This window comes from Setaria viridis, chromosome 7 (assembly GCF_005286985.2).
Source record: "Setaria viridis chromosome 7, Setaria_viridis_v4.0, whole genome shotgun sequence".
NCBI lineage: Eukaryota > Viridiplantae > Streptophyta > Magnoliopsida > Poales > Poaceae > Setaria > Setaria viridis.
The window spans coordinates 1010710-1082506 of record NC_048269.2 but is presented as its reverse complement, the minus strand read 5'-3'; the positions used below and the strand labels follow the sequence as shown (position 1 = coordinate 1082506).

The 71797-nt window shown below is 47.0% G+C and overlaps 3 protein-coding genes and 2 pseudogenes across 3 annotated transcripts; 1 reads left to right on the top strand and 4 right to left on the bottom strand.

Moving 5' to 3' along the window:
* Positions 1-22370: 22370 nt before the first annotated feature.
* Positions 22371-24133, bottom strand: LOC117862737 (glyoxylate/hydroxypyruvate reductase HPR3). The gene is made up of 2 exons (XM_034746243.2): positions 23571-24133; positions 22371-23167 (listed from the first exon to the last, which is right to left on the bottom strand). Exons 1-2 carry the CDS (start codon positions 24117-24119, stop codon positions 22643-22645), a joined length of 1074 nt encoding a protein of 357 aa, XP_034602134.1. The 5' UTR covers positions 24120-24133; the 3' UTR covers positions 22371-22642.
* A 1759-nt stretch (positions 24134-25892) lies between these two features.
* LOC117865315 (glyoxylate/hydroxypyruvate/pyruvate reductase 2KGR-like) lies at positions 25893-26509 on the bottom strand (the record flags this gene model as incomplete). Its single annotated transcript, XM_072294956.1, has 1 exon — positions 25893-26509. A coding segment is annotated over one exon (528 nt), but the record flags the coding sequence as incomplete, so codon positions are not given.
* Positions 26510-48408: 21899 nt separating this feature from the next.
* LOC117865314 (arginase 1, mitochondrial) lies at positions 48409-52274 on the bottom strand. Its single transcript, XM_034749481.2, has 6 exons — positions 51999-52274; positions 50272-50431; positions 50050-50183; positions 49637-49846; positions 49181-49291; positions 48409-48862 (listed from the first exon to the last, which is right to left on the bottom strand). Exons 1-6 carry the CDS (start codon positions 52143-52145, stop codon positions 48602-48604), a joined length of 1023 nt encoding a protein of 340 aa, XP_034605372.1. The 5' UTR covers positions 52146-52274; the 3' UTR covers positions 48409-48601.
* A 1072-nt stretch (positions 52275-53346) lies between these two features.
* Positions 53347-56084, top strand: LOC140223313 (uncharacterized; annotated as a pseudogene).
* A 9016-nt stretch (positions 56085-65100) lies between these two features.
* LOC117865470 (transcription factor GHD7-like) lies at positions 65101-67621 on the bottom strand (annotated as a pseudogene).
* Between the last annotated feature and the right edge of the window lie 4176 nt (positions 67622-71797).

Genomic DNA, 71797 nt, shown 5'->3' with positions numbered 1-71797 from the left:
GTGTCGGACAAGAAGAAATTGGATCACATTCTCCCTGTCTTCCATGAGTGCATTTCACAAGGGATCACCAGGGCTGGACTGCTGCGGGAGTTTTTCAGTCGGTGCATCCAACTCGTGAGGTAGCAGGCCCATGCGATGTTCTAGTACTCAGACCCTTAGGACTCAACTAGGGAGAGGCCCGAGGAGCTTCCTGACTTGGATGTCCATGCGCGCATTCAGTCCTGCTTGGCGGGAGGTGCTGATGTCGTACTTGGGGACCATCCCATGGCCTTCCATGCTGATAATCCTCCCAACCTGGTTAGTTACCCGACTAAATATTCTCCTTTTTGTGATTTTCCTTTCTGTCCTCCAGCATTCTCTTGCGACCGATGTCGATTTTCTTTTGCCGTAGGCTTTGCTGAATCTTCCACCCTAGTGGAGGCTCCTAGAGGATCAGGGGAAGAGGGACACGAAGATCGTGGCTGCTGTTGAGGCGAAGCGGAAGAAGGACGCCAAGAAGAAGAAGAAGAAGAGTGAGTTCGAGGCGCTACGTCGGAGGTGTCGTGTTGCGCGCGAAGAAGAACTGGAGGAACCCAACTTCTCCTCTGATGACGAGTCGTTGCTGCCCCCAGGAGGCACAGCTGACAGCGCGCACTTTCCCCCTAAGGCCTCCGCTTGGAAGTGTGTGCTGGGGATCTTGATTGATGATGATGCCTCTAAGCGTGCGCGCGTGGAGGGTCTGTCGGTGGGCGCTTCCTCTAGTGCCGCTGCTCATCTTGAAGGTCCTGCCTCTACTAACAACAACCTGTTGCTAATGCAGATGCAGCAGGTGACTAGTGCCAGTTGCCCCGCAACGACCGCGACAATGCCGACCAAGGTGGTGCCTTGGACAGACGTAGGTGCCCTATCCGAGCCCACAATTTTGTAGCTGACCTCGAACAGGCTGGTCACAACATCTTTGCCACACCCTAGGCTAACCTGGGGGCTGCCTTTGCTGAGCTTGAACATTTCCTAGACTCAGACCAAGTTTGATGACTTTAGGCGTGACTCCTAGTTGCCAACTCCTATCTCGAAGAACAGCTCAACAATCGACTTGCGCACTCTCAGTCTACATCGTCCAGGCACTCTCGAAGTCGGTCTGGGCATAGCAGATCCAACCGTCGCCAAGGCGACCGTGCTGGTGGTCAGCTGGACCCAATTTGCGAAGAAGAGGTGGAGCAAAACGCAGTCCAACCTGCCTGCCAACCTGCCAGCTAACAACAATGCAAACCGTCCTATTAATAACAACGACAACAATGGCCATCAATGTGACAACAATAACAACCACCACCATGGTGGGGGAGGAGGAGACAACAACCCTGGCTGACCAGAACGACAGCATGATCTTCGCGACGAGCTTTGTGAACTTCATCGAGACTGTGACATCTGCAACGACCTTAATAATCGCCACAACGAGTGCGATAAGTATGAGATCTGCCATCGTGCCGAGTACGATCGTGACTACAGTGCTCCTATGCCCAACTGCAATGCAGCGCGCGACAACTGACGTTACCAAGAAAATGAGATACGCCACCGTGCCGACTACGATCGTGCGTATGGTGCCCCTGAAGGTGCCTACAACCCACCCAGGCGCAAGTATGACTACATGTACAAAGATGACTACTATCCGCCCAGACGCAACTATGGAGGACGCGGCAGGGCTCTTCCCGACCAGTCTTAACTCGACGATTACAATGATACAGCAATTGACAGCTTCACTGCTTTCACCCCACGCCTCAGGGCCGTCGATTGGCCGCCTACATTCAAACCAGCCAGCAGGTATGCCCGATGTCCCCCGAGAGCTGGCTGAGCACTCCTTGGACTTGAGCAAGACTGCACGACTGGTCAAGCAGAAACTTCATCGCTTCACCCAAGATCGCAAGGAGGCCATTAGGGTAGAACTAAATAAGCTTTTAGCTGCCGAATTCATTCGTGAATGTAAGCACCCTGACTGGTTAGCCAATCCAGTTCTCGTAAGAAAGAAAACCGGTGAATGAAGAATGTGCATTGATTACACTGATTTGAACAAGCACTGCCCTAAGGATGCCTTTCCTCTTCTACGTATGGACCATGTCGTAGACTCTACAACGGGGAGCATCCTACTCTTCTTCCTCGAGTGTTACTTGGGCTATCACCAGATTGCCCTTAACTCTGCCGACCAAGATAAGATGATGTTCATAATGCCCTTTGGCATCTACTACTACAATACCATGACCTTTGGGTTGAAAAATGCAGGCGCTACCTACCAGAAGGCAATCCAGGGTTGCCTCACAACACAACTGCACTGGAACGTCAAAGCTTACATTGATGATGTGGTTATAAAGACAAAAGATGAGGACAGCTTCATAGCCGACCTCGAGGAAACCTTCAACAGCCTCTAGGCCTACCGCCGGAAACTTAACCCCGACAAGTGCGTTTTTGGTGTCATGTCTGGCAAGCTCCTGGGTTTCATGATCAGGCAGCGAGGCATCGAAGCCAATCCCGTCAAGGTAGATGCAATCAGAAACATGATGAAACCATCCAACAAGAAGGATGTCATGAAGCTCCCGGGTATGATGGCGGCCCTTAGCTGCTTCATCAGCAACCTTGGAGAAAAAGGTCTGCCCTTCTTCAAGCTCCTCAAAAAGGCGAACAAGTTTGTGTGGGATGATTAGGCCAGCAAGGCACTTGAAGAGTTCAAGGCTTTCCTCACCACTCCTCCAGTCATGACAGCTCTAGCTAACCAAGAAATGTTGTATCTCTACATCTTTGCCACAATGCATGTGGTCAGCACCGTACTGGTTGTGGAGCATCAAGAATCCAGCCACGCTTACGCGGTGCAATGATCGGCATATTACGTTAGCGAAGTCCTTAGCGACTCCAAGACCCACGCTCTATGCAGTGTTGATATCATCAAGAAAGTTGCGTCACTATTTCCAAGCACACAAGATCTGTGTGGTATCCTTGTTCCCCATTGGGGAAATCCTTCATAACAGGGATGTTAACGGCCGAGTTGTCAAGTGGTCCATGGAGCTCGGTGAGTTTGACCTTAAATTTTGCCCACGTCACGCAATCAAATCACAGATTTTGGCCAACTTCGTAGCAAAATGGATAGAAATCCGGAAGCTGCCCTCCTTGGAGAGGCCTGAACACTGGACCATGTACTTTGATGGTTCCTTTAACCTTGAAGGGGTCGGTGCGGGGGTTCTCTTCATATCCCCCAAAGGCGAGCAGCTCAGGTATGTGCTCCAGATTCACTACAAGGCCACCAACAATGGTGCCGAGTATGAAGCTCTCATCCACGAGCTTCGCATAGATGTTTCCCTTGGAATCAAGCGTATACTTGCCTACAACGACTCCAAAGTTGTCATTGAGAAAGTTAACAAGAATTGGGATTTCACTAAGGACTCCATGGATGTCTACTGTGCAGTACTCCGCAAGCTCGAAGCCTACTTCAACAGCCTCGAATTCCATCATATCCCAAGGGACCATAACATCGCTGCTGACATCCTGTCCAAACTTGACTCCAAGCGCGCGCAGGTTCCAGCCAGCGTATTCGTTCAAGATCTCCGAAAACCTTCGATCCAAATCGTGGACCCCGACCAGGCCAATGACGCTAGCACTCTGGCTTCGGCTGACCCAAAACCCACGGACGTAATGATGATTAAGGCAGAAGAAGATTGGCGTGCCCCGTTCATAGCCTTGATCACCGACCAGATGGCGCTCGAGGATAAAATAGAGCATGAAAAATTAGCTTGGTGTAGTGCAAACTACGTTGTCATTAACAAAGAACTTTACAGAAAAGCTACATCCACAGGGATACTGATGAAATGTGTTCTACGTAGTGAGGGTATTGAACTACTGCATGAAATTCACTTAGGAACATGTGGCAACCACGCCGCCTCGGGCACTTTGGTCAGCAAAGCTTTCCTCTTTGGTTTCTACTAGCCAACAGCAGTGGCCGACGCAAAGGAGCTCGTCTAACTCTACAAAGGGTGTCAATTCTTCTCCAAGTAGTAGCACCTCTCGGCTCAAGCTCTGCGCACCATCCATCTTGGCCCTTCGCATGCTGGGGGCTGGCTATGGTCGGACCTTTCAAAACCACTCTGGGCGGCTATACACATATTTTCGTGGTGGTTGGCAAATTTTCAAAATGGATCGAGGTCAAGGCCGTCACCAGCATTGAGTCCGCTAAAGCAGCTCAATTTGTTGAAGAATTTATGCATAGTTTTGGAGTGCCTAATAGAATCATAACTAACCTTGGTGCGCAGTTCACAGGCGTCGAGTTCTGGGATTTTTGCCAAGACAACCTCATTGATGTATACTACTCCTTAGTAGCGCACCCGCGCTGGAGCAGCCAAGTAGAGCATGCAAACAGGATGGTTCTCCAGCCCCTCAAGTCATGTATCTTTGATGATGCGTCAAAAAATGCTACCAAGTGGCTATGTGAGCTACCCCATGTCATTTGGGGCCTAAGAACACAAGAGTCGGGCTACCTACTACACGCCTTTCTTTATGGTGTATGGCTCAAAAGTCGTCTTGCCATCTGATGTGGCCTTTGGCGCCTTGCGCATCCAGTATTACAAAGAAGGCGAGGTAGAAAGAAGTCAGCAGGTTGACATCGACAGCCTTGAAGAGCATCGCGTGGCAGCCCTCATCCAGCATGCACACCATGAGCATCAGATACGGCGTTACCATGACTGCAACGTCAGGAAACGCTCCTTTAACGTTGGTGAGTTGGTGCTTCGCTGAGTCCAGTCCACCAAAGACATGCACAAATTGGCCACCCCTTGGGAAGGCCCCTTCATCATCAAAGAGGTCATCCAACCAGGCACCTACCGACTACAATGGGCTGATGGCTTCGGCATCCCCAATCCATGGAACATTGAGCATCTACAACGCTTCTACCCTTAGAATATAAAGCTATGTACTCTGTTTCCCTTTCTATACTGAATAAATAACACCCCTGTGGTTCTTTTTGCATACCTACTGCCTTACTGTTCTCTTTCCCGAGCTGTCCTTAAATGCTTGGGGGCTGCCCGACCTGTTCAGTAGCCCGCTCATGCACAAGCTTGGGGGCTTCCCCCCGCTAACCTCTGGGTCATTCTTTTTACTCCTCCCCCTCTCAAGGCTATACGACTAAATCGTGTGGTTGGCATCCTAGCTAGCAAAACCTAGACAACCTCGCATTCATCCCTCCTACAAGCTCGAGATCCGCTCTCAGCAGGACGTTGGTTAGGCGAGGCTAGGTGCTTAGCGGCTACAAGCCTCAACTACATGCTGTCCTGTTGTATACACCAAGGGAGGGATGTAATTTTTCTTTCATCTCACATATAAATAAGAACATTGCATTCAACATTCTATAAAACAGTTTAATATATCTTAAATGTTTATTTTACAGGTCCAGATCATTTACAATAGTTTCCGCTGCATCGTGGTACTACTCGGCAACTTCAAGAAATTTTGTTCTCATCAAAGTCGGCTGCGATTCTAGTAGCGGCACGCTCCAAGGGAGTTGTCGGGAAGTGCAAAGCCAACAGCGCAAAAGTGCTCTTGACACACTCAACAGCGGTATCCTTCAGCAACTTCTTCAGTTGACCCGGCGCAGCTTTGAGACAGTCCAGCAGCAGCGTTGGCTTGGATGGGTCGGCATCTGCTTGGATCATGTCCATCACATAGCCAGTCGACTTCTGAAGCTCCTTCAGGTCTAACTCCAACCCTGCAATTACATGTTAGTCATTCTGGAGGTTACAACAGTGTCCTCTAAATAGCGCTCGAGGTCCTTGCGCGCATTGACTTCATAGGCCAGCTTCTGGGATACTGCATACTCACGATTCATGACTGTGTCATGCTCTTCCTGGAGGTGCTTGTTGGAATCCTCACATTCTTTGAGCTCCTGCTTGAGCCTCTCCTCCCTCTTCTGGAGTCTGTTTGACTGACCAAGATTGCATCAGTGCGATGGTATCCAAGGAAAACATGACTCAACAAGTTGGTGTTGCATACCTGACAGTTCCGAGTTGAGAATCTCCTTCTCACTAGCAAAGCCAGTCTTTGCCTTCTCCAGGTCAACTTCTAGGCATGCTTTGGTGCTCTTGCTCTCCTTAAGGCTTCGCTGGAGTCTAGATACTTGCGCCTCGAAGTCTGCATAGCATTGCATCAGCATCAAGATTGTCAAAGCCAAAATTGATCAAAATAGGTCGGCACACCATACCTCTCATGAGCCCATCATGCACTACTTTATCCATGGAATGCCGAGACAACTGGCTTTTTGCCTGCTCAAGTTCGGCCTCCAGGCGCGCCACCTTCAGACGATACTCCTCAGCACGATGGACCGCGTTTGCCCTCTTGAGAGCATGCTCAACCACACCCTGTTCATACCCCTATCAATAAGAGTTCAGCACAATAACTGTATTTCAAGTATACATCCTACAAATTGGTCGGCAAACTTACAATTAATAGCTGACAAAACTCAAAGTCCACTTGTTGCAACTTGGCCCAATCCTTCTTGTCCTGGACTGCGTCCCTAGCAAGGTCAGCCGTGGAGACGTCGAAGGTGTCAGGGTCATCTCCTCTGCCCAGGGGGGCAAATCGGGCAATAGATCATCCATGAGCGCCCCACCCTGCTGAAGATTGGCCTCAGCGTCCCCCTCGGCATCCTCCTCGTCCTCAACCTCGACGTCCTCCTGGGCCTTCCCCTCGACCTCAACGACCTCGTCCTGCTCCTCCTCCTCCAGGACCTCAGGGGCAGTCATACCGTCGTCGGCAGCCTTAGCGCCGACCTCAACCGGTTGAGGCATAGGATTCGGCACAACCTCTATAGTCTAACCACCATCTCCAGTCCCGACCTCTGTGGCTACTGGCTGCTCGATGGTGCGACCACTAGTGGCCTCAGTATGGCCTGAGCACTTCATCAACTATGCGATGCTATTGCTAGACCGCATGCCAGTTCTGTACGGCCATCACCAACAAGTAATTTACGCAAAATCACACAGCAATCTTCAACATAGAAAGTATAAAGGCAGCAACACTTACAGAGTTCTCTTCTTCATTAAGCACAGCATTAGGTGCAGTTGCAGAGGTGGCATGGTTGCACCTTCGCTCAGACCGCCACGCATCTTCGCCTTCAATGCCTCCTTGAGGCGTGCCGCATCAGCAGTAGTGGTCTTCACAGGTTCCGGCTCGTTGTCCTTAGCAGCCAAGCTCGACGCGTCAGATCCCACCTTGCTGGCCCACCTGGTCGGGGCACCGGTACTCGGCAAGGTTTTCTCCTTCTTCTTGCCAGCTAGCTTCTTCCTCTTCCTACTCGACTGGGGTGCCATGGAAAGGGGTTGTTTCGTCACAGCCTGCCAGGTCTGCTGACTAGCACCCTGACTCTAACTGGCTGCGCTCGCAACTGACCCAAACAAGGATTCCGAGTGAAAGTCGAGCTTGGGAGGGGGCGCAACTGGCACATTAGGCAGACAAATCTTGGGTAGCGCCGCTTGCGCCCCGCCAGGCAGTAGGGTGGACAAAAGTAAACAAAAGTGTCATCCTGATCATGTCAATACTTCAAGTCAGAAACATCACAAGTAAACAAATGCGCACCAAAACAAAGTTGAATCCAACCCTACCGGGGTGGGCGATGGCCTCTTCAACAAGAATGCCTTGGGGACATCCCTGTTGCTGATAAGTCCCATGAAGAAATCGCACGCCCGTGCAATGATCTCCTCGTTGGGAACCTTGCCAGAGACTTCCTAAGTCGGATCATCTAGTCCTGAGTACTCAAATGACGGGTTTACTCGCTATTTGATCAGCTGCATTGCCCTCTAACAGAAATTGATGCCAATGGCCATAGGTGTCAGCCCCCGCGCCTTCAGGTCGACGATCTTCACCAGCAGCTTGACAACCTGGACCTGTTCCTCTGAGGTTGGTAGATTTTGCCACTTGGACACCGACACTAGCCCAAAACCCGTACGCGGAAGCAGCTCGGGCTTTTGATTAGCGATAAGAAACCACTCGGTGTGCCATCCTTTGTGGGAATCCTTCAGCTGAAGGTGAAAGTACTCATGCACCCTCTTGGGGTGCAACAAGAATCCAGCCCCCCCCCCAATAACCTGATCTTTCCTACCCTTGGTATTTACGGGCTTCAATTGGTAAAGGTAGCACCATAGATTGAATTGGGGGGATGCCTAAGTATGCTTTGCACAAGTCAATGAAGATAGAAATATCCAGGATCTAGTTAGGGTTAAGGTGTACCAACTCAATCTTGTAGTAATGGAGGAGGTCGTGGAAGAAATCTCCAGTGGGGATCCTAAATCCGCACTTGAAGAATGGTGCGAAGACCACCACCTCCCCCATGTCCTCCGACGGGAACTCCTGACCGGCGGTGGGCTTCCAGTCGAGCAGCACCTGCGAACCAAGGAGCCCACAGTCGATGAGGGCTTGGATCCGTTCCTATGTCATCATGCTCTTCATCCACACCGAGGAAGGAGATGGAGCATTGGGCTGCGCCATTGCTTTGCAACTTTGTAGTTTGGATCTAAAGAGCACTAGGGTTTTGTTGCGCATAAAGCAGTGCAGCGGCTCGAGCAGCGGTGGCACAGTAGCTCAGGCGTTAACGGTGACAACGGCGCATGTGCGAGAGGACTATGGAATGTAGCGGCACAACCTAGGGTTCGCAAGTGTGGCGGTGAAGTGCTCAGCGAGCTCAAGGTGGCGGCGCTGCGCAAGGTTGAAGATACAAGTGACAACAGTTCTGTGCTCCTCGTGCCTTTAAAGAAGATGACGGCGTGAGATACGGATGGAAATCATGGGCATTCTGTTAACACCGTGCAATGTGCTGGGCGAAATTCTTGATCCTTACGTTAACGTCATGTGCGCATGATAGATTTTGCGGAATTTTTGTTGCATTCTTTATAACGCGCCTCCGTGGCCTTGTTACACCCCACCCTTGGGGCTGGGCACCTAATTCTACTCAGCGCACCTTCGCAGCTCTGCCAGTCCTCACCCTCAGGGGCTGGGCACCTAATTCTACTCAGCGCACCTCCGCGCGGCCCTGCCAAATCTCATCCTCGGGGTTAGGGGCCTAATTCTACTCGGCATGCCTCTGTGGCTCTGCTAGTCCTCACCCTCGGGGGCTGAGCACCTAATTCTACTCGGAGTGCCTCTGCCACTCTGCCAGTCGAGCCCTCGGGGTCTGGGCACCAAATTCCACTCGGCGCCCCTCCGCAGCTCTGCTAGTCCTCACCCTTGGGGGCTGGGCGCTTAATTCCACTCGGCGCGCCTCTGCGGCTCTGCCAATCCTCACCCTTGGGGACTGGGCACCTAATTCTACTCGGCGCACCTCCGTGGCTCCACTAGTCCTTACCCTTGGAGGCTGAGCAACCGGTTTTGCTCGGCTAGGCCTCTGCGGGATAGCCAATTTTTCCAACTATAGGGATCAGTGCTCCACTTTCAAGAAAGCACGCCTCTGTGGCCACATAAAATACCAGGAACAGCAAAAACATGCTCTCAGTCAGCTAAAATTAAATTCCCAACGTTTCATATTACAGAAGACTGTGAACAGCTCCAGGATAGACGACGTCCTAGGATAAGAAGCTACAACATAGAAAAAGAAAAAAAGCACAATACAAGAAACTTGCTGGTATCCTGGACAAAGTTGGAAGGGTTCATGATAGAACCTCCTCACGAGGATTCTTCTAGCATCGTTACCTCACGACTCGATCACAGAGACTATGAAGGAAAGGAGCATCCAGGTGTTCTTCACGAGAATCCTTCTGGCATCAGGCTTATTGGTGGATGCCACTCCTATCAAAAACTACAAACTTCAAGCCTACAAGCACTATAACTCGAGCCATGACTCTACAAGATGAAGAGTTGGTCTATTTATAGCTAGGTTACTGGCTACCTTCGAAGATGCTATAGGGAACCCATGAAGATGCACAACAAAGACCTTCTCTACCATCGTGACTCCACAGTACTCACGGGTAGCCAGCCTTATCTTCAAGTACTGATGGACAATACTCCCGTGTAGCTGCTCTGATGAAACAGTATCCCCGTGCAGCTGCTCGGATGAAGCAGCACCCCCGTGAACAAGGACCTTCTGTCGCCTACCTATCATTGCTTCAAAACTTATCTCTAGAGATTTGGGCACACATTTTTCTTTTAGTCGGTAGGCTTCTGTGGCTGTGCCTATCTCTGTGCTCAGGCACTGAGAACTTCTTCAAAGAGACAAACTTCTTTTTTGACCATTGGACCGATTATCCTAATCACTTCAATGCTCAGGGGCTACTCCTATGGAGTACGCCTTACGACGCCCTCCGCACCCATCGCTCTGACCTGCTGGACATCAGCATCCATCAACTCAGCGATCATCTTCGCTCTGCGTATTGGCCCTGCGTTCGCTCGAATTTTTCTTCTTCTTTGAGCACTGCGCATCCTCACCGTCACCATGACGTCATCGCAGCTTCAGCTGACCTAAATTCAAGCTTCGCTGCGATGACCTCAAGTTCTTGCTCGCCTACACATTGCTTGAGGGCTTGTGGGATATGGGTACCCCATGGGTCCCCACTGACCAGGATACTGGCTGGACCTAACAAGTGAGCCCGCCCGACTAGGGCGTGTGGGCCAAAGACATGAAGTTACTTGGAGTACATGACAAGGCAACAAGACTGTCCAAAACTACCCGGACATCATGGGACATGTTTTATGGTCCGACTTAGATTGCTTTCCATGTAAAGACTAAGTAGATTAGATTCAAACTGACTTATAACTCTTGGTCATAAGACTATATAAGGCGGCCAAGGGCACCCCCTAAGGGCAATAGATCATCAAATCAATCTTGAGCAATACAATCCACCAAAATATAGGACGTAGGGTATTACTCTCCGGAGGCCCCAACCTATCTAAATCCCCTGTGTCCATTCATATTCTCGCGATGATCTTCGAGTTCTTGGTTTCACAATAACCCTCACCTACAAATCAACCACCTGGGTAACCCCCTGGTGGACTGCTGGGCTTATAAATCCGACACGTGCTGGGGGTTCAGGCTCTGGATGGGGCCCACGGTGGCGACAGCCTCCCGAGGGTTCCGGCCGACTACTCTCAGCCCTGCGCTGACTTGGTCCAGGGTTCTCAATTCTAAGAACCTCATTTTGACTTGGTCTAGCGCTACAGCTGTGATGGGATGAGGTGCTTCCAACCGTGTGTATGAAACTTTGCTGATTGAGTGGCTTGTATGTATGCTCCATCAGCTGAGCCAGTTGCCTGGTGTACTTGTTTTGCAGCATTGCCCGAGTAATCAGGTCAATAGATGCGATGGTTGTGAGAGGAGTATGGTGATGACGCAACTGAACTGCTTCAAATGCGTGATCCAAGTTCATGATGGGTAGGTCCGATGCAAGGTGGCGGTGATGATTTGCTCTTGCCGTGTTTCTTGCTCGTCGTCGATTCCTTTGAGATTCAGTCTCTTCTTCTTCCATGTTAGCGGTGAGTTCATCCTACGAGACGTCATCTGGGTGACGTTCGTGCTGCGGATTTCTTTCTGGTGGTTCTTCACCTTCACCTTCTTGTGCAGCAACGATGGCGAGAAGTTCCCGCTCCGGAGAGAAAGTACCCGAACTTGACGTGATAGCCTTTGTGGAGCCATCTTCTTCATAGATGGGCGATAGAGGAGTTCCCTCTTTATATGGGAGAGTGTCAAGGTAGGTGACAAGGCGTGACTCATCATCATTGGCGAGAGCAGGTGGCTTCATGTTGAGCCAGTAGACGAATATGCCTTGTGGAGTAGACGTGATGACTAGGCCTAGTTGTGGACCTGATAATGGGGTCTCCTTGTTTGGATCCGAGTAGTAATCAGGGTCCTCGATTAAATTTAAGTTGGATTGTGATCTTGATAGGGTAGCTTGGTAGGTAGCACCTGAATTTTGTAGTTCGAACGGGAATCGACTTGTGTTGTAGACCGATTCACACGATGGCTTAAGTTCCAACTCGTGGGAACTAGTCCGACTGGTGGGAGAAGTCGAGTTGTACTCAGACTTGCCCCTCAAACCTTGAAAGTTGTACTGCTTCTCCTCCGGGGCCAGCGTGATGTGGCGGTGGAAGTTTTCAGTGCCACATGTGATGCAAACCTAGGAGCCGAAGGTGAACGTCACGCCCACTTCAAATGCGACATTGGGCTTGATGATGACATGAGCCATCGAGTTCTCCACTGGATTCTCAGCGAGAGCCCCTACCTCGCACGTCAGCTGTCAGTGTTTAGACCTAGCAACCTACCGAGGGGGTACCCGAGGTAGTGTTTTATGCGTGGGGCTCATCGAGATTAGGAACTCGAAGGTGAACTCGAACACACAAGTTAGACAGGTTCGGGATGCTTATGTCACGTAATACCCTACATCTTGTGTGTTGGTTGTATTGTATCAATTGAACTTGTTTGGAGAAGGTCCCTGCCTCACCTTATATTGTTGGGGGCAGGGTTACATGTCGGTTGTTTACAAGAATACTAGTTGGATTCGACTAGAGAATCCTACTCTAATTGCTACAAGTAGTTTCCTAATCCTCGACTAGTTCTTGTCCTCCATGTAGACCAGGCCATCTAGCATCGTAGTCTCCATGTCTAACACATCTCGGTGTATAGCCCCATATTGTAGGACTGTCCAAACCTTTTGGTGGGCCTATAGATGTTTGGACGACATTGAGTGAGAGGATCTCGCCGGAGCTTGCGCTGGGGAAGAAGGAGAAAAAGAATTAGTTGTGCCGCTGCTGCTATTTGGTTGTTGCCCATGTGTGGGCATGTATGAACAATTTATGTGTGTTCTTGTTTCGTGAACTTTGTATGGTGAACCCTTTTGGTAGTTTTTGTTTATCTGCCATACTCTAACTTCTTCCCTTTTCGAGTTGGTAAAACTTTTTTGATGCGGCCCTTGAAAACCTGGGTCATCCCATTGTGGTTTTTAGGCATTTGGCCGTTTAGTCTTATCGACCTTGAGGGCGATTCGGGGTTTAGTGATAAGATTCAAATGACTTCATAGGGGTAAAAGCAATCCTTTCGAAGGGTTGAGTTATTACATGTTGGTTAGCCCCCGAGCGACCCGTGCTGATCGACTTGTGGATGGGCACGGTTTGCTCAGTTGGGAAATGACACAAGCTTTTATTTAGATCGTACGACTTGCTTTAAGTCGGGTACACTTTAGGGGAAAAAATGGCATAGCTGCTCTATGTTCCATGAGTTGGTAATGATGTTGCCTGTGACGTCTTTGAGATGATACGTGCCTGGTTGTAGCACTTCTGCGATGACGAATGGCCCTTCCCAAGGTGGTGATATTTTGTGCTTGTCCTTAGAGGATGGCACCCTTCGGAGGACGAGGTCCTCGACATTGAAGAGTGCGCTTTGATGCATCTGTTGTGGTATTATTGCAGGTTTTGTTGGTACTTTGCTGACCGGATCAGGGCGATGTCTCAAGCTTTGTCTAGCATGTCGATGTTGTCCTGCTGTGCTTGCTCCGATTGCTCCTCCCCGTATGCGCAAACCCTTGGCGAGCCGTAGTCTAGCTCAATCGGGAGCACTGCTTGATACCATAGGTCACGAAAAAGGGGGTGAAGCTCGTCAAACTGTTGAGCATTGTTCTCAAACTCCAAAGCACGGAGGGGAGCTCGTCCACCCATTGCCTGGCGAATTCCTTGAGCTTGTCGTAGATACGAGGCTTGAGGCCTTGTAGGATCATGCCATTAGACTGCTCTACTTGGCCATTGGTTCACGGGTGGGCTACGAACGCCCAGTTGACTCGAATGCCATAACTATCGCAAAACTCCAGGAACTTTTCCCTAGTGAAGTTGTTGCCTTGTCGGTGATGATGCAGTTGGGTACTCTGAAATGATGGATGATGTCCAACATGAAATTGGCTGCTTGCTCTGACCTGAGTGACACTTTCAGCTTAGCTTCTATCCATTTGGTGAATTTGTCAACCTTGAACAAAAGGTGGTCGTAGCCCCCGGGTGCTTTCTTGAGAGGTCCTATCATGTCAAGCTCCCAGACTGTGAAGGGCCACGTGATGGGGATCATTTGTAGCTCTTGTGTCGAGAGATACGTTTGTCTTGCGTAGAACTGGCACCCCTGGCACGTACGCACCAGGTGTTTGGCGTCGGGCATGGCAGTCGGCCAGTAGAAGTCTTGTCGAAAGGCTTTGCCCACGAGTGTTCTTGGGGATGCGTGGTGTTCGCAAACCCCTGTGTGGGTGTCAGGCAAGATCTGCTTGCCCTGTGCGTGGGGGATGCAATGCATGCGGATCCTGCTCGGGCTTCGCTTGTAGAGTTCATCCCCAATTATCAAGAAAGTCTTTTCTCACCGAGAGAGGCATCTTGCTTCCATTTTGTCGGAAGGGAGTGCATACCGTAATAGGTAGTCGAGAAAAGGGGTTCTCCAGTCGGGCTCCCCAAGCTTGACTTCACCCACTACAAGCATGGGTTTGGTTGCGGTGGTTCGGCTATCATTGTTAGCTAAGGGTGTGGCGGGCTCTTGCATCTTGTGTTCTAGAGCTTCGACAGGTGCCGCAAAATCCACCGATTTGAGTCGGACGGATGGTTCATGGAGGTCGTTGATGAAAATGCCGTCAAGGGCGAGTCCTCTGCTCAATGCAAGTTCAGCTAGGTTGTTTGTCGCTTTATTATATTTTCGGAGGATGTGGTGGAGCTCGAGCCCCTAAAATTTGTCCAATTTTCTGACCTCCTGGCAGTAGGCTTCCATCTTTGGCTTTTTGTAGGCGGCGTCTTTCGTGACTTGATTGATGACTAACTTGGAACTACCTAGGATGTAGAGTCATTGCATGCCTAACACGGAGGCGTTTTGTAGTCCGTTGACCAGCCCCTCGTATTCCGTGACATTGTTTGAGGCTTTGAAGTGTAATCTAACCGTGTATCGAAGCCTGTTTCCGTGTGGTGAGATTAAAACGACTCCAGCCCTCCATGCCCTCCTTTAGGACTGACCCGTCAAAGTACATGGTCCAGCACTCATGCACTTGGGGACAGTCGGTATCTGAACCTCGGTCCATTCGGCGATGAAATCGGCCAAGACCTGTGACTTGATTGTGGTTCGGGGAATGTATAAGATTTTGCATCCCATGTGCTCGATTGCCCACTTTGCAATTTGTCTGGTCGTGTCCTGATTGTGCACGATCTCGCCGAGGGGCGCGCTAGACACCACCGATATCGGGTGGGATTCAAAGTAGTGTTGCAATTTTCATTTTGCTATGAGCATGGCATACAAGTGCTTTTGGACCTGCGGGTATCTAGTTTTGGAACCAGACAGGACCTTGCTAATGAAGTAGACCGGGCATTGTACAGCTAGCGTGTGGCCAGGCTCCTCATGTTCGACTACCAGTGCGACGCTTACAACTTGTGGCATCGCGACGATGTACAGTAGGATGGGTGCCCCTACCATCGGGGAGACCAACACTGGAGGTGTAGTTAGGAAGGTCTTGATTTTGTCGAGGGCTGCCTGGGCTTCCTCAGTCCAACGGAACTGGTCGGACTTCTTGAGCATCTTGTACAGCAGCATGCCTCGTTCCCCTAGTCGTCAGATGAACCTGCTCAAGGAAGTGAGGCAACTTGTGAACCTCTGTACCCCTTTAATGCTAGTGATTGGACCCATGTTTTGGATCATGGAGATCTTTTCCATGTTGGCTTCGATGCCACATTTGGAAACCATGAAACCAAGGAGCTTCCCCTTCGGGACTCCGAACACGCATTTTTTGGGATTTAGCTTAATGCTATTCTTTCGCAGATTAGCAAAAGTGGCTTCAAGGTCGCTTATGAGGTCGCACGCCCTCCTCAACTTTACCATGATATCATTATCGTATGCCTCGAGGTTTTTCCCTATCTGGTTCCGGAAACATTGTTGCATGCATCGCTGGTAAGTTGCACTGGCATTTTCAGCTTGAATGGCATTGTTACGTAATAATATGAGCCGAACGGTGTGATGAATGATGTGGCGAGCTGTTCGGGCTCATAAATCGATATTTGGTGGTAGCCGGAGTAGCGTCGAGAAAACACAAGATTTTGCATCTTGCGGTCGAATCGATCACTTCATCAAAGTACAGGAAGGGGTCTTTGGGACAAGCCTTGTTCAGGCTGGTATAGTCAACACACATCCTTCATTTCCCATTCTTCTTTTTTTACAAGTAAGGGATTGGCAAGCCAATTCGGATAGTACACTTCCTTGATGAAACCCGCCGCCCGCAATTTCATGATCTCCTCGCCGATCGCCTTCCACCTCTCCTCATCAAAGCGCCATTGGCACTGCTAGGTCGGCTTCGCGTTCGACTTTATATGGAGGTGGTTCTTGGCGACTTCCTTCAGAATTCGTGGCATGTCGGACAGTTGCCATGCGAAGACATCCCGATTGTGGTGTAGGAAGTCGATGAGCGCGCCTTCCTATTTGCTGGAGAGGGTCACCACAATGCGTGCCTTCATGGTCGGATCGTTGCTGTCGATCTTGACTTCCTTGGTCTCCTCGGCCGACTGGAACGCTGACGCGATGGTGCCTTTGCTGGAGTCAAGGGTAGTCGAGATGAGGTTTTTCTCGATCTCTGTCAGTTCTTCTTTTGCGACGATCTTGGAGGTGAGCTAGCAGCTATCTTGGTCGCACTGTCGTGCATACGCGAAGCTTGGCCCGTCAGTGATGACGCCCTTCAGCCTGGGCATCTTCAACTTGAGGTAAACGTAGTTGGGGACGGCCATGAATTTGGCGTAGCACAGCCTCCCGAGGATGGCGTGGTAGGAGCCATTGAAGTCTACTACCTCGAACATGAGAGTCTCAGTCCGGAAGTTCATCCGGTCTCCAAACATCATGGGCAAGTCGATTTGCCTGAGTGGGACGGCCTACATCCTGGTGATCACACCATGGAAGGGTGCTCCGGTCGGCCAGATGCGCTCCCGACTGATCTTCATGAAGTCGAGGGTGTTGATGTAGAGGATGTTGAGGCCGCTTCCGCCATCCATTAGCAACTTGGAGAGACGCTTGGGCCCGATGATTGGGTCTACCACCAGCGTGAACCTTCCCGGACGTCGTACGAGATTGGGATGGTCTGACCTATCAAAGGTGATTGTGGACTCCGACCACTTCAGGTATGTTGGGACCGTTGGTTCGACAGCGTTTAATAGGGGTGTTGGTCCCGATCTTCCGCTAGGTAGGGTATATTGGATTTGAGGAGACTCGACGTTGGCGATTCAGGGCTCCTGCCGAAACAGATTCACCCCACGATCGTTACACCACTGCTCCGTTGGTTATCACCCCCTTCCAGGACGCGGATGACCTCGCCAAGAAGGCTAATCCCTGCAAGCGAATCCAAGAACACAAGCAAGAACGAGAAGAACACATTCCGAATTGCAGATGAATGATTAAGCACTCAAGTTGAGTTTCACAAACCAATCGCAGCAGCCTAGTCAGTCCGGTGCAAGGCGAACTCTATCACAAAGCATGAAGAATGAATCTAAGAAAAACCTAACCCTCAAAGGATGGCGGCTACTGAGAAATTAAGGGTTTGGGGCGTGCATACCCCTAGGAACGCGCCCCCTAATGGGCTCGACAGGATACATGGGCCAACGGCCCAACGACGGTGACGCAGCACCCGGACAGATTCTGGATGTCAACTTCTTTCGACGATTCCTGTTGACTCCGGCCGTATTTTGCAGTGGAACTGGTGCCATTGGAAGCTCCTCAAAATTATCTTTCTATCCATATAAAGAACGTCCAAAACGGCCTCCGTATGCCACCGGGGCATCCAAAATTTACTACTTGCTGCTCCTCGAATCCAAGGCTGAAATGAACCCGAGTTGTATTGCTTCTCCAACTTGATTTGGGCGCCCTTGCTGGTCTCCTCCACTTCCAAAACTATCTCCATATCCTTGCTGGTCCTCTCCTAAGTTCCTAATCACAATAATGTCATTAGGTTGTATCTCATTCTTATAATCATGAAAGGACATACCTAAGAATGAGCTCACCTGTTGATTCATTTGTCGTGCTCTAGCTTGAGTGATTGGTCCTTGTACAACTTGAGGAGTATCATGTGCATCCAAAGGAGTGATGTCCTCATCAGCGTTCACCTCCCGGTCGGTCAGCTTCTGCCGTCACTTCGACTCGTAGGCGTCCGGGCCCCTAAAGATCATGAGGCACCTATCCGGCTCGGGGAAGTCTTCCCTCTATCTGTTGGGGTGGGGGCCTCAGCTTTCTTCTTCTTTGGGTCAGCCACCTTGAGGTTCCCATGCAGGTACTTCTTCATGAGGGAGCAGTCCTTGTAGAGGTGTTTGGCCAGGAACACATGGTTGGGGCACAATCCCTCGAGCATCTTCTCGAAGAAGTTAGTCGGGGGCTTCTCGTCCTTCTTCTCGGATCGTTCCGCCGCCGTGACGAGCTCGCTTTCTCGTCGTGGCTTGTTCTTCTTCTTCTTCTTCATGCGCCCGTGGGAGGTTGTGGCCTCATCTTCCTCCCTTTTTGCCTTCCCTTTGCTGCGCTCAAACACCGCGTCCATGGCTTCTCCCCTGAGGCGTGGTTGGTGGCGATATCCAGTAACTCTTTGATGGTTCACGGCTTCCAGCATCCGAGCTTTGGCACCAAGGATTGGCAGTTGTGTCGGAGATGAAAGCCCCGACTATGTCTGTGTTGACTATGTCGGGGAGCTCGTTACACTACCTCGAGAATCGTCGGATGTAATCCTAGAGGGTTTCGCCTGACTCTACCTACAGCTCTTCAGATCCCAGGAGTTCCCGAGTTAGGTGTATGTGCCCTGGAAGTTGCCAATGAAGACGTCCTTCAGGTGATCAGGTCTGCCCAATCCTGGATCCAACCATGCAGCAATACTCGAGCCAGGCCTGGGGGAGTCGACCAGACAGAGAGGGAGGTACTGAATGATGAAGTACTCGTCCTCAGCTCCTTCGGCCCAACAAGCCAGTCGGTAATCCTCGAGCCATACTCCAAGGTTGGTATCCCCAGCGTACTTGGCAACGTGCGTCGGAGGTCGGAAGCGTGAAGGAAAAGGCGTGTTGCGGATCCTCCGCCAGAAGGCTTGGGGTCCGGGTCCATCAGAATAGGGCTTCGACCACGCCAGTCGTCGTGGCCTGCCTCCTCCTTCTAGGCAAACTCGAGCATGTATCCACGCGGTCGGGGCGTGCTGACTCATGGCGGGGGCTTGGTCGCTCTTTCCTGGGCATCAAGAAGCGCCCGATCGAGTAAAGGCTCCATCGTACCTGAAGCTAGCGTGGCTTCACCTACTCCCCAATGCTTCGTGTCCCCTTGCGTGGGAGCTTTAAGCTTGTTGCACGGCCACCGTCTCTAGAAGTCCTTGTAGGTTGCAGTGGATCTGCCTGGCTATTGGGTCACTTGGTTCGGGGACGGAGTAGAGGATCATGTCTGCAATGGCTATGTTCTGACTTGCTCGCGCAAAGCGGCGCACATCTTCGACTCCTTGGATGATTTCGTGGTGGACTTGTCGGGCGTGAACTCGTGCGGCGTCTCCTTGCCACCGTCGTTGGGGCTCTAGCTCTACCTGTTCCCGCTTTAGCTGCTGCTGCTTCGCCTCGAGCTCCGCGCACTAGGCTTTCAGGCAATTCACCTGCTCCCGGGCATAGGTTTTGCGCTACTCCGCCATTAGCTGATCTGGTGGAGTCTGCGTGATGGGCTCCTCGACGATGAGGGCATCCATGAGGCCCGCCATGTTGCACTCCCATGATGGCTGCTCGCTGCCGTAGGGTCCTAGTTCTGAGCTCGAACCGTAACTGGCGTCGTCGTCGAGGAGGTCGTGGATGGACGCCGGAGCGTAGTCCATCATGCCGACGAAGATGGGCACGTGTGGGGTACGGACGGTCGCTCCTCGTAATTTCCACAAGCAGGCTTGCCCCGCATTCTACAAGCCGAAGGGGAAGCTGATCATGGCTTCACGGCTGCGCTCCTCCATCTGCTCCGAGCCTTTCACTGTCAACTAGGAGAAGATGTTCACCGGTGCGTAGAGGGTGGCCTCAATCTCTTCGAGAGGTGGGTTCGGCCCGAGGTAGCTGTTAATGCGACGGGCAATCGCGTCTGCATCGATGTCGAGGAGGGTGTCGTTGGCAGCAACGCTCATGTCGGCGGCGTGCAGAGTCGCTGGGCCACCAAGCTCGAGGATGCCATTTGTGTTGGCGACGAAACTGAGGCTGCCGAAGCGTAACACTTGTCCTCTCGCGGGCGTCGTGATGAGCTGGAGGTTGCCCGTGGTGGTGGCGATGAAGTCCAAGCTCCCGAAGGGGATGCCGCTCCCGGGAATGAAGGTGCGGCCGTCGTGGGCGAGGGGGAAAGCCATCCAAAGAGGGATGATGATCACGCAACAGGCCCTACCTAGCGCGCCAACTGTTGATGTTTAGTAGCGTCAACTAGTGAAGATTTGCCACATGAATCCTCAGATGGGTTAGCTTACGAGACACAGGAGGTTTATACTAGTTCAAGCAACTTGCCCTACATCCAGTTCGTGATGTGGATTCTTTATTCCTGGGTTCGGGAGCTCAAGTCTGTAGTAGGGTGTTACAAACGGTGCGTATGTGTGTGTGTGTTCTACTTGGGGTCGAATCCCCTTCTCGTCCCCTATGCCCTTATATACACGGCCCATGGGGAGGGTCACATTGCCAATCGTCGTGGATCTACTACGCAGTCGGGCGCCTCCCCTTGGCTAGCCGTGGTGGCTCCCGCCCTTCAGTCGGGGCGTCTCCTGGCTCTATCTCCATGGAAACCTTCCGTGGGGGCTGTACCCAAACCACCTTGGTTATCGAGCCCAACCCCTACATGTATCCAGAAGCAGTGCCTACCCCAGTCACATCGCCTAACGCCGTCATCATGTCGAACGGGGAACTGGCGTGCCTGAGTTAGCACTACAGTGTTGTTCCTGACTGGAGATTTTTCGTCCGGACGTTGTTGTCCTACCTTCCTAGGCATGGAAAATGGTGCACTCGACTGGCTGGCCTACGCCCCCTTGCCTCAGCCCACGCGGGCGTGTCTGCGTCTGTCCCATCGGGCAGACCTAGCTACGCCTTGGGGCTATGATAGGCTTGGCCGATCATTACATCTAGGCTTCTGTGGGATGTCTTGGGCCAAGTCGTCGGCCTTTTCTTTTCGAGGCCTGGGCCTCCGCCTCGGGTACTGCTGGTCAGTCGGGCGACGAGGGGGCAGCCCCTTATCTGGCCCTGTTTGCTTTGACCCGTGGTCTTCTTTGCTTAAATTAGCCGATGTTTTAGGTCTGGATATCCGTCACGTGCCACTTAACCTTTTTAACCGCCACCTAACAGGAATTGCATAGGATGGATATGAAATCTGGCATATGTGGAGACCTAAAAATTTTGATGGCATATGAGGAACCATTATAATTTCCAGTAGCATTGAGAGAATTTACTTATTATTTTTAGGCCCCCAAAAGAAGTTGGATTTTGCGAAAGGGCCTCTAACCTAGTGGTTAGAGTACCTGAGTAGCATCCAGCAGGCTCGGATTTAACTTCCCGTGAGAGCGAATTAAACAGGTCTGGAATAAAAAGTATAAAAATAGGCTTTCCCCTGCTAACTTCGGTTAAAAAAAAGTTGGATTTCTCTCACGCTTTATTTTGGTTTATGGGTTAGTATATAGGATGGGGAGCTATTTTTAGCTATTAGCTCTAGCAAATAGTATTGCTACTGAGGGCGATAGCGCTTATATAGTTTGCATAGCGAAAGATTGACATATTGCTTCACGATGGAGATCCAAATTAGCTCTCTCTTGTGCAGCAAGTGCATACTAAATGATGATATAAATGAAATTATTCCAAGAAATTACATTTTATCTATTTAGTTTAAATACTCTTTACATGTTGTGGTATATTAAGTAAAGCAATAATTAATAGGTGGGACTCTTTGAAATGATCAAGTTATGATGAAATATTGTTAAAAATTCGAGTTGGATCGATATCGTAGAGGTACTCAAGTTTACAAAGGTAAATTAATTTTAGCAAAACCACAACCTTTAATATGCATTATTCTTCAAAAGCTGATAAATTCATTATTCTAAGATCCAATTCTATGATTTGATCTTATCATGCAAACAATGATCCTACATAGGCTCCCAACCCGAACGACCTTGCCAGTAGTATACCATGCATCCAGAACAATGATCCGAAGGAGTTCTTGGATCATTATCCAGATGTGACTATTGATCAAGACCTATAATTTAACTGGACTGCGTTTACATTCTAAGCCATCTTCCTTCCAAGATACCTATTACATCCACAATTTCTTCTTTTTTTCTTGTAAAAGGAAACTATTGATCTACAACGTTACCCAAGCTCAAGTCAGTACAATTGAAACGAAAAGGTTTATGTGAGCTAGAAATAATTCGTGTAATGAACAGATGATGTGTGAAATAATTTGCTTTATTATAAAGGATCCATACTGCCTTCAAGTAAAACTGTCACCGCAAAGAAGAGACTACTCTGGCATGGGGTATGCTTTTTTTCATTTCTTTTACTTTTTTAGCCCCCACCAAGTAATCCTTTTTTGTTTTTCTTTCCAGTACAGAATAAAGAGATGCATTCTGAAATCCCATGCCACACATTTGAAAAAGATACAATCAAATTGTATTCCAACATCCTGCTATCGAATAATCGATCGAGCTGCAACGTGACCTTACTACCAGGGAAGCACCTGCCTGAGCAACGGCTTCCCAGAGAAGAAGGCTTCAAGGCTACCGATTGTGGTGTCCCACAAGTCAGACCTGGACTCTGATGTGAAAACCGCAACATGGGACGTCATTACCACATTGTCCATGGAGAAGAGCTCTGCTGGCACCTTGGGTTCATTCTCAAAGACATCAAGGCCAGCTCCTGCAATCCTTCCCTCTTTCAGCGCCCTGATCAACTCTGCCTCGTCGACGTTTGCTCCTCGACCGATGTTTATGATGATCCCATCCTTTCCCAGGGCCTCTAGAACATCCTTGTTGACAATATGCCGTGTGTCCTTGTTCAATGCACATGCCACAACAAGCACATCTGATTCTAAAGCGAGATCATGAACATTAAAGAAGTATTTGTAGGGGACTGAATCCCTTGGTCTTCTGGAGTTGTAGTGGATGATACAACCAAATGCTTCAAGCCTCTTTGCAATCAGTGAACCAATGTTCCCCAATCCAATGATGCCAACACGCTTGCCGCCTAGCTGAAAGCATCAAAGTAAGAATGTGTTACTGCAGAGTTATTGGACTGGAAGTTGGGAACACTACATGAACTCCACAAGGTTAAAGCTGCACGCGAACTTGAATCAGCGGCAATGGATGGCATAAAATGTTTAAAGGATCCTGCTGTGATGTTAAGCCTGTTAATTCAAGAGTATAACCAATCTAAGGGTCAATCCAACTACATAAATCTTCATCCTTTCATGATAAACAAGTTCGTGCTTGAATAATACTTCCGGCGTTCTGTCAAACATTTTAACCCAAAATTTTCCAGGGTGGGTGTGCAGATCTCTTCAAATTTTGTACCACTTGATTATAAAGAAATGATAAGATCAGTTCAAGACGCTAATAAAGAAAGTATGACTCCATTCAAGAAAAGATCCGGACCTTGGTGCCGAGGGGGTAGTCCCCCTGCGCCGGCCAGAGGCCGCTGCGGACGAACCGCTCGGCCGCCGAGACGCGCCTCAGCACGTCGATGATCATGCCGACAGCGTGGTCGGCGACGTCGGTGGAGTAGACCGTGCCGGAGTTGGCAACGGCGACGCCGCGGCGCGCGCACTCGGCGAGGTCGATGTGGTCAACGCCGGCGCCGGTGCTGAAGACGAATCCGAGGGACGGGACGGCGTCGAGGAGCGCGGCGTCAACGCGGGCGGCGGCGCCTCCCATGACGACCGCGGCGCGGGGCGGGTCCGGCAAGGCCGCGGCGCCGGCGAGAAAAGCAGGGAGGGGCTCGCCCGACACGAAGAAGTCGAGGACGCGGTAGCGCTGGCGCAGCGCGGCGTCGAAGTCGTCGTCCATGCGGAGCCGGAAGAAGAGGAGGGCCGGGAGGAGAGGGGCCGGCTCCTCGCCGGACGCCGCGGAGGATGCCATGGCTGGTTCGGGTTGACAGTGACAGAGAGGTGGAAGCCTCGAGGCCACACCGAGTTGGGAGCTCATGTCAGCTGCAGGAACAAGGTGTTTGGATACCAGGGCAAAAGCATAGTCCTGTCGCATCAGAATTTGATGCTAATTAGGATGACTAAATATGAGCTAATCATAAACTAATTGTAGAATTCCTAAGCTAATTCGTGAGATGAATTTCTTAAGCCTAATTAATCCATCATTAGCAAATGGTTATTGTAGCACCACATTGTAAAATCATGGACTAATTAGGCTTAATAGAGTCGTCTCACAAATTAGACTCCATCTATGTAATTAGTTTTATAATTAGATTATATTTCATACTCCTAATTAGTATCTAAACATCCGATGTGACAGGACTAAACTTTTAGCCTCCTTGGAGCCAAACACCCCCCAACTTGTGGTCCAAGATTTGATTTCCAGTATTTCGTTGGAAACTGCTACCTATCGTAGAGCTAGATCCCTCTAGCAGAGCTCCGGAAGGTGCTTCTCTACCAGCTTCGGCTTCGACCAAAGAAGCCCGAAGCTTCGACCAAAGAAACCCCCAAATCCCGCTGAGAGGAGTGGGAGTAAAAAATGTGGCTCCCCGCAGCTCTTTTTTTTTCCATCGTTGTCCTTGGGAGGAGCCCGAAGGTGGAGCGAGGAAGCCGGTAGAAGGTGGCGTGAGGCGGGTAGCAGCGGGAGGTGGGGGCAGCAGCAGGATGACCGAGGCGCGTCGCGGTTGCTAGAGCAGGGAGGTGGCGAATCGGATCCCTGCACAGGTGCCGAGGCTATATATCGCATACGCGATAAAAAAGCAGCGTGTCGCCTTCATCCTTTTCCTCTGCTCGCCACCGGCACCGCTAGGTTAGAGTTTTCGGGTGTGGGGTTGTCAAGAAGCTCCAATGGATTCCAACAGGGGAGAGGGGCGCGGCAACGGAGGTGGGTTGCTGTCCTGGGAGTAGTCGAACAAGTTGGGAGCAAGGTCAGCTGCAGCAACGAACTTGTGGTCCAAGATTCGATTTTCAATCTTTTTGCAAGGAGATTCTTACAGAGTTTCCTATCTTTCTTGCATGGAGATTCCTACAAAATTTCTTATCTCGTTGGATTCTTACAAAATTCCTGTTGAGCATACAAACATCTTCAGAGAATTATCTATTTTGTGTTCACTATGGAAACGATTAAGAAGGGTATCACAACCAATTTTCCCTCAATTATAATGTTTTTTTCAGACAATTCATTCATATTCTTTTGTAGATCACAGATAAATCATGAGCAGATCAATAGAAGGCATATCAAAGAGCAAGTAACTACAGCTGTAGTGCTGATATACTCTAAAATATAGATAGTATAGCATCCAAAATTTGCGAACACCATCCAAAGGTCAGGCAAAGATCGAAATTCTGCTGGCCATCAAGTGCTAAAATATCAAATCAGAAGAAATACATTGCTGGGCACACATATTCTTTTGAATACATTGCTGTAGATGGTTTTTGAGACATTTTGCATGGGTTGAAAAAAGTAAAAATGCAAGAAAATAAAATAGTATAAAATGGAAAGCACACTCTTTAGCGTGTCATTATAACTAGAGTGGTCCTTTACATAATATCTTCACGAGACAAGGTAGTAAAGAGATACATTTTTCAGATGCAGTGCAGCAACTTTATACTACTATTCAGCTTTTCAGCATGCGTATTGGTTCCATCTTAAAAGGAACTATTTTGTATGCACCTTTTTTTACTGTAAATGAAAAGATCTATTTTCAGAGTACAAACCCCCTACACTTTACAACAGCCCAAATGGTAACTAAACTACCTGTAATCATCTAGATCGGAGAAAATAAATATATTGGTGAAAAATGAAGCATTCCCTGTCCAATAGTTGGACTGACAGACAGACCTGCGATACGACCTGCCTTTTCAGGGCAGCACCGGCGTAAGCAACGGCTTACCGGAGAAGAAGGCTTTAAGGTTACCTATCATGTGATCACATAGGTCTGACCTCGACTCCAATGTGAAAACCGCTGAATGAGGAGTCATAACGACATTGTCCATGGACAGGAGCTCTGGAGGCACCGTGGGTTCATTCTCCAAGACATCAAGGCCAGCTCCTGCAATCCTTCCCTCTTTCAGCGCCGTGACCAACTCCACCTCGTCGATGTTTGCTCCTCGACCAATGTTTGTGACGATCCCATACTTTCCTAGGGCCTCCAGAACATCCTTGCTGACAATGTGGCGTTTCTCCTTGTTCAATGCACATGCGACAACAGGCACATTTGATTCAGAGGCAAGATCATGGACACTAGGAAAGTACTTGTAAGCCACCGAATCCTTGGTTCTTCTGGGGTTGTAGTGGATGATACAGCCAAATGCTTCAAGCCTCTTTGCGATCAGTGAACCAATGTTCCCCAAGCCGATGATTCCAACGCGCTTGCCACGTAGCTGAAAGCATCAAACACCTCAGATTCAGATGCAAATTTGATTCATTACATCCACCTAGTTGAAAGCAGCAAACTCCATCTTTATTCCTGAAACGGAACTAATCTAGGCATGGTAGATATTCGCTAAATTGTCACACCCGATTTTAAAACAAAACCAAGTATTACCTATATATATGCCAGGATCAAGTTCCATACATATAGTGACATCATTAGTGAATAACAGTAACAGTATCACGTAACAAGACTAACAGAGACACAGCTTAAACTCTGGAAACAAAGACTCCAAACTTCACAGGCACTCGACTGGGGGTTGCGTACGTCTAGAACTCAGCATCATCTTCACAACTTTTTCATTGCATCCTCTTTTTTCTGAGCAGCAGTAAGCAAGGGTGAGTACACTTATGGTTGGTACTCAGCAAGGCCATAGGAACTAACCGGAATTAACGATTTAATTCATCTTCAAGTTTAATTAATCATGTGAGGGTCCAAGCCGCTCTTAACTGTGAGCACGGCTGATATATCAGTTTACACTCTGCAAAGGTTGTACACTTTACCCACAACTCGTGGTCCCCCGTGTCGCCCGGGTTTGCAAAGCCCTTAAACACTTCCTTTGGTGAGTGGCTGGGGGGTCCACTACGAAGCCTTTACAAAGACACATAGCTAACTAGTAGCCCGCTAGAGTTTCAGTAGCGGTGTGGGTCACAACCCGTTGTAATGAGTCAGCACCTTAGAAGGCTACTGCTCCAGGTCATACCCCCGATACCTTCCCCCTCCTTGCCCTTTCGGTAAAGCCACTAGTCAACCACATGCCTAATTAGTCAGCTAAGATCAGAGCCATGTAATATTGTGGTTGTACTGTTTTCTTGGGTGGTTCTCCATGTTCCAATTAAGATTATCATAACACTGTGAACAAAGCATAGGTAGAAGGATGGTTAGAGACACTTGCCTTTCTCCAACGTAAAGTTACTCTCACTGCTTTTCAAATCTTGCTTTCTTGAAACTCTTAACCTTCAAAGCTTCCGAGCAGCGATCCTTCTAATCGAAGCAAACATCGGCAACAAACAAACAACAAGAGCAACTAAGAACAATACACCAAAATAAAAGAAAGGCTTTGTCGGGCATACACCCCAGGTCCACGAGTAGGCCTTGGACGCCCCACCAAGGGACGTACTCAGACAAGGTCAGAACAAGGATGGGCGTATCCTTCTCGGATTAGTCTTGTATGTTTATGAAAAACTACTCGGGCCATTACCGAGTAGAACTCTGTAATAGTACCCGACTAGGACTCAGACTTGTAACCCTGCCCTCCCGTGTATATAAGGCCGGGCAGGGACCCCCCTCAAAGGCATCTCTCTCAAGATCAATACAAAACCAACACACAGGATGTAGGGTATTACGCGATCTAGCGGCCCGAACCTGTCTAAATCGTGTTCCTTGCATCACCATTGGTTCCTTGATTCTCGACGAACCTTACCGCATAAAAGACCACCTAGGGTACCCCCTAGGCGGGTTGCCGGTCTAAAACACCGACAGCTGGCGCGCCAGGTAGGGGAGCTCGTCGAGTTTCTTAGCGCGAACTCAATGGCAAAGATCATCATCAGGCCCGTCTTCTTCATCGAAGCCGGCGCCACCTTCATTTTTGGATCCTGGCTTTGCGTTGCCGAAAGCTCGGGATCGTTCTGACGCCAGATCATCGATGTTCAGGAGAAGAAACCAGAAGATTTGACCAGAAAAAATCAAAATTTCAAAGTCAACGAGTTCGAGTTCGACTACGCGTCGGATTCGACTTCGCCTCGGACCACTCCAACCTTTCGCTCAGGGGTCGGGCATTCCCGACCCCAGGACTCAGGGTTGGGCGAGGCGGAGCTTCACTCGGGGTCGGGCGAGGCGGAGCTACTCCTCCAAAGGGTCGGGCTCAGCCGACCCCAGGACTCAGGGTCGGACTCGCTTCGGATTCGACGGCCCCAGTCGGCATCCAAATCAGTTTTGACTTCAACGCGGTTCCCGTACGGACTCCGCAACGCAACCAAAGTCCACCAAGGTTTTCTTGCTCAAACCCGAGTCGAACTCGGGCATGACGAAGATGTTGACTCCGACTCATCCTACTCACCAGAGATACCGTTATCTGGTCCAGCCCAAGGGTTGGTAATAACTTCGACATCTCAAGGCAGATTCGTCCACTGGCCGGGACTACGGCCCTCTCTTCTCGACCGTGACCATGACTCACGCCTTGTCGCCCATATAGACAACCTACCATATCAAGAAGGCGTTCCACTCACTTTCAACCGCGAAGAAAGTTACACAGAGATTGCAACATCAAGCTCCGGAAGCTACTACCCGGATAGGGAGATACTTGTTATTACTCAGAATAACAACCCGGGTACTAGCCAGAACAGAACCCCCAGGCGATTAGCACAAATCGACAACATCTCCGAAGATGAGTCTATAGCTGACGCCCCTCACGGTGAAACTTCCGAGCAGCGCAACCAACGAAGGGCGCGCAATGCCACTCGAGCTGAGCGACGACAGTCGATGGCTACAAATATTCCTATTACAAATCTTGAAAGGGCTTTCAACGCAGTCCAGGCTCAGGAGCATAATACTCCACTCGCGGCTATCGCTTCAATCAACCTTTTGACGACATTGATGCCTCAGGATAAGGATAACGCAGCCACAGCTCAACTCGTGCAGCGCGGCAACGGACTAATCGCACAACTCGCGGAGCAAGCTTACAAGCTACTCGACAAAGAATCACCAATCCCGTACGTTCCTCGTATCACATCTCATCAAGAAGGTAGTAGGGGAGCTGCACACAAAAATGCCGCCCCACGAAACAATGATGTAGTCAACCAACCCCGGCAACACAGCCAAGGTCCAAGCAAGCATAAAGCTCATACACGACAGAAGGACACTGGAGAGGTCAGCTGCACCAACTCGATTAAAAGTATCCGCCCTACTCGGAAGATCCGCGAGATGTCCAACTTCAGCGATCTGCGTGAAATACTTAACAGTCGGCGCGAACGAGAAGTCGACAGCTACAACCATTTTCCTGCTTTCACAAACCGGGTAATGAAAACAAAATTACCCGAAAAGTTCAAGCCAACTGGAATTACCAAATACGACGGCAAGCAAGACCCAGTTCAATGGCTACGCTGTTACTCGCTAGCCGTCCAAGCAGCCGGGGGCAATAACGACACCAAAGTCATCCATTTTCCCATATGCATGGAACCCGCACCACTGACCTGGCTCGAGTCACTCAAACCCAAGTCCATTGATTCATGGGCAGACTTGACAAAGGCTTTCACCAACAACTTCGCAGGCTCCATGGCTAGACCAGGCAACAAAATCAACTTAAGACAAATTAAGCAGAAAGAGGGCGAGACCTTACGCGACTATCTGCGACGGTTCTTCGAAAAGAAGGCTACCATAGTGGACATCTCCAAAGTAGACGTCATTGAGTTCTTCCAAAATGGACTCTATGATCGACGAACATACTAAGATTTTGGTCGTCGACGACCAGCTGATGTCAAAGAACTCAAAGTCATGGTGCAACAGTGGGCCGACGAAGAAAACAAAGAGCGAGAACGGTTTGATTCCCACCGCAACCGAGGACGTGACAACAACTACAACAATGAATCAGATAGAACTCGGCATAACGATACTCGGAACTCCTATCCGAGTAACCACAATCGCAAAAGGAAGCCCGACAACACCGTTGCTGCCATGACCAACTCTGGAAAAAAGGGACACCGCGGAAACGACAAAGGGCCAACCTTCACAGAGCTACTAAAAAAGCAGTGCCCATGGCATCCAACTAGCAAGCACTCCGCAATAGACTGTTACAGCATGCGCCGAGTCATGCAAGACTTACCCGCACCACCAACTCCTGAAGAGTACGCCAAAAACAGAGATAAGGGTAAAAATAAAGCCCGCAACGACAAAGATGAGGACGGCGATTTCCAAACAGCTTCAAAAACCGTCAACGTTATTTTCGGCGGCATTCCAGGCACTGCATCCAAGAGAGCTAACAAACTCGTACTCAGGGGGATTATGGCCATTGAGCCGACGGACCCCACACCGCTAAAGTGGTCGGAAGTTCCAATTTCTTTCAGCAGAAAAGATCAATGGACAAAATTTTCAAAACCAGGCCGTTTCCCACTAGTCCTGGATCCAGTTGTGGCAGGTTCAAAGTTAACCAAAGTACTCATGACGGCGGAAGCGGCCTCAATGTTATCTTCGCCAAGACATTAAGGAAAATGTGCCTCGACGTCACTGAAATGCTTACCCCAACGGATTCACCTTTCTATGGCATTGTGCCCGGAAACACGGCTATACCACTGGGACAAGTTGTCCTTCCGGTCACCTTCGGAACTAAGGAACATTACCGTACCGAGTACATCAGATTCGAGGTCGCCGACTTTGAGACATCTTATCATGCCATACTTGGACGGCCAGCACTCGCCAAGTTTATGGCCATACCACATTATGTCTACCTGGTACTCAAAATGCCAGGCCCCAAAGGGGAGCTCATGCTACGAGGAGATCTCCGGAGATCCTACGAGTGCGACACCGAAGCCGTGGAAATTGCTGCGACTAGTCAATCTCCTAGTCCCATGCAGCAAGTCTTCACAGCTTCAAAGAAACTCCATCCCACCGAACTAGAGATCCCGGAAAACAAATCGAGCTCCACAAAGGTGAAACCCGCCAGTGAGCAAGACTTCAAATCGGTCGACCTCCAGACCAGAGATCCTTCCAAGACAGCCCTGATCGGAACAGGGCTGGATCCTAAATAGGAATTCGCGCTCGTCAGTTTCCTTCGGGCTAACCATGATATCTTCGCTTGGAAGCCGGCTGACATGCCAGGTGTGCCCAAGGAACTAATCGAGCATTCTCTCAATGTCGATCCCAAAGCTACTCCAAAACGGCAACAACTACGCCGGTTCGCTCAGGACAGATGAGAAGCAATCAAAAAAGAGTTAGCCAAGCTACTCGCGGCAGGATTCATCAAAGAAGTCTTTCATCCTGATTGGCTCGCCAATTCTGTGCTTGTTCAAAAGAAAAACAACGAATGGAGAATGTGTGTCGACTACACTGACCTCAACAAACACTGCCCAAAAGATCCTTTCGGGCTACCCAGGATCGATCAAGTGGTTGACTCCACCGCCGGGTGCACCTTGCTATGCTTTCTCGACTGCTACTCCAGCTATCACCAGATAAGCCTCAAAGAGGAAGATCAAGCCAAAACAGCGTTCATCACACCCTTTGGAGCCTTCTGCTACAAAACAATGTCCTTCGGACTAAAAAATGCAGGAGCAACTTATCAAAGGGCTATACAGATGTGCTTTGAAAAGCAACTTCATTGCAATGTCGAAGCTTATGTCGACGACGTCATCGTCAAAACAAGAAACCGGGAGGAACTCATTGCTGACTTGGAGGAAACTTTCTCCAGTCTCTGCGCTTTCCGATGGAAACTCAATCCTACTAAGTGCGTCTTTGGAGTACCATCTGGCAAATTACTCGGGTTCATCATTAACCATCGCGGCATTGAGGCAAACCCGGAGAAGATATCTGCCATCACAAACATGCAGGCACCAGCCAGCATTAAGGATGTGCAGAAACTCACAAGCTGCATGGCCGCTCTTCACCGGTTCATCTCGAGACTTGGAGAACGGGGACTACCCTTCTTCAAGCTTCTCAAACGCCAGGACAAGTTCAAATGGACGGAAGAGGCAGAAGAGGCATTAACACAACTCAAAGACTTTTTGTCTAAGCCTCCTGTACTCACCGCTCCCTCTCCGAACGAAGACTTGCTCCTATACATCTCCGCTACTACTCATGTCGTCAGCACGGCAATAGTAGTCGAACGGTCTGAACCGGGCCACGCTTACAAGGTCCAACGACCTGTCTACTTCGTCAGTGAAGTACTCTCGGACTCCAAAACTCGGTATTCACCGATACAAAAGCTCTTATACGCTATTCTGCTCACCTCCCAGAAGCTGTGCCATTATTTCCAAGAGTATAACATCACAGTCATCTCCGACTTCCCGCTCGGTGAAATTCTCCATAACAGAGATGCCACGGGTAGAATCTCCAAATGGGCAGTTGAACTTGGAGCTCTCACTTTGAACTTTAAGCCAAGGACAGCCATCAAATCTCAAGCTTTGGTCGACTTCATAGCTGAGTGGACTGAAAATCAAGTTCCAACACCAGTCGAACGACCAGAACATTGGGTAATGTACTTTGACGGATCCCTCAAACTTGAAGGAGTTGGTGCAGGCGTCTTACTCATCTCTCCCAAGGGAGACCAACTCAAGTACGTGCTGCAGATACTCTGGGAAGCATCTAATAATGAAGCCGAGTACGAAGCACTGCTACACGTCCTTCGCCTCGCAATATCCCTCGGCATCAAACGACTACTGGTGTACGGCGACTCCCTAGTCGTCATAAACCAGGTCAATGACGAGTGGGACCGAAACAAGGACAACATGGACGCTTATTGCAAAGAAGTCCATAAACTAGAAAACAAATTCTTAGGCTTGGAGTTTCATCACATCGTCCGCGACAACAACGTTGTCGCCGACGTTTTATCCAAAATGGGCTCAACTCGTGCAGAAGTTCCAGCAGGGATTTTCGCACACAAACTACGCAAGCCATCCATACCTGAATAGGTCACACCGCCAGTAGTCTCGACTGCCGACATCTTCCAAGAAATCATGATGATAGAAGTCGACTGGAGGACACCCTTCATCGACTACATCAAAGATCACTAGCTACCACCGACAAGAATAAAGCTGAGCAAATTTCCCAGCGAGTAAAGAATTGTGTTCTAGTCGGAGACAAGCTCTACAGGAAAGGTGCATCATCTGGAGTACTCATGAAGTGCGTCACCAGAGAAGATGGCCAAGAAATCCTAGAAGAGATTCACAGAGGAATCTGCGGCAACCACGCCTCTTCGAGGACACTAGTTGGCAAGGCTTTCAGAGCGGGCTTCTACTGGCCAATGGCTTTGGCCGACGCCAAACAACTAGTTCAGAAATGCAAAGGTTGTCAATTCTTCACAAAACAGCAACATGTGCCGGCCTACAAACTAGTCACAATACCTCCAACATGGCCATTTGCCTGCTGGGGGCTCGACATGATAGGCCCGTTACCAACTACACTAGGAGGATTCAATAGAGTACTTGTGGCAATCGACAAATTCACCAAATGGATCGAGGTCAAACCGGTCACTTGCCCCAAGGCAGACTGAGTCCTCGACTTCTTGGATGAAATCGTACACCGCTATGGTTTTCCCAACAGGATCATCACAGACCTAGGGTCAAACTTCAATAATCACGACTTTTGGGAATATTGCGAGAACAGTGGCATCGACGTCCGCTATGTCTCGGTTGCTCACCCGCGAGCCAATGGACAAGTCGAGCGTGCTAATGGCATGATACTCGACGCTCTGAAGAAACGACTACATGACGTCGACAACACCAAATGTGGCAAATGGCTCAAAGAGTTACCCAATGCATTGTGGGGCCTACGTACCCAACCATGCAAGACTACGGGACTGTCACCCTATTTTCTAGTATATGGCTCGGAAGCCATACTACCCGCCGACATCATGTGGCAATCACCATCCGTTGAACAATACGACAAAGAACTTGCAATAGAAACACGACAAACAGATGTAGACAGTTTAGAAGAAACAAGATGCGCAGCACTAGTGCAATCTGCCAGATACCTTGACGGTTTAAGGCGTTATCACAACCGCAACGTCAAGGAAAGATCTTTCAACTCGGGCGATATGGTCCTTAAGCGTATCCAAGACACGTCAGGATTGCATAAACTCAATTCACCATGGTCTTTACATCGTATCAAAGGTTACGGGACCCGGATCTTACAGACTCCAAGAGCTCTCAGGAGAATAAATGCCAAATTCCTGGAATATCGAACATCTCTGTTGGTATTACCCATAGCAGCACCCGAGTAATCACTTCAAGGCAACTACTCAGGACGACTGCCCAAATACCGATTTTAAAGTACCTCAGCTTCGACATGAGCTTTCAGCATAACAAGGATTATTGCCCCGGTACAAAAATCTTCATATCAATCTTTACTGAAACAAGAGTACATCAAGTTACATACGAGTACAAGTACTTGGAATACACGAAGACTACAAGCAACTGCCTACTGGCGGGCTGCATTTACTATATCACAAGGCCACTCAGGTCTGCCGACCACAAGAGGAAGGGCCCACATGCAAGGAAGGTGCGCAAAACGCAGCCATGCCCAGGTACCCTACCCAAGGCAATGCCAGGAACTCCAGCATCGCCACTGCCTTGACAGTGGCAACGACAAAACCGGCACGACACGCCTAGAGGGAACCAAGGCTGCTCTTTTGCTAGCCTTGCGGAGCCCATCTACTTTACGGCCACACCTCCACCCCTTTCAGAGCGGGATAAAGACCGCGGCACTCATCACCCATCACTCGCGAGTTCCAGCGCGTACCCCACTGGATCACGAGCTGCAAGATGAGGCGTGCGATGAAACCTCCTACGAGGATTCTTCTAGCATCGCGGCTATCCCTACGAGCGCAGGAGTCTGTGGAGGGAAGGTGGCCTCAATCTACGAGGAATCTTCTAGCACCGGTGCACTCTTTGATGGCTCTCTACACTCAAACAGAAGCAACCGAAGGCAATCAATCGCTACTCAGGAACTTGAGTTGGTTCGCCCACCAGATAGCCCTATTTATAGCCGAAAGCCCCAACTACCACCTGCTCAAGAGTTACTATGCACCCGTGATCAATGAGTCTGATGACTCCTGACTCTGCCCATGTGACCGCACTCATGCCACAACGGACAAAAGAGTACAGTACACCCGTGCATCCACAAAGGACAAAAGAGTACAGTACACCCGTGCATCCACAAAGGACAAAAGAGTACAGTACACCCGTGTCCCTCAAAAGACGAGTACTCAAACAGCATTACGACTACTCGACACTCGGGACCAGTACAAGCCAAGCATGGCCTACATCTCGGGGGCTTCAACTACTCCGACCCCAGGACCCAGGGTCAGGCAAGGCGGAGTTTTTACCCTCGAAGGGGTCAGGCTTAGCTGACCCCAAGACTCAAGGTCAGGCGGGACGAATCTCCTCCCTAAAGGGTCGGGCCCAGCCAACTCCAGTACTCTGGATTGGACAAAATGGAGTAAAACTGCTCTTTGCAAGACAACAAACTTCAAAATCCAAAAGCTTGATATTCAAAAGTATCAACGTACTCGGGACAAGAACAAGAGTACACACAAAAAGCTCAAAGCTCTTCTAGGGAAACAAACTCCGACATCTTGGCTGCAATAGGCTCCGCTTCCTCGAGGTACTGCGCATATGCTTCCTCTGTGCAGTTGCGAGCCACGCCATCTCCAGCTGCCGACAAGTCTGCCCTCGGGTAGTAGGACTTCACAACTGCAAGAACCTGTTTGCAAACAGTCTTGCAAAGTCCCACTACTTTACTCGGGGCAGCATGGCCATGGCAAGCATCATGCCATTTTGCATCTTTCGGTCCCGCTGATGCTCGCAAGCAGCCCGTGCTTCCGTCAGTGCTACCCGAAGATGTTCGGCTTCATCTGCCACCCGGTCATGAGCGTTTCTCCAGTCGATGACTTGGCTCCTTGCAGCAGCTTCCTGCTTCTTCAGCTCTGCAAAACAAAGAATTCAGGCCACAGCCAACTACAGTTGAACGCACTCAGAGTAGTCGACATGCTCACCTTGATACTTCTTGTTCAAGGACTTGTAGCGGCTCTCCAGTTTTTCCTGCAGAACCGCGTGACCCACGCGTTCCACGGCAAAGGACTTCGCCCCGACTTCATGAACCCGAAGAGCTTCTGTCAGTCGGGCACATTCCTGCTCCAGCTGATGGCTTCTTTCCTGAAAGCATCCAAGTATGGTGTGATAAGTTTCAAGACTCACGACTACTCGGGTCATACAATAAAATCAACAAGGAAATCTACCTGGAAGCCCCGGAAAACATCGATGGCTCTCTGGAACTCCAAATCAGAAGGCAGGCTAGGTACTGCCCTTTGAGTACTCTCCACAAGATGAGGAACCGTACCCAGAGTAGCACCTACAACATTCATCGCGTCAGCTACCGGCCACGACTACAATAAACAAACTACAGCAAAATACCTGGAGCAGTCATTTGTTTGGCTTTCTCAACATCTACTACGGCCAGCGATCCGCCAGTAGATGGCGATAAAGCAGCGCTCCCCAAACCCGATGCAGCAGCGGGAACCTCCACCGAGCGAATCACGTCTTGAAGCATTGACATAATAGCTCCAAGACGGCCGGCGTCAACCTCGGGTACCTCTTCGACAGTTAAGTCCTCCAAAGGAACAAATGTTGTAGTCGAGGGATCCGGCACTACCCCTGTCTCTACAGGGATAGTCTCCTCTGCATCTCTGCACCACAAAAGTTTCACTACATGATTTCAAGACAACCCAAAGTCATTCAAAAAGACAAGGACGTTCACCGGGTTGAACGTGGCGGTAGTCGCACACGCTTCTTCTCGGCGACAGGCGGCCGAGTACTAGGCGCCGCGGGCGCTGTCTTCTCGCCAAGGCCTACAAAACCGAAGTTAAGACTACAATACTACTCGAACTAATACAACCAGAGGGGACAACGCTTACCACTGGCGATCACATTGGACAGCAAGGTACCAGTAGCGAGTACTAGCGACACCTCCTTCACTGTACCCGCTGCTCCAGCAGGCAGCCCCAAGACCGCCTGGTCAGCAATAGGTGGCATGATGTCCGATGGAGTTGCGGCGGTTAACTCGGGGGCTACCCCAGTATCTGTTGATGGTACCCTCTCCGGCACCATGTTAACAGCCACATCACCGACTTCTGGGTCGATCACGGCCATTTCTTCAGAAACAGCCTCATCTTCACCAAGCGCCGTATCCACAGACTTCACGAACCAAGACAAAATTCGGTGTAACACCCGCCATTTTAGTCATCAAAGTGACTTTGAAGAATTGGAAGCAATTCGAGAAGAAAAGAAAAAGAAATTGACCGAAAATCAAATTCGGGTCAAATTTGGCCGAAATTTGAATTTTGAATTTGAAATCCAGAAAAATTCGGCAAAAATATGGAATAGAAGTATAAGAGTAATTAGAACTTGAAGATCAAGAAGATGAAACAGAAATGGTTCTAAATATCTCAAAGGAATTAAGGAAAGAAAAGGGAAAATTGAACTTACTGTTCACCGTCCGAAAACGAGAATTCAGAAAAACAGCCTCAGAGTCCATTTTGGAAATTGAATTCTGATAAATTTCTCAAATAAGTAAATCAGGACAACTATACCATGTTGAAGTATGAACTTTGGACTCCTAGAATTGGGTGTTGTTGATCAAAAAATAGCAGAGGGAACCATTTCAAATGGAGGCCTAAAGTTGGCACTTTGTCACGATAGGCGGCTTTGCTGAAATTGGTTAAGTCTGAAAATGATATTGAGTACATGACTTTGGAGCCAATTTCTGGAGAAATTTCCTTATAAGTGAGCAGATGTTTTTGGACATTAGTGAAATATGGACTATGGAGAAGGTAAATGAATTGTTGTTGTCCAGAGAAAGTGGAAGGTTTAAATTCAAATTGGAGCCAAAAGTCAGCAAACGAGCAGATTTCGAGCTCCTTGCTGAAATAATTCTAAGTCTGGAAAACAGCATTGGTTAGCAATGTTTGGAACCAATTTCAGAAAAATCTAGTGTAAAAGTTATATGGTTTCTGGTGCAAAATGGAATCCTTATTAGTTGTAGAACACAAATGGTGAGTGGTTGGCCTATATGGAATACATTTGGGCTACTGAAATTGGTGCCAAAGAAGGGTAAATGACCACATTTGAGGACTGTCGAAACTGAATCGTGGAGGTTCAGTTAACAGGAAGTGTGACAGGAACTTTGAGCTTCAAAATCTCGATCTTAGGATGCTTATCTTGGATGGAGGCCAATCTATCAATTGAAGTTCTTAGACTACTCTACAAGAATGCTTAAGGGATTTTCGAGAGATTGGATTCGAATTGGTCAATTTTGGAGATCTGAAATTCGGGGTTAAAGAAGAAGAAGGAAGAGGGAAACGAGCAGAGTAGCAGAGACGTGCCGCCGTCGGCACTTCTGCTCGCCGGCCAGCACAACGGCCACGTCCGCGCTCACGCAGGCGTGCAGGTTGTCGAGGTGGCACGCATGCACGGTGAAGGCTCACATCACTATCGCCCTGCCCTTATTCGTTTAACCCTCCGCCTTTCTTCTGTCATGCGAGCAAAAGCTCGGTCATGCAGTACCGCCGCCGGCCGATTCACCCACGCCGCCGCTCCTCTTTGCGATTCCACCCGCCCAAGGTTCCGTCAGCTCCTCCTCAACGCCCCACGCTGCTCCGTTCAGTAGTTCCTCGCCGTCGAGCTTCGAATCACCGCCGTACCGGTCCGCCCGCCACCACCACTGTCCTCTCGGTGAGCTTCTTCGTGCCGGCCCTTTTCCTTTCAATCGTCGGTCCTCATAGAGTATCTAGGTCGTGTAGATGCCGTAGGTCGCGCCGGAGACCCTTTTTGTGCCGCCACCGGGCCTTGCGCCGGCCGGCCGCCGGCCATGGTGCCGCCGCTCGTGGGGAGCCCGGCGCAGGCCACCTCCAGGAGGGCCGCCGCCGCCTGTAGGGGAGCCTCGGCTTGGGGATGCCCCTAGCCCGGCCACGTCGCCGGGGAGGCGCCGCCGGCGAGCCCCCGCCCCCTGCGGTTTGCGCCCCTGTTTTGGCGCAGGGAGGAAGAAGCCCCTGGTGCTAGGGGCCCATGCGCCAGGGAGGTTGTGAGGAGAAGGGAGGGGGGAAGCAGGCCGGTCAGTGTTGCTTGGGCCGTGATGCCGAGTTGCGTTAGAGGAGGCCCATTAGTGCGTAGGCGCTCGTTGGACCGATGACCTTTGAGGAAGAAAGGGAGAGCCGGTGGGCCGTTTGTCGTTTGGGAAGGAAGTGAGCCGTGCGGCCCAGGTGGGAGTGGGAGAGAAAAAGAAAAGGGCCAGCCGCCCGTCTTGGGCCGGGGGGAAGACATCAGCCCAGCTGGCCCGCGCGGCATAAAAGGAGAAAGGGAAGGTGGGCCGGTGGGTGAAAGATAGGCCATAGGCCGGATTAGCAGACCGAGCATCGGAGGGAGAAAGGAAAGAAAGGTGGGTCGGCTGGTGGAAAAGAAGGAGGAAAGAAGAGGGAGCCGGCCCAAACAAGCCTGCCGCAAAGAGGCCCATGCGTCGCGGGTAAAAAGCTGACGGGCCACTTTTCGGCCCAAGGAAAGGTGCCGGCCGTGGGCCCCACTTGTCAGTGAAGAAGGTAGGAAGGAGAATAGGAGGCCGGATGGGCCCTAGGTGGAAGTGATGGTGGGTAGAAGCAAGCTGGGTGAGAAAAGTTTGGGCCGGGGGTTTTTGAATCAACCTTAGGTTTTCTTTTGTTAGATAAATAGATTAAATGCGGTTTTTACCATTTAATTCACAGGAAATTCTAGAAGTGCCAAAAATTAGTGAAACCAATTTTATTAGGATTGTTTTATTTTCCTTTATGCATTAAAATTCTTAAACCCTAGGAATAATAATAAAAATTTAGGTATTTATTTAATGCCTTTTTATTTAAGGTATTTAAATAAATACTTAAACATTATTAAATGTATAAAACTTGAAAAATGCTTTATTATCCACAAATCATTATTAAGTCATAGGAAATAAGTTTTGAGATTAGAAAATAATTATAATGCTTTTAAAAATAAAAGAAAAGGTCTAAGGTAGGATTAGTAAAGGAAATAAAAATGGTGGGTTAATCTTTTCGGGTTTTTGTGTGTTGGCTTGCAACTTTATCATGATAAATTGTATAGTCCTTGTTGGCTTGCAACTTTATCATGAAGAAAAGTTGTATAGTCTTGTATTCAAAAGTTTGCATCTCTAACTCTTGCATATACTGAATCGTAGACATCACAATGCCCGAAGTGGAATTCATGGAATTCAGTTGGAGATGGACAGCATTCGCGAAATGTGAAGTGCCTCTTTTAATAAAGAAGTTTTCCGAAGAACTAACCTTTGTTGATCCCAGGCAAGCCCCGGTGCATTTATACCTATCTATTTTGGGAGTTATTATTTCATGTGTCCAATTATCGGTTATTTGCTATATGTATGCACTAAGTCTAGGAGTTGCTTGAAACCTATTCTTGTGTGTAATCATACCTTGCTTTAAGAACATCTTTGCCACTTGTTCAAACCTTAGAAGATAACCCAAGTCTAGAAATGCTTAGTTGCTTAAATGCTTGGTTTACCAACCTTAAGGAAAAACTTTGAGTCATACATGTGATATATGGAAGGTTAACTTGGAATTGAGAAGCGGACAGAAGCTAGAGATGTAGTTCTGTCTGCTAGTTAATTTGGTTAAGGCCCGATTCGTTGTCTTAACCTTTGATCAAGTGATAAGCATCTGATCACTTACTGGGTATGGGACCAGTAAAGCCCAGTAGGTTAGTAAACTCTATGATCAGGAATACTTCGTACCCGCGCTTGACGTGCTGGAGATTGGCAGGGGTGTAGCCTGAAACTCACATAGTGATCGGGCCAGACGTGGGGTCTCATGTGGGGGTGCATCCCTGGGTCCGGGTAGTCGTATTCCTAATCATTGATTTTTGCTAATCGAGAGGTTGTTAGATACGACCTGGACAGTCGTATGACGCTGGTGATCAGGGTACTCTCCTGCAGGATGTAATTAGATCCGGATCGCCGCAATTCTTGGTTATGAATGCACTTGATCACTGTTGAGCATCGTAGTGTAAATTCATGAATGATATACCCTTCTGATAAATGAGTGATGTATGGCTTAAATACCTTATGGTTGTATTTACTCTTTTCTCATCATCTAGAATGGTTAGGTAATGACTTAACCCAAATAAAAGATAAAACTAAGGCATCACTTGTAGTAAGCTTTTCGGCAAAAATTGTATTAGCCAAGTACACCAAAAAGCTAGCATACACTTCCAAAGAAAGCTATTATATTGGTTAGTCGGGTAAGACTTGCTGAGTACTTCGTACTCAGGGGATCCCTTGTTGTTATTTTCAGAAACCCAGCAGGGACCCACCGAAGAGGAAGCTCCAAAGATCTAGGGTATCTTATGAGTCTCATGATACTCTAGAATAAAACTTAGATGTTTATTTTTTTCTTCCGGACTGGTTCATGTTTTAAATTCTTAGAACCACGCTAACCTGCACAGTTAAGTTTTCTTCAATCTATGGTTGTAATATTTCGTACCTTTAATATGTTTATAAAAATGTAATATTTGTTGATGCTATCCCATCGCGGATACTATCCTGATGTATGGCTATGAAACGCACCGTGGAGGTTTTCAAGGAGTTCTGTGAACAGAATCCTTGACGGACGACCGGACTTATACTGTTTTAAGTGCGTTTCGGATAATTGCTGCTGACTTAAGCCAGTTTAAGTTGGGCGGTTCCGCCACATTCGGCACATCAATAACGAGTTCAAAACCATCAGTAACAAATATGTTACCAACTACATACCTTGGTACCCCGAGACTTCTCAGGGGTTGAAGCAGACTTAGCCGCAGACATCTTGCGGACTACTCTGCGTCTCTTAACGGGAGGAGAAGGCTCGTCCTCCGACTCCTCGATGACAGCTTCTGACTCTTCTTCCGACTGCGCTAAGTAGCCGGCAAGAACTCGGGACTTCAAAACAACAAATCGGTATCAGCAGCAATAATCACAAGTCAAAGAAAAGACAAGTCAGGAGGAAAACACTTACCACTTCTGGCTCGTACCAGGCGTCATACTGACGAAGGGCTGCAGGGATTACTGGTACTCTGCGTCTCTTAACGGGAGGAGAAGGCTCGTCCTCCGACTCCTCGATGACAGCTTCCGACTCTTCTTCCGACTGCACTAAGTAGCCGGCAAGAACTCAGGACTTCAAAACAACAAATCGGTATCAGCAGCAATAATCACAAGTCAAAGAAAGGACAAGTCAGGAGGAAAACACTTACCACTTCTGGCTCGTACCAGGCGTCATACTGACGAAGGGCTGCAGGGATTACTGGTACTCCCTGATAGTTCCTAAAAAAACTTAGCCAGCAGCGCCTCTACGTCATCATCGGATATGTCCTCATCGGACATACGCGACGGATCCTTCAGACCTACGTACTCACTTCCTGAGTGAGCACGTTGTTGGAGCGGCTGAACCGTTCTCTTCAGGAAGCTGGCCGCCACGTTGATCCCAGTCAAACCGAGTGCCTTCAACTCGGTGATCTGCTGCATTAGGTGATCAAGCTCAGGGGTGTCCTCAGGCTCGCTCACCCAGTTCTCCGCATGCTTGGGCGCATGACCAGTCACCACAGGCAAGCGGGGTCCATGGTTCCCGATGTAGAGCCACCTTTTCTTCCACTCCCCATGGGAGTCGGTCAGATTATACTCAATATACGCACCCGAGTTCCTAAGCTGGAACCTGGCGCCTCCAAAGACTTCTGTCCGCTGAGCACTCGGCTGAGGCTTACAACGGAACAGCTTCCTAAATAACTCGAGACTTGGAGGTACTCCCAGGTAAACTTTGCACAGGTGTACAAAAATAGACATGTGCAGTACACCATTGGGATTCAAGTGGACGAGCTGGAGTTTATAGTACTCAAGAATACCTCTGAAGAAGTCGGAGGTGGGCACCGCCAATCCCCTTTCCACAAAATGCGCAAGCATCACCGTCTCGGCAGGATGTTCCTCAAACTGCCACGCATTGGGAAACGCGGGGTGCCACTCAAGAATCTCCTTCGGCTGAAGGAGCTTCGCATCAACTAGCGCCTGGACAGCTTCCTCCTTCATCACTAAGTGTTGCCAAGTTGCCCCAGGCGGCGGTGGCGCAGTTTGGTTTGTCAGCCCCACTTTCGGCGCCGGCAGCACCAACTCCTTCCCCTTCTTGGATTTGACCTTGCCCGTCGCCGGAGCCTTGCCCTGGATCTTCTCGGGTTTCTTACCCATCTTCTTGGTGCGCATTCGACGGACTCAACCTCAAAGGGCTCACACTCGGATCTTTCTCAAAAAGCGGCACTGGTGGCGGCGGCGTCACTGGCAGCGGCGAAACACAGAGTGGAGGCGTAGAAAAGGAAGAAAAGGGATCTGATTACCGTACGGCGTAACAACAACCGAAAGGGGGCCTTCCAGTTTTATCTCCGCCGGCTCCGGTTTCCACGCGTCAATTGCGCAACGGACAGATTAATCGCGTATCAATCGCCTTAAACACCCAACGGCTACTCTATTCAACGGACTGCTAACCACTTCAACGACAGAAATCGCCTAAGTGCTCGGGGGCTGCGGGTACCGTACCCATTGGTCAGTTTTTTATTTTCAAGATTTCCAAGGGTAAAATGGACAAAAGCTAGTTTGACCCTAAGCCTGACTCTTCGACTCAACCTAAGGCTCGGGGGCTACTCCATATGGAGTGCGATTGACATCGTACTACCATATAAAATTACTCGGGAACGGAGACAACTCGAAGAAAGCAAAAAGAGTAACTTCCAGCCACGCGACAGTACTCGAGCACTTCAATCTGCAACATCTACGACCAAGCTACTCGGATGGCGCCTGTAGTGCCCAAGACTGTGGCGCACGACTACAAAGTACTCGGGGGCTTGTCGGGCATACACCCCAAGTCCACGAGTAGGCCTTGGACGCCCCACCAAGGGACGTACTCGGACAAGGTCAGAACAAGGATGGGCGTATCCTTCTCGGATTAGTCTTGTATGTTATGGAAAACTACTCGGGCCATTACCGAGTAGAACTCTGTAATAGTACCCGACTAGAACTCAGACTTGTAACCCTGCCCTCCCGTGTATATAAGGCCGGGCAGGGACCCCCCTCAAAGGAATCTCTCTCAAGATCAATACAAAACCAACACACAGGACGTAGGGTATTACGCGATCTAGCGGTCCGAACCTGTCTAAATCGTGTTCCTTGCGTCACCATTGGTTCCTTGATTCTCGACGAACCTTACCGCATAAAAGACCACCTAGGGTACCCCCTAGGCGGGTTGCTGGTCTAAAACACCGACAGGCTTCAAAAAAAGCGTACTAAAGGACGAGGGTTCGATCTAGGGAAACGTTGAGAATGGAACTATCGAGAGATGTGATTCATGAAAGAAATAAAAAGACTATAAGCTAGGTTTATTTTATTTAGCAAAACATATGAAAAGGATATTTCAGAAAGAAAATACCCTAAGTTAGAATTAAGATAGATTATACTTTATTTGCAAAGATCGAGGTAGAAACTTAGTCAAATTTTATTTATAAATATTTAATTACAGTTTATGCAGATTAAACATTTAATTTGGAAATAAAGCATAGATGAATATCTAAGCGCATAGCTTTATATTTCGAGTTCAACTAAGCATATTATATTAAAAACATATTGGTATTTATATTAGCCAAATTAACATTTAATTATGAAAATTTGAGTTATAACCTATGTAGCTTTTATTTAGAAGACAAATTGAATCCATATTAGTCAAATTGAATTTGATTTAAGAAAAGTTAAGGTTTAACTCTAAATAGTTTTTAATTGAAATAATTATTTAAATAGATGTTAATCAAATTAACTTTAGTTTATGAAAAACCGGTTGTCGGTGATTTATACCGGCCATCTACCAAGGGGTACCCGAGGTAGCAGAATGTGTAGCGGGGGATCGCCGGACCTGGAACTTGAAGGTAAAAGCGAGGACACAAGACACAGATTTGTATAGGTTCGGGCCGTCGGAGTAGCGTAATACCCTACGTCCTGTTTGGGGGTGTTTGTATATTGCGCCCTGCGTTTGGGTGTAGGGGTGTGACCTTGCCGAGCTAGGTACCCCTGCCCTCCTTTATATACTCCAGGGGGCACAGTACTAGTCGGATTACAAGGAGGAGTCCTAGTAGAATTACACGGGATGAATCCTAGTAGGATTACAGGGGATGAGTCCTAGTAGGATTACAAGGGAATCCTAGTAGGAGTCTGACTTCTTCCTTCCTTGCGGGTATTGGGGATGTATCCCCGACACCGGTGTACAACCTACTTGGCTTTTATTTAGAAAGGTTATGAAGTGAGCATTAATCAAGTTAACATTTATTGTGAAAAATGATGGATAACACTTGGTGACTTTTATTTAGAGAAACACATGTTAATTAGTCATTAATCAAATTAATATTAAATTTATTTTTAAAGACATGAAATGTAGGATGACAATGACACTTACGTGTACTTTAAGTTGTTATGAACCTAACGCAACTTGAACGAATTAAAACGGAGCTAAAATGCGAAATCTACGAGCTAAACAGGGTTCTAGGGACTAAAACACGATTAACCGTAAACTACAGGGGTTAGCAGAGAAGTTTACCAAGATTCAGTGAACAGAGCCCGCGAAAAGCTGAAAGATCGAGGTTAGATCTGTAAAAAGACATGACAAGGATAAGATTGAGAGATACTGAAAAGTTTAAGGGGTTATCTGAAGTTTGTTCAAGGCACAAAGATTATAGAAGGAATTACACAGATGGTCAGAGGCTTCACGGCAAAACGACCTTATCTCTTCTTCTATCTCCCGATTGCATCCGGTTGACCTGATAGAACCGTCGGAGGGGATCCCAGCGGTGCCTTCGGCCGGGGCTAGGGGGCGCGGTTGCGGTGCAGGCAGCGCCGGTGTGGCAGGTGGCGTGGGCGACGACGACGCAACGCGGCCAGGGAAGCAGCACGAGGCGGCGGCGGCCGGAGTGGCGGTGCTAGGCTGGGCGCACAGGGCGGCGGCGGCACAGCGCTTGGGAGGCGCGAAGGTGAGCGGGGCGGCAAAACAGGGAAAGGAGATCCAGGCGAGGTCGATGGCGATCTTTATAGGCCCCAGAGGGAAGCGGAGAGGGCACCGGGGGAGATTGAAGACCGACCGGCCATTAATGGCCATGGAGGTAACGACATCCGTTACTGGAAGAAGAAGGGAAGGTGAAAGGGGAATTGGAGGCGGCGGTCGTGCGCGTGAGGAGGAAATGGGGTGGCGCGTGCGGTGGAGGACCTCAGGGAGCTGGAGAGGCGCGGGGAGGCGAGGGGCCCCGGCGGCTTGGCCTGGCGGCGCCGGGCAGAAGTTGCGGCACGCCTGCGGGAGGTGGGGGACGGATCCGACTGGTGGGCCTCGCCCGTCGGTCAGAGAGGGGCGCAGGCGAGCTGACTGGGCCAGCTGGGCCGGTGGTTAGGAGGGAGTAGCTGGGCCGGTGGGCTGGCAGACGGAAAATTGGCCGGCGCAAGGGAAAGGAAGTCGGGCCGGATCGGCGGATTCGGTTGGTGAGAGGGGAGGGGAGATTGGGCCGGTGGGGTTAAACCGGGCCGGTGCAGGAAGATGGGCCGAAGGAGGCCGGCCTGCTGCGGCTGGAAAAAAAGAAAGGGAGGGGGAAGAGGTAGGCCGGCATGAGGAAAAAGAAAGATGGGCCGCGGCCTGCTTGGCTAGGTTGGTCAAGCCCACGGGCTCGGCCCAAAAGGAAAGAAAGATTATTTTCAGAAATTATTTCACGTGGGAATATAAATCCAGAAAATTCTAGATAAATACTTTAAACCACGAAAAATACTCTGAAAACCTCAGAATTCTAGGAAAATTCCTAGGGACATTTTGGGACACGAGGAATCCAAATAAAATATTTGGAGTTCATGAAAAGGAGTTTAGAACCATCTGAAAAAAATTGGATTTAGCTTACGAAAAAGAGAATAAATTCCAGAAAAACTGGAAAATTCTGAGAAGAACTTGGACAGCGTCTAAACGTATTTGAAAAACTTTTTCACTTAAGAAACACCAGGATGCATCAGCATGAATACACAAACAGATAACAACATTATTTAAATTCTGAAAAGCAAACATTTATTTTTTTCCTACACTAAATTTCCTGTGAAGAAAAATAAATGTCGGGAAGATTTTAAAATTATAAGAAAATAATTGTTTAATTATTCTTTTTAATCACATTCTGAAATTCGAAAATTTCAAGGTGTGACATAAATCCATCAAGATCAAGGCTTTATTGATTCAAGGAGCTCACTGAGCTGAGATTTTGGTCAGCGATCAGCACTATATTGGTCGCTAGATTTGGCAGAGAAAATCACAAGTCAAGAGCTGACCGTGGAGCCCAGAGCGTAGTCCCCCTGCACCGGCCAGAGACCGCGCCGGACGAACCGCTCCGCCGCCGAGACGCGGCGGAGCACGGAGCACGTCGACGAGCATGCCAACGGCGTGGTCGGCGACGTCGGCGGAGTAGACCGTCCCGGAGTTGGCGACGGCGACGCCGCGGCGCGCGCACTCGGCGAGGTCGATGTGGTCGACGCCCGCGGCCGTGCTGATGAGGCAGCGGATGGAGGGGATGGCGTCGAGGAACACGGCGTCCACGCGGGCGACGCCGCCTCCAATGACGACGGCGGCTCGAGGCGGGTCTGCCATGGCGGCGGCGGCAGCGAGGAAAGCCGTGCGCGGCTCACCCGAGGCCGGCGAGTCCAGCACGCGGAAGCGCTGGTGCATCGCGTTGGGTGCGCCCGGGCGGCGGATGAAAAGCACGGCCGGGAGGGCTAGAGGCTCGCCGTCGCCGGCGGCGGTGCCCATAGCTGAGCTCGTGAGATTTTCTCCTTCCGCACTGCTACCACCTACCAGCGCTTCAGTGCGCACATTTTTTGGATCCCCCCCCCCCCCCCCCCCCCCCAAAAGTATACCAGATTTTTCTTGAAAGAAACAAATTATATCAAACTTCAACAAAAGTACTGTATGTAACATTGATATGATCTAGTACTCCCCCACTTCCTAATATTAAGAAAATTATTAACAATCAGAGCATCTGGTTTAGTATATGGCACACCACCAAGAATCGAGCAAATGCCACATGGAGAGAAATTTTGCAATATTTTTTTAGATGGAGGAAGGTTTCAATTCCAACACTACTGCAACCTAATTAACATATTCTTGTCACATGTCAAATGGTCATGCCTCATACACAGGAGCGAAGACTGATTGCCAGCATGTGCCTGGGAAAATCCCACTTTCTGAGTCAGCAAAGATGGTGTGACCCTCCATGGTTCACTTGGAGATCTTAGCGGTGAGCTCCCGGACCAGCTTCGCGGCAACCATAGCTGTCATCCCATCCACCGTGTCGCGCTGTGGGTTGAACTCCACCACATCGGCGGCAACAACATCGCCCTGCAGATTTTGGAGGATGTTGAGCACATCGCGGAACGAGAGGCCTCCTGGCTCAATGTGAGAGACACCGGGAGCAAACGCCGGGTCAAGGCAGTCCACATCAACTGAGACATACACTCCCTTTACACCTTCCCCAAGTTTCTGCGGGGAAAGAAAATATCAAGCATGGGTTTAGATCATACATGATCTGCAAATTATAGAAATTCAAGACCATTTAGATTGCTACAATTAATTTTAAAATTAAGATATGCAGCAAAGAATTGATAACTGAGAAGAGAATACGAACTGGAGTTGACAACTTAAACTGCAATTCCTTGAATAATGACAGGATAGGCAAATCACAAGAGATACTAATATGGCTGTGTCTGTACCAACTACGTTTTGCTTTCTCAATTTCAATAGAAAAAACAAGATAAATATACAGTCACGTTATTGTACTAAAGTACGTTATGTTGTTACCAGATTCTCAAGCTTCTCCCGGTCCTTTGAGAAGGTCCGCATCTCATACTGTTCCACACCAAATCTCTTCCCTTGGTCGCGTCCTTCCTTCGTAATTGATCTTAATCCAACCTGAAACACATTGGGGTCAGGATAAGGGCAACAGAAACATGATAACAAAGTGGCATTCGCGCTACTGACAGGAGGGAAGATTGCAAAGTCAAAGGCATCAACCTCAAGCCTACTCAGTCAAGGAAAAAAACTTATTGCAGCTGTAACATGGTAAAAGCTTTGTGACATCCAGTCAGGCATTGTTTAAACCATGATAGCCCATGGTCTAATACAAAATTGATGGATATTGGAAGCTAAAGTCACATTTTCCAATGCATTAACCACGCAACGTTACACTCACTCATTGATTAATAGTATCAATATCTTACTCAAACCTGGAACACTAAGACAAAATAACACAATTACCTGTAGAAGTCTTCTGGCATAACCACCTTCCATTATTCTGGCAAATGAAGAGGCATGTGAATAATTGTTTCCTTCAAAGCAATCATAGATATCTGGATGTGCATCAAGATGAAGAATGTCAACAGGTCCTCCAAGCTTTTCAGACACAGCTCTAACCACTGGATAAGATATTGAGTGATCGCCTCCTAACACCAATGGTCGAAGAGGCTCCTACACAACAAAGTGCCATTCCAAATAAATATGCGGAACTGAACAGAAAACCAGAACTATTACAAAATGGGTATCGGAACCAATTTTCAGTTTCCGAAATAAATCTGAAACAGTGTACTACTTAATGATGCCTACATAAATAAATATCTTGCATAATCAATGAATAAGATTGCGGGGCAATCTTCATGGGATAATATGTTCACCTCCTCCATCACTGTTTTGACAGACTCACTAATTACATGCATCAATCTGTCATCTTCGACGCCACAGTCACGGATCTCTTGAATGGGGACGTCACCAACATCAGTTAGCACCCGGGGATCATTCAATTCTTTGCCTGTTTAACAGGAACACCATGTTTTTATTGTAATGTTCTTACATTCAAAGTATGTTACCCTATGTTCAATAATATCAATCATACATACCTTCTTCTGTGCTAGAGTTTGTGCTTCCACACCAAATGGCCTCCCTTATGCGTGGAGGAGCAAATGCAGGCCCTTGTAGAAAGGATGAGTTGTGACCAAGAGGGACCCCTAAAAGTGAGGCAGAAGCTTTCACACCACCCAGAGCACGCAGCAACTCTGCCTGCACAAGTACACGTTACAGCAAAATTGCAGGAAGCTTTTTGTGAAGAAAAGCTAACTTATTGTTCATTGGGGTTGCATAAAGCTTTCATTATTCTGATTGCATGTACTTATTAATGAGAGTGGGGCGGGGGGTTAATCACAAACTGGAACAGAGTAAGCAGAAAACAACAACAACAAAAATCTGAAAAAAGAAGCTTTTAGCACACACTCCATTCAGATATGGCAAAGTTACATATGAGGCTTGCCTTTTCAAATGGAACACTTTTAAACTATCAATCTTAGATCCTTTCTGAAGCAAATAATGTAGCGAGACTCTGCATGTCAGCTTTGATCATATCTCACACATGTTGTTATTAAAAAAATCTTGTTACAGGTCTTGAAAGACTCAATAGCCAGACACATTGGAAATAAGTGTCAGAACAGGCCTCAGATTGTTTTTAAAGGTGTATTACATGTAACTATCAATGAGAACTGGGACTTAATCACAGAATGGAGCATAGTCAAGCACAAAAAAGGAAGTAAAATATTATTTTATGACTAAAATTTTCTGCAACCTCTTCTGTCAGATGTGGCAATTTTATATATGAGGCCTGGTTTCCAAATGAAACACTTATTTAACTATCACGAATTCATGATGTTAGATTCCTGCTGAAGTGAATATAAAGAAGTGGGTCTTTGCTCATGGCAGCTTTGTTCTCCTATTTTAATCATGATACCAATAGAGATACATGTTATAGGTCTAAAAAGACTCAAACTGCGTAAGTTTAAAGCAAGTTTCTGAACATATTGAGGCATCGGACTGTTTTTCCCAACTAATGGTGAAGGAAAAAGAAACAGAAAGTGAAGCATTCAAATCTGATCCAGGTATTCATGAAAACTTTCTGAATAATTGTTTCAAGATTAACAAGTGTAATTAGCAGGTGCTTCCAATGTGTGAATGAGGGCCATACCAAACTGCACTGTAGCAATCACATGGGACCGTGCATAATTCATACGGAACAAATAAACAATTGGGTGGTCTTAACTCTACTAGTGTTGGCTCTTTCACTGTTTCTTGCATGTAATGAGTAGTACATGCAAAAGCAGAGTAGGAGCAATTCAGTATCGATTTTTGGTGCAACGCCAGCATGTTCGTTCCCTTGTGATCAGTACCCATTTTCAGCAGAAACTGTTGCTGACCAAGAGCAGGGATCTGTTTGCTCTAGCTGTATTACCTGTAGTCTACTACTAGTACAATGCAAGTCTGCAGTGGGTAGAAGCACTGCTGATTAGGGGATCAGATCGCATCACTACACATGTGAAAAAAGTAAAAGGGGGAACAAGACTCGTCCCGATTCCTATCGACAATATCTGACTGCCATTCAGTCTCCACCAGAAAAAGACACTCCTTTTCTCATAATTGTGGTCGAAATGCGGGACAAAAGAAAAGGATTCCAATCAAATCGAATCGCATATTTGCGTGGAACGGAATATTCAGAAGAACAAGCAGCAGGTACTAGAGAGTATTAGGATCAGGGGAAAAAGAAGGGATTTTTATGGAGGGGCCGGAGAATGGAAGAACTGACCTTGAGCTTTGCCCGCTCGCGGATGAGGGTGAGGGAGGCGTCGATGACACGGCTCTGGCCCCGCTCCACCGCCTCCGCCGACACCTTGGCCGCGCTGAGGCGCTGGATGTGGTGGATCCACTTGGTCCCCGCCGCCGCGCCGCCCATCCCCGCCCTCCCTCTCCGAATGCGGCCGGGCCTTTCCTCTCCGACTCTCGATCGATCCGCAGCAGCGAGTCCGCGAGTAGGAAAAAGGACGCGACGCGAGGAAGAGGACGGAGGCGTACCGCAACGGCGTTGCCCCTCCTCTCGTCTCTCATATAACGCGTGACAGCGCTTGTTGCGTGTGTTTGGATTGGAGCGAGATCAACTGTTTGCCACACGTGAAAATTAGTAGCTTTGTTGAATGGAATTGTTTTTTATGCAACTATTCCTCACCGGAGATTGCAATCTGTATTAATAATCCAATGGTCATAGTTTTCTGCCTGTGGGTGTAGTATATAATCACTATGCTTATACTTTTTTTTTTCTAAAAAAAGACCAGAGCAAACTTACTCCGTCCTGGCCTGGCCTGAGCCTGCCAGGCTAAGGCACTAAGCCCAGCCCATGGTCTTTAAGGGCTGGGTGTGGCGGCCATTTCGCTGGGTCGAAAAAAAATCTGGACAGGCCAAGTCCAGTCCGATTATTTTTTTACTTTCCATCTTAAAAAAGATCGGGTGGCCTGGCCTGGCCGAAACAATTCAAAAATACCGGTTCGAAAGTTGTTTGTGGGCGGATTCGGTCATGTATTTTCGGACCGAACCATTTCGAACTTTTGCTGGCCCAGCCCGAGCCCCGGATCTGACATGAGCAAATTGCAAAAAGACTCAACTTGGAATAGTTGAGCCTGCACCTCGGACGGACCCGGGCTGCATTTTTCGTCCTCGAAGTCGGTTAAGGGCTTGTTTATCATCCCGCTTGACTAGGGTACTAATTAGGAGTATTAAATATAGTCTAATTATAAAATTGATTACATAGATGGAGTCTAATTCGCGAGACGAATCTATTAAGCCTAATTAGTCCATGATTTAACAATGTGGTGCTACAGTAACCATTTGCTAATGATGGATTAATTAGGCTTAATAGATTCGTCTCGCGAATTAGTATAGGGGTTCTGCAGTTAGTTTTATAATTAGCTCATGTTTAGTCCTCCTAATTAGCGTCCGAACATCTGATGTGACCCTCCTAAAGTTTAGTACCTCGCATCCAAACACCCATTAAAAGAAAGATCCTATAGTATCACTAGATCGCTAGGCTCCAAAGCACGCGGCGTCAAGATTCTTGCTACACACCGATTGGCCCCACCTATGCTTGGAACACGAGAGTTGAGATGCCCCTCGACAGCTCGGCCCTTTTGCCATCCAATACTCGGATGGAGGCTGCGGTCAACGGGTGAGGCCACAACATTACTTGACGCAGAGTCCATTTAACGGTGAACGCCATGTAGCACAACCACACACCACCTAACGTTGTTGCATTGTGCTCGAGCTTGGAGGAGATCGATGAACCAGAGCTAAGATCTCCCTTGAGGTCGACGAGGTAAGGCTAGCAAGGGCCAACTTAGATTTTGATGCTACAGCAGGAAGCGCCTGGGAGCACAGACGCATGAAGACCATTGAACCAACAGGGCGATCACCTCGAGAGACGGTGGAGGTAACACCTTGCCAGGTAGAAGCAACGGCACCATAAAGAATAGACAAAGTCTGTACTAGCAGGGCTGAGAAGAAACCTGGTATTGCCAATCACAAGACCGACACTCCAGATCCAAAACCCAACAACGAGGGAAAACCAAATACTAGCACCTTACCTCCCACCTTGCCGGAGATCAAAGCCAAAGCAGTGCTAACGACTGTGAAGGAGGAAGCAAAAGATCTCTGATTTCCTCACCGATAGAGAATTTACATCTAAGCTAACTAGATTGAACCGAAATATACACAGGGCACTAGGAGCCCGATTGGATAGCTACTGAAACTTGGGGATGCCAAAATTTTGGCATACTAATTATTTGGCCACCATTTGGTTTGCTACCAAAAGTTGCCAATGTCTCACATCTGACTTACCAAAATGTTGGCAAGTTTTTTGGAGAAATTTCAGAATTTGGGTTCCAATCCGCAAGCCTTTCAGAATTTGATATCCAACATGCGAATTCTTTCAATTTGAATGTTTCTCATCTATTTTCTCTATTTCTGTTCATTTCTTTTTTCTTTTCCTTTCACAGCCAATGCAAAATTCCTGTTTTGCCCCTACCCCCATCTTATCCTTTCACCGATTTAAACCAGGCTCTCTTGTCTCCCAGACCTGCTCGTCTCTCTCTCTCTCTCTCTCTCTCTCTCTCTCTCCTCCTCCCCCCGTTCGTTCTCCGTCTCGAGTTGTTGCACCGCCGCTGCTAGGGTTCCCGGGAAGAACTCCACAAGCATATGTGGGTAGACGAAAATGCCTGAACGGACGACATGATTCCATCTGAGGTACCTCCTAGGCAAGTCTACACTCCCTAATCCGTCTTCTTGCTGGTTACAGTATAGGTATGATTTGGTTCAATCGGGGGAAGATGCATCTGTGAACGAAAAGGTCGATTCGGATTGAACCTAACTGATACGTGTACTTGTTTTCTTCTTGGCACTCGATAGGATCAATTTGGATGCCGCCTTTAGGTTGTCTGTTCAGATTTATCAGTTCTTAGCGAAGATGGATGATTGTAGCTCTCTCAATGTCCCACGAAAATGTTGTGACTGGATTGTTGACTATCGCTGCTATACCATGGATACTTTAGAGAAGGATTTGGTAGCAAGAGTGAATTGGGGAAATTGCCAGCACCCTGTGATATGTGAATAGCAAGAGTGAATTGGGGAAAATGTCTGGGAGTGTGGTAGAGATAGATGCCATAGAGAAGGCAGATCGTGTGTATTTTAACAGATTCTTTTGCTGCTTCAAACCAAGCATAGATGGGTTCCTGAATGGCTGTAGACCATACTTGTGCATAGATTCCACTACTCTCAATGGTAGATGGAATGGTCCCATGCCTTCAGCTACTTCACTAGATGGACACAATTGGATTCCAGTTGCATTTGGATTTTTTGATAGTGAGACAACTGGCAATTGGGCTTGGTTTTTGGAGAAGCTGAAAAAGGGAATTGGCAATCCACCCTTGGGCAGAGCATAGAGAGTGTTTTTTTTTCACTTGATGAAGAATTTTGTGAAGAGGTTTCAAGGTCCAGCATATGGTAGGATGTATCATGCAGCTATGACATATTAGCCAAAATATCTTGAGTACTTAATGAATAAGATGTATGCAGCAAGCAAAAAGGTAAAGCCATTTCTGGACCAATACCATAGTCTGATTTGGATGAGGAGCAAATTCTCAGAAGAGATCAAATGTGACCATATTGCCAACAATGCTGCAGAGCTTTGGAACAGGTGGGTGAAGGAAATTAAAGACCTTCTAGTAGCTGAGCTTGCAAACACCCTAAGGTGCAAATTCCTAGAAATCTATGCAAGAAGGAGAAAATAGGTGAAAAGCTTCAAAGACACACGATGCTCCCAATCGTAGTTTGCCAACTTAATGTGATGAGTAGGCAGTTGGGCCATTTGAAGGTCCAAGAAGGCGGTTGGGACGAAGCCGAGGTGACTAAAATCACTACTACCCATAAGGTCATCAGACATGTGGTGAATCTTAAGAATCAGACATGCTCATGCAGGGAGTGGCAAGGATCGGGAAAGCCATGCCAACATGCTTTGGCACTCATAATTGCAACAAGAAATCCTAAGATGGAAGATTTCCTACACCCTTTCTTTTCAGTCTACCACTTTAGGCTACATATGCTGGAATCATTAAACCATTACCTGACAAGTCACAATGGCCGAAAGTGGAACTTGGCTATAGGTTGTTGCCTCCTCTAGAAAAGAGAGTAGTAGGGAGATAGAGAAAGAATAGGATACCTGGATATTTCGAGCACAAGAAGCAAACCTAGGACCAAAGGTGCGTGGTAGGTTTAATGTAGCATATGCCTCCAACGTGGCCACATGTCATCATCCCCAAAGTGTCCTATGAATGGAACAAAAAAGAGGTAAAATGATTTCTTTTGGCTTATTTCCTACTAGCATGTGATTTCCATCTCACTTGGTTTGTAATTGTAGGAAGAGTCATGCAAAGGTAGGTAGGCCATTAGGTTCAGGCAAAGGAGATGCTACTACTAGCACACCAAAAAGGAAGAAGATAGAAAGACAAATTGGAGCTACTACTAGTTCGAGAGGAGCTTTCGAAGGTCTGGGAATGTGTTGACACTCATTATTGACACACTTTTACCCCTGTTTATCTTCGATAATGACCACACCTAATAAACCAGTTATTTTCACAAGTGCAACATATTTTGGAGGATATTCTGTTTTTGTAGAAAAGTGGACCTAAAGGTACATTTTTTGGATAAACCCTGAAACAAGTAATGAACCAGACAAAGGCGAAGGCCAGTAGGCCCAGGAAGGGCCTAGGCTGATCGGTCTATAGGGGCCTAGGCCGATCGGCCTAGGGTCTCCTGACCCCCTCTCGATCTTGTTTTTGGCAAGCAAGCCTCTAAGATGACTTAAGGGTTAAGTTTGTTAAGATATGGTAGGGATCAGTTCGGTATCAAAGAGGATCAAGCGGAGATTTAGAAAGTTATCTAAGATCAATCTCATCCTGAAGCCACCAACGTGTCAGGCCTACGGGCAAGTGAAAATAAGACTTCAGAGCATCCAACAAGACTTGGGGACGAAGTAGGACACGAGGGACAAAAGGAAAGGGTCAGGCCAATTGGCCTGGACCCACCCAGGTTGATCGGCCTAAGGGTTTCCTTAGCCCCTTTGCCTTCCAATTTTCGACACGCTCTCTCTAGATTATAAATACCCCAAAAATCCATCGAACACCATATCCAAGACGACATACTCAATGTGAAGCAACAGAGAAGCAGAAGGAGCTTGAGGGACACCACTTCGAAGAGCCGAAGAGCCCCTGGTAGCGTGATCACCCTGCAAGTAAGATCACGCTGGAGTTCTGGAGCTAAGAGTCATCAAGATCAAGGTAGGATCTCGGTGGTGATCTTGTGATGTACAATCATTCATGGTGAAGTAATAGATGTGTTCATATTCTTAGTGATCTAAGTATCTCCTTTTATGGTTTTATTCTCTTTCGAGTTTGCTTACTTTTCAATCTATGAATCGATGATAGATTGCTTAGGGTGTTCTTATGGTCGTGGTGACCGGATTTGCATGTCTGATCTACTGATGAGTATAACATGTTCTTTTGATCGTGCCCTTAACCTGCTTACGCTGATAGAGAAGATCGTGACAGGATCTGGCTTGTGTAAGATGGGGGGTTTCTGGAGAAGGATCGGAGGTGTAGATTTAAAAATGCTTTTTACTAAGATCATATTTGTGTTGCTTTGCTATCCATGCTCATAATTACAACATATGCATAGTCTAAGTTGATCTAGATTGGTTACATTTGCTCTATCCGTCATCTGTCTGTACATGCTTAGTAGATTGGATCTGAATCTCTCATCAACACCAAGTTCATACTAAAGTTGAAATAGATCTTATGCTATAAGTTCCACTGATTGATAAACCTTGGGGGAGTCCTCTGAGGGAAGAGCTACAACTGATCCGTGCGCTTGCGGTTCATAAATTGGCGTGCTAACTTCAACAAGCTTTTCTGGCACCGTTGTCGGGGAACTAATAGTCAAGTTCTAGTTTAACTATGCATATGTAGAAATAACTTTTTGTTCATGATTTTTCAGTCTTTTCTTTTTAATCTTTTTGTTTTTGTTCAATCTCAATCAAAAGTTCAATCTAATTCTTGTATATATGTGTTTGCTTTCAATAACGCTAACAGGAGATGGACAACTACCTATCCAACAAACTAAAAAATTTTGTGGATAATTCAGAAAAACTTTATAGGCAAAGGAGACGTTTAGCACAAGTAAGAAAGCTAGAGATTGCAGAAGCTTCAGCTGACAAGGAAGAATTGGAAGTGTCAAAAACATCATCATCATCATCATCTACTCCAAAATCGACACCACCAGCAAGTCCAAGAGGGGTGCCAGTTGTGCAAGTCATGCCAGTAGCACCAAAAGCACCTGCAATGGGAGATCAACCTGAGCCAGAGCGTACTATCGGAGAGCTGTGCATCCCAAACATCACTGATTTACCTATCCATGAGTTGGACGGCATTGGTCAACCATTCACGATCCAAACTTCAACACTAAGGATGATGCAGAGTTCACCTTTCACTGGCAAGGATGATGCTAATCTTCATCTACAAGCGTTTACTCAGCTATGCAACACCTTCGATACAGTTCTGGATTCATGCCTAACTATTTTGTTTGGACCAAGCACGGGGAAAGAGGAGTTATGATAGAAAATGATGATGAAAAATAAGATGACAACATTCCTAACTGGATTCAAGGAGGTGCCTTTGCAGATGCTCTAATGGATGAGGCTGAACAAGAGATGGGTGAGGCAGAAGGTCCTATCAATGATCTAGGTCAGGTGTTGCGAGATGCAAAGGAAGATTATGAGAATGTGAATGAGTCAAAAAAATTTGAATGTATGTTAGATGATCATAAGAAATTGTTGTACCCAGATTGCAAATAGAGGCACAAAAAATTGGATACCACACTGGAAATGCTGCAAATAAAGGCAAAAATGGAGTTTCTGACAAAGGTTTTTTTTGAGTTAATGAAAATCATAAAGAACATGCTTCCTGAGGGGAACGAATTGCCATCCTCAACGTACAAAGAAAAAAAGGTTATTTGCCGTCTGGGTTTGGAGGTACAAAAGATACGTGCATGTCCTAATGACTGTATCCTCTATCGTGGTGAGGAATACGAGAAATTGGAGGCTTGTCCTGTGTGCAAAGCGCTGCGTTATAAGATCAGGTGAGATGACCCCAGTGATGTTGAAGGGCAGGCTAGCAAGAAGAAAGTTCCTACGAAGGTAATGTGGTATTTCCCTATAGTACCACGGTTGAAGCGTTTGTTCAGAAACAAGGCACATGCAAAGTTGATGCGTTGGCACAAAAAAGAACGTAAGCAAGATGAAATGATCAGACAACCCGATGATGGGTCCCAGTGGAGAATAGTTGATAGAGAATTTCCCGAGTTTGAAAAGGATGCAAGGAATATATGGTTTGGTTTAAGTACAAGTAGATTCAATCCATTCGGTGAGTTTAGTAGTGGTCATAGCACTTGGCCTGTGACCTTAGGTATGTTCAACCTTCTACCCTAGATGTGCATGAAGTGGAAGTTTATTATGATGCCGATAATTATCCAAGGTCCAAAACAACCTGGCAACAACATTGATATTTACCTAAGACTATTGGTTGATGAACTTTTACTGTTATGGAAGGAAGAAAGTATACGTGTGTGGGATGAGGACAAAAAGTAGACTTTTAATCTACGAGTATTGTTGTGGGTAACCATCAATGATTAGCCATCGCTTGATAACTTGTCTGGACAGTTAAACAAGGGATATCGAGCCTGCACGCACTGTTTAGATGATACTTGCAGCATGTATTTGAAATACTGTAGGAAGGTCGTGTATACAGGCCATTGTCGATTTCTTCCTGCTAAGCACCCATTAAGAAAAGAAAGAAAAATATTTTGAAGGGGAGGAAGAAAAATGTACTAATCTCGTTCACCGTAATGGTAAACATGTATTTTCTATGATAAAGGATGTAAGGGTAGTCTTTGGCAAGGGCTCTGGTAGCCAACCTGTTTCGAATGATGAGGACGGACATGCACCCATGTGGAAGAAGAAGTCTATATTTTGGGAGCTACCTTTAGGAAATTCTTGAGGTCTGTAATGGAATTGATGTGATGCACCTGATGAAAAATCTTTGTGTGAACGTGCTTGGCTTCTTGGGTACATATGAAAAGGCAAAGGATACAATTGAAGCACGTCGGGATCTAAAACATATGAAACAATGAGATATCCTACATCCGGAAAAAAGAGATGATGGATAACACTTGCATTCTGCCAGTTACATTCTCAGCAAGGAAGAGAAGGAAAACATGTTTGAGTGCTTAAATAGTATCTAGGTCCCATCGGGAATAATTAATTTTAAAGAGAAGAAATTCATAAATCTAAAGGCCATGACTGCCACATCATGATGACACAATTGCTGCCTGTTGCACTGAGGGATATTCTACCAAACAATGTGAGAATGACAATTGTGAAGCTATGTGCATTCCTCAATATGATTTTGCAGAAGGCAATCCATCCAAACAATCTACTAAACCTGCAAAATAACGTGGTGCAATGCCTTGTCAGCTTTGAGATGGTCTTTCCACCTTCCTTCTTTAATATCATGACCCACCTTCTAGTCCACCATGTTGAAGAGATTTTTATTCTCAGTTCTATATTTTTACACAATATGTTCCCTTTTGAGAGGTTTATGACAGTTCTGAAGAAGTATGTTCGTAATCGTGCCCGTCCAGAAGGAAGCATTGCAAAGGGATATGGAACAGAGGAGGTCATTGAGTTTTGTGTTGACTTTATTGACGACCTTAGTTCGATTGGAGTCCCTGTATCACGCCATGAGGGGAGACTGAAGGGAAACATCACACCAGGGAGGAGAGCTAGGATGGACATCAATGAGGATACATTTCATAAAGCACACTTCATGGTCATGCAACAATCATCCCTAGTCGCTCCATATATGGAGGAGCACAAGGCTATTGTACGGTCCTCAAACCAAGGGAAGACAGAGGTCTGGATCACACATCATCACATTGACACTTTCTCCTCTTGGTTGCGGCGACTATTGATGGGTGATGACACGATTGAAGAACAACTAGCATGGTTGGCTAGGGGTCCATCTATTTCAGTATCGACATTCTAAGGATACGAGATAAATGGGTACACATTTTACACAAGATGCCAAGACCAAAATATCACAAACCAAAATAGTGGTGTCTGTATAGATGCAATAGACAATAATGGAAAAAAAGACAAATACTATAGTGTCATTGAGGAGATATGGGAACTGTACTATGGACCTTTGAAAATCCCTCTGTTTCGGTGCTAATGGGTTAAACTTACTGGAGGAGGTGTAACCATGACAACTATGGGATGACAATAGTGGATCTCAACAAGATTGGATATAGAGATGAACCATTCATCCCAGCCAATGATGTGACTCAAGTTTTCTACATGAAGGACATATCAATCAAACCAATAAGGAAGGGTGCTAATAAGTCAGATGATCAGCCAAAGCGCCACATAGTTCTTCCAGGGAAAAGAAAAATCGTTGGAGTTGAGGACAAGACTGACATTTTAGAAGATTATGATCAGTTCGATGATCTTCCTCCATTTTCAGTCGAGGTTGACCCAAGCATCCTATTAGCCAAAGAGGTCGCTCCATACTTACGCCGCGATCACAACCAAGGGACGTTCAACAAGAGGAAGGTTATTAACGTTCCATTAGATGATGTTGTGTAATATATTAGAACCATTATGTTGTATTTTGTGGTCAAGTGACAAATTAATGTAATAACACATTGTAATGATATGTAATGTATTGTGGTCAAGTGACAAAGTTTTATGGTCAAGTGACAAAGTAATGTTATAACATTCTATGGAGTTATTAAACAAGAACTAATTTTTGCCTGGAGGTATAGGAATTATTATATGTAAATATTATTTGAATTATCTACTTATCAAGATTATTGGGAATTATAGTTCTTTCATTTTCAGCCATCTGGATCGAGCAGCAGGCCTAAATGGAAATGAGGCAAGAAGTGGAAGTTAGAGGGTCGTATCATTATCACGAAAATTAATGAAGATGGTGAATCAATAGTTCCACACAATGCTAAGACCAAATTGGTGAATCAAATTGAGTTTCTTGTTAGAGATAACATCCTAGTAAGCTTTCAGAATTGGAAAAGCCATGAAATCGGTGAAAGCGTCGCTTCCACAAGCATGGTCCCCATAAGCGTAGTCCTTGAGAGAGAAAAGGAAATGATATGGGAACATATAAAAGAAAACTTCACGTTCGAAGGTGTAGATGAAGCAAAAGTGAAAGATTGGAACTTTCGGAAGGGTGCAATTGTTTTTCAGATGTACAAGAAGAACTTGAACAAAGACTACATAAAGAAGGGCCTTACACCAGATTTCACGAAGCACCCGAAGTTAAGAGATTACTGAAATTTATTTGTGCAGTTCAAGCAGTCGCAAAAGAGTGCTATGGCAACTAAAACCAACACCGACAATGCTCAGAAGAAGAAATACTTTCAACATCTTGGGCCAGGAGGTTAGAAGAAGGGGATCATCAAATGGCAGAGGATGAAAGATGATATAATTGCTAGGGGAATAGTATTGTAGACTCTCAAATGGTCGGAGCAAGCAAAGAATTGGTATTATGCTCATGGCAGCACACTCAATCCTTATGATGCATCATTTGTGTTCGACCAAGAATTAAGAGAAGCGGCTACGAGGCTTGTTGAGTTAATAAAGGCAACGATCGAAGGATCTTTTGTGCTTGATCAAGAGAAGGATGAGCTGACTATGGCACTAGGTACTCCAGAACACCCTGGACGTTGCCGAGGCAAAGGAGTAATTCCATGAAAGTTTGCCTTTCGTGAGCACATTGATTCATACAGAAGTCGCCAAAGAAGTAAGGCTGAACACGCACAACAGTTGCGAGAGTTGCAAGAACACGTAGCTATAATAGAGGCAAGAATGGAGGAAGCAATCGATCAGTGTGTGGCTCTAGCTCTTAGCAAACAAGCTAGTGAACAAGCAGCTGCAGCATCAGGGGCTAATGTCGATGTAAGCCCCTCTTGGTGTCGAAGCAACGTCGCTTCCATGGAAGCCCCAGCTGGAGGATCTTCTGACATATTTAAGGACACCCAATGCCACTCCATGGATGACATCACTGGGAGAGCCCCTTGTGAGTTTGTTACTCTTGTGAAAAACAAGCTCATCGTGGTGGCTTATGGTGTGGCTGAACAACCAACACAAGGCCAAACAATTCATGGAGTGGAGATTCCAGATCGTGGTTACGCCAAAGTTGGGGTAGACCGAGTGGTCGACGGTTGGGATGACCTAGAACTGGAGATCCCTGGAGGTGATGGGAAAAAGAATCTAGGAGAAGCCATCCATGGTTGGATTATATGGCCCAAGCGCTACATAAGGATTACGCAGCCGAATCCCTCAACGTTAGGATCATCTCCTCAAGGCTCAAGGGCAAAATCACCTATGCCATCTGCCAGGGCACCCTCTCCACTACTAGAAAGGGATCCTAGCATGAGTCCAACAGTTGATGGGATCCTAGCATGAGTCCACATCCCCCTGTTGTGAGCAAGGCTACACAGCGAAAAACACCTTTAGTTCCACCTACTGCGGCTATGAAGAAGCAAAATAACCTAAAGGAGATGCAACCAGAGCCCAAGAAACTTTGTGATATGACTGATGTGGAACTCCACGCAGTAGTATATGCTCAATTTAAAGCTTACTTCGCACCAAAGCCTCCCGTGAAGAAAGATCCACCGCTTGATAAGGTTAAACTTCGGGCTTTCATTAGAAGCATGAAGAAAAAAGTAGAGAAACCACCGCTATCTGACTACAGCCGACAAATAACAAAGGCTTTTTAGAAGAAGAAGAAAAAGTGGGTCAAGTATTCTAGCTCGAAACCCAATCCAACCAATTGATTGCCCCGCTCCAGGTGCTTTCGGAGTTTGATCAGAACCTGCTTCAATTCGTCAAAGATACAAATCTCACCCCAGCTCAACTTCAAGGCGAGAATCACATCCCAAAGCACCCTGGGTCTGCTAAATGGAAAAATGAGTTAGGGAAACCACTTGTGTGGCTGCAGTTGGTGGACCGTCTTCCAACGAAGATATACAAATTGCACCAATCGTACATGGAGGCTTTAGCCAATGGTTTACTCATGCTCGAAGTTTGGATTGGAGATCAACATTATTTCCATGGGGAAGACATTATAAATGTGCCGTTGGAGGAACTCTATTACCTTTACAATCAAGACGCACTTGACAAGTCACTCATCAGTTTCTGGGTCCTGTAAGTCTTTAATTTGTTTTAAGTTCAAAATCCCTGCTCTAGTCATTGTGCAATGTCTTAACTCCTATTCGATTTTATATCATGCAGGATGGAGATTCAAACTTGTCGGAGGAAAGGATACTATGACATAGGCTTCATGGACCCGAATATTATAAACGAGTCAACTCTAAGAGATATATCAAATCAGACCTTGAAGAACATATATAAGTTCCTCGGCAGCCAACATTACAAGAAGTACATACTTCTACCGTACTACTTCAAGTGAGCGTGTTTCCCATCTCTTTTTTTTGAACTAGCAGTTAAACATAAGATTAACTAGCTTTGGCTATGCATATACATAGAGCTTCCACTGGCTACTCCTTGTTATCATAGTTGATCGAAGTAAGGTCTATGTCATGGACTCTTTGAGGAAACCAAGAGATCAATACAAAAACCTCATAGACATTATGAACAAAGCATGGGCTCGCTTCCGTCGACATCACACATGTGAATTCAAGGAGGAACTTGATTTCAAACCTAAATTCCCAATATGTGTTGAATTTCCACATCTCGTGACACTTCCTTAAACATAAGAAATATTTCATAACTTCTTTTGCCATATATATATAGTGTTTGATATAGAATCTGGGGAACAATTTAGGCGGATACTACATATGTGAGTTCATCCATGGCTTTGTAGGCCCGAAGCGTGACTGACCACGAAATCAGAGTACGTATACAAATTTTTTAACAATAAATTAGTTCTAATTGTGCAGATCTATTGATCTACTATGTAATAACATTTGCCAATGACACAGATGAGAGACATGAAGGAAGCACTCCTCGAGACGGAAAAAATCAGGGCAATTCAAGAACAATTCAGTGGATTTCTTCTGGACGAGGTAGTAAATCCAGCGGGGGAGTTCCATAATGATGGATCAAATCTGCATCACCGTTAGGACTCGGGTTCAAAATAGTTGATCCAAAATGTTGAACTTGGAAAGTTGGTGCACTGTAATATTATTCATATATGTGTATGCACAATATGTCTATATATATAATATTATCTCAAATGTAATATTATAGATAAATACAACTTTATATATATTAACGTATTAGAACTAGTATACGCAAAGTAAACAAATATGAAGTACTAATATAGAATAAAGAAATAGAAAAGAAAATGAGAAAAGAAATAGAAAAAAATAAATTAGTACCAGTACTAAAGGACCCCTTTAGTACAGGTTATTTCTACCGGTACTAAAGGCCCCCCTTTGTACCGAATTAGCAAATACCGGTTGCGCAACCGGTACTAAAGGGGGGCTACGAACTGGTACTGATGGAGCTTTCCTGAGCAGTGTCGGCAATTGAAACAACACATGGTTACCAGATATATATGTACTATGGATTCAATTATTAATATGCTTATATATGTCTAGCTTGGGCTATGCATGGAACCAGCAGCGCCCAAGATCAAGCCGACTGTGATCATAGCAGGTCGTTGCCAACGCTGGTTGCCGTGGCGCAGAAGCTTCGGGTACCTTAGTAAAGCGGCCTCTCAATCGGGGTCTCATCTCTGCATAGGCTTTCCTGGATGCATATCGTATTTGCTTCTCATAGCGCCTCCTCGTCCTCTTCTCCTTGTACCTCATCAGCTTTGCCTCCCTTTCCATTGATGATGGATCGGCTGGCCTTTGCAGCTGATTGTTGATCAGGATTGGCTCCTTGAGCCTCGAGCTTGCAGCATCAGTGAATGTGCTCCCACAGAATGACATCTGCATGCAATAAGAATTTAAATCATAGGAAAAAGGACAAGGTATATATGCAGATAATTTAGTCGAGCAAAAAATGTGTCAAAATAGGCCTACTTATGCGTGAGCCATGAACATCAGACATTGCCTAGCTGGGACGATTTGGGATCCTAAAATAGATCCAAAGCCAATGCGACAGCGTTTGTTATCACTCCTACTTGCTCCTATTGATGCAAATGATTAAGTTGTTTCTATTTATATGCTTCCGAAATGCATCCATTGATCATGTATTACAGCAAAATATAAACATCCAATCTGTCAGTTAACCACATAAAATGAGACAGCTTATTACCTATTTCATCAATCTTAGGCAAGGACATACCTTCAGGATCGATGTATAGACACTAGATGGATATATCATATATACATGTAAAAAATTTGACATATCATGTTTACTTTGCGAGCATTCTTTCTTGGTGTCTTTAATATACAATCAACAAGTCAGATCAGCTAACTAGCTAGCAAGGTAGATATATCACTGAACATACCTAATATGCATATTTATGGTTGATTTCGCGCATATATACATATCATCAGTGCCTAATTAAAAGACCTATATATATCCAGGGACAAGAGCATAGCTTTAATTTTCAAGATGAAAACACACTCCAATAAGTAGTGAAAAAATGGAAAAAAGGAAACATATACAGTTTTCTCCTTTTATTTAATAGAATTTGTTGAGTTGCTACAAAGACATATAGATTTGATGGCAAGATTGTATAATCAACACAAGTATAATACTATATTTGCCTTTCTCCATATATATTTCCCCTCCACAAGGGAATATCTCCACCGTGATTAATTTCCGTCTCAGTCCTCGGAGTGTATGAGTTATTAGTTTGCTTTGATAGAATTTTATGTGTCGATTCTCACAACAAACCAGCACACCGCTTTGTATGTTGCTTGCTTAAAAAACAAGCCAGAATCCCTAAATTTAAGTAGAAAAACAACATCAGCCCTCGCCACCAAAAGGTTAAGGCCCAAGAATCTTTCGCGGTTGGATCAATTTTAACAAGGCATGTACACAAGAACCACATGTGGTGTGGAGCTCAAGAAGAAGCAAATAGAAAAAACAATCAAAGAAAGAACTGTGACCAACAATTAAGCACAGAAAAGAAGCAACAGTTGCCGAGTGAATCGGCCGGAGATTCTTTCGAACCGCTACTACTTACGATGGTGGCGCTTGCTGCTGTCTCCGTGTGCGGGGCGCCGCCGCCAAGTCCCAGCCTGGCGTCCACCTCTCCCTGGCCAAGCGACACCTCAAAGGTGAGCCCTTTCCCGGGGTGGTACTGCGGCCCAAACGGATCAAACGCAGGTGGCCTCTGGTGAGGCTGGTTCTCAACTGGGGACTGGTCATCGCCGACGGCGGGCGGCGGGTCATCGAAGAGCCAGGCGATGCTTTCGTGGTCGTCCTGTCCGAAGAACTGGAACTCGTGCAGGCTCCCCGGTGGCTGCTGCGTACCGGGCTGATGATGATCATGAACCTCGCCGGTGAAGATGGAGAAGGCGGCTCGGCTGTCGTCTGCTCCGGCGTGCAAGAGGTGTGGGCAGCAGGCGGACGCGCCGCACGCGCTGCACGTTGGCCCCGACATGGATCGATCGATCGATCGAAGAGGCTTCTTGTCAATTGAGATGGTGTGGAGGAGGAACAAGATGCTAGGGTTGCTGGTCATAATGCCATGGGGGGCAGCAGCACAGCAGCTAATAAATGCTAGTTACGAGACAAAAGCAAAGGCAAGGCAAAGAGGGGATAAAAAAAAGCTAGCAGATGACGACCGGTGCAGGGCAAGCCAATGTGCGGGGCGGAAGAGATATGAGCGATCGCCTCTGCATTTCTCACGTGGACGATTCCGCGCCACCTTTTTTGACGTGCCTGAGGGAGATAAGCTGTCTCCTCCCTATTGGTCCATCTCGCTGAGCCGCGCATCATATATTCCTTTTAGCTACCTAGTTTGTGCTCACTTTATAATTCTAGTTCTTTTACCATTTCTGGCATGAAATCATAGTGTATATTCATCACGATAACAGCAATTTATATAAACTACACATACAGTTATGGACGACATAACTCTTATATCTGCAACTCAATTTTTGTCGTTAAACACAGAGACATGAATACTAGGAATAATTCTTATGCAATAGTATTTATATTAAATCCTCCATTCAATTCAATCTTATCCGTTTCTAACCAAGTGATCGCAGAAGGCAGACAGGTAGAGGAATCAAAATATTTAGGCATGATTGTAGTATATTATCACCAGTGTTCACAATGGTATGCATATCAAAGAGATACATATAAAGAAATACCCTATCCCTTTTTATAAATATACGATGTTTAGGACAAGCTCAATAAATTAACTAATTAGTTTGATAGAACGTAACGAAGGAATCATGCCATGCGGCAAAGAAGAAGTTGTTCTAATTTTCATATGCCAAGATAGGGACTTGTGGCATCGCCTCTGTACCAACCGACAGGGTTCATCACCTTGGAAAGTCAGCAGTAAGCTAAAAGTAGACATTCCTGGAAATGAAATGAACCAACAGACTACCAAGAAATCAAGTGGCAAAACATTTCAATAAAAAAATGAAGTGGAGTCTATAGGCCAAGTTGCATTGTTTCCATTAACTAAGGCTGTATATATCTATTGGTGCACTTATTTGGTCTCTTTTATTGACTGCTGAATGGTCCAGCGTGTTTTATTCCCATGTGGTGATGAAATATTGCCTCCTATATTTTGCCTATATAGATTATGTTTCAGCTTATTGTCTTAAGAAACTGCCAAAATATATTGCTAGGGAAAGCGCCTTCAGTACCGGGTCCAAAGCCGCCTTTAGTACCGGTTGTGCAACTAATATTGCTAAGTCGGTACTAAAGGGGTACTTTAGTACCGGTTCAAATAACCGGTACTAAAGGGGGTCCTGGCTGCCACGTCGCGCATGGTCGAGGCCAATTTAGTACCAGTTGGTCTCCCCAACTGGTACTAAATTCTTTTTTCTTTTCTCATTTTTCTTTTCTATTTCTTTATTCTATATTAGTATTTCGTATTTGTTTCCTTTACATATACTGCTCTAATATGCTAATATATATAAAGTTGTATTTGATTTATAATATTACATTTGAGATAATATTATACATAGACATATTGTGCATACACATATATGAATAATATTACATTGCATCAACTTTCCAAGATCAACATTTTGGATCAACTATTCTGAACCCGAGTCCGAACGGTGATGTAGATTTGGTCCATCATTGTGGAACTCAACCGCTAGATTTACTACCTCGTCCAGAAGAAATCCACTGAGTGGTTCTTGAATTGCCCTAATTTTTTCCATCTCGAGGAGTTTTTCCTTCATGTGCATAATCTATGCCATTAGAAAAGGTTATTATATTAGATCAATGGATCTGCACAATTAGAACTAATTTATTGTTAAGAAATTTGTATATGTACTCTGAATTTGTGGTCAGCTATACGCTTGGGACGTACAAAGCTATGGATGAACTCACATATGTAATATCCGCATAAGTTATTCCCCGGATTCTATCTCTAACACTATATATATGGCAAAAGAAGTTATGAAGTATTAGTTGTGTTCAAGGAAGTGACACGAGATGTGCAAATTCAATACATACCGGGAATTCAGAGTGGATATGAAGTTGCTCCTTGAATTCACCTGAGTGACGTTTATGGAAGCGAGCCCATGCTCTGTTAAGCATGTCTATGAGGTTAGTGCATTGATTTCTTGATCTCCTCGGAGAGTCCAGGATATAGACCATGCTTCGATCAACCGTGATAACAAGGAGTATCCAGTGGAACCTGTACATATATGCATAGTGAAAAGATATTTAGTCTTATTTTTGACTGCTAGTTCAAAAAATAAAAGAGATAGAAAACACGCTCACTTGAAGTTGTACGACAGAAGTATGTACTTCTTGTAATGTTGCTGTCCAAGAAATTATATATATTCTTTAAGGTCTGATTTGGTTTATCTCTTACATTTGCCTCATTTATAACATCCAGGTCCATGAAACTGGCATCATACATCCTATCCTCTAGCAAGCTTGAATCTTCATCTTGCATGATACAAATAGAATAGGAGATAAGACATCGCACAATGACTAGAGTAGAGATTTTGAAGTTAGAGAAAATTAAACACTACAGAACCCAGGAACTGATGAGTGATTTGTCAAGTGCATCTTGATTGTAAAGGAACTTTATTCCTCGAGTGGCATATTTATAATGGCATCACCATAGAAATAATGTTGATCTCCAATCTGAACTTCTAGCATGAGTAAACCAGTGGCTAAAGCCTCCATGTACCATTAGTGCAATTTGTACATCTTCGTTGGAAGACGGTCCACCAACTACGGCCACACAAGCTCTTTCCCTAACTCAAATTTCCATTTTCTAGCCCCAGGGTGCTTTGAGATGTGATCCTCCCTCGAAGTTGAGCTACAGTGAGATTTGTATCTTTGGCGAATAGAAGCAGGTTGTTATCAAACTTCGAAAGCACCTGGAGCGAGGCAATCGATTGGTTGGATTGGGTTCCAAGCTGTGGAATACTTGACCCACTTTTCTTCTTCTTTTGAAAAGCCTTTGTTATAGTGCAGTCGTAGTCAGATAATGGTGTTTTCTCTAGCCTTTTCTTTTTCTCCAACTCCATGCGTCTAATGAAAGCCCAAAATTTAACCTTATCAAGTGGTGGATCTTTCTTCACGGGAGGCTTTGGTGCGAATTGAGCTTTAACCTGAGCATCCACTACTGCGTTCAGTTCCGCATCAGTCATATCATAAGGTTTCTCGGGCTCTGGTTGCTTCTCCTTCAGCTTCTTCTGCTTCTTCTTTGTAGCCTTGCACATAACAGGGGAAGGTGGACTCATGCTAGGATCCCTATCAGCTAGTGAAGAGCGTGGACTCATGATATGATCCCTATTAGCTAGTGGACTCATGCTAGGATCCTTGTTAGCTAGTGGTGAGGGTGCCTTAGCAGATAGCGTAGGTGATCTTGCCCTTGAGCTCTGAGGAGATGATCCCAATGTCGGGGGATTCTGTTGCAAAATTCTTATGTAGCGCTTGGGCCATAGAATCCAACCATGGATGGCTTGTCCTAGATTATTTTCGTTGTCACCTCCAGGTACCTCAGTTCAAGGTCATCCCAACCGTCGACCACTCGGTCCACCCCAACTTTGGCATAACCATGAGCTAGAATCTCCACGCCATGAATTGTTTGGCCTTGTATCAGTTGTCCAGCCACACCATAAGCCACCACGATGAGCTTTTTTTTCACGAGAGTAACAAGCACACAGGGGCCCCTCCCAGTGATGTCGTCCATGGGGTGGCATTGGTTGTCCTCAACCATGTCAGAAGATCCTCCAGCTGGGGCTTCCGTGAAAGCGACGCTGCTTTGACGCTGAGAAGGGCTTACGTCGACATTAGCCCGTGATGCTGCAGCTGCTTGTTCACTGGCTTATTTGCTAAGAGCTAGAGCCACACACTGATTGATTGTTTCCTCCATTCTTGCCTTTGTCAAAGCTACGTGTTCTTGCAACTCTCGCGGTTATCGTACTTGTTCGACCTTACTTCTTTGGCGACTTCTGTAGGAATCAATGTGCTCACGAAAGGCAAACTTCCATGGAATTACTCCTTTGCCTCGGCAACGTCTAGGGTGTTCTAGATTACCTAGTGCCATAGTCAGCTCGTCCTTCTCTCGATCAGGCACGAAAGATCCTTCAGCATTAGCCTTTATAAACTCAACAAGCCTCATAGCCGCTTCTCTTAATTGTTGGCCGAACACAAATGATCCATCTTTGGGATTGAGCATGCCGCCATGAGCATAATACCAATGCTTTTCTCGCTTCGGCCATTCAAGAGTTGCTGGTACTATTCCCTTAGCAATTATGTCATCTTCCATCCTCTGCCATTTGATGATCCCCTTC

Excerpts from the sequence above, each read along its gene's own strand:
- LOC117862737 (XM_034746243.2), bottom strand. The coding sequence starts at position 24,119 with ATGAGCTCCCAACTCGGTGTGGCCTCGAGGCTTCCACCTCTCTGTCAC. Across the intron at positions 23,168-23,570 it reads ACTACCCCCTCGGCACCAAG|CTAGGCGGCAAGCGTGTTGG; the intron begins GTCCGGATCTTT and ends TGATGCTTTCAG.
- LOC117865314 (XM_034749481.2), bottom strand. The coding sequence starts at position 52,145 with ATGGGCGGCGCGGCGGCGGGGACCAAGTGGATCCACCACATCCAGCGC. Across the intron at positions 50,184-50,271 it reads AAACTCTAGCACAGAAGAAG|GCAAAGAATTGAATGATCCC; the intron begins GTATGTATGATT and ends CCTGTTAAACAG. Across the intron at positions 48,863-49,180 it reads GGGAGAAGCTTGAGAATCTG|AAACTTGGGGAAGGTGTAAA; the intron begins GTAACAACATAA and ends CTTTCCCCGCAG.